Genomic DNA, 72089 nt, shown 5'->3' with positions numbered 1-72089 from the left:
ACATCGCCCACATCGGCCTCCCGTACAACGCCATCCTCGGGTACCCGGCCCTGGCTCAGTTCATGGTGGCGACCCATCCGGCCTACAACCTCATGAAGATGCCGGGGAGCAAGGGTGTCCTCACCATCAAGGGGGATACCAAGGAAGCCTTGATGACGCTCAAGCTCGCCCTCAAGACCGCCGCAATAGCGCGGCCCACCGACGCGGATACCTCCAAGGCCAAGGGGGCCGCACCAACCAAGAAGAAGCGGTTTTTCACTCAGGACAAGGCAGAAACCAAGCGAGTGCCAGTCGAGGAGGACGAGTCCTCAGGGGCAGCCTTTACCATAGGCGCCAACCTCGAGCCTGGTCAGGAGGAGGCATTGGTGAAGTTCTTGCGCTCAAACAAGGAAGTGTTCGCTTGGGAGCCCGATCAGCTGGTGGGGGTCCCAAGAGGGGTGATAGAGCACCACCTAAAGGTGTGCCCCAACGTACGCCCCATGAAGCAGAAGGCAAGGCGGCAGTCCACGGAGAAGCAAGCTTTCATCATCCAAGAAACCCGCAAGTTGGAGGCTGCGGGTGTCATTCGCGAGGTCCAGTACCCCGAGTGGCTGGCAAACCCCGTCGTCGTCCCCAAGAAAGGCGGGAAGGAGCGGATGTGCGTCGACTTCACCAACCTCAACAAGGCTTGCCCCCAAGATCTGTTCCCGCTTTCGCGAATCGACCAGATCGTCGACTCCACTGCCGAGTGCGACTTGCTGTGCTTCCTGGATGCGTTCTCAAGATATCACCAGATCAAGATGGCGGTATAAGATGTGGAGAAGACAGCCTTCCTGACCCCGTGTGGGGTGTACTGCTACACTTGCATGCCTTTCGGACTATGCAACACATGCGCGACCTTCCAGTGGCTCATGCACATCGCCTTGGGTCGGCAGCTCAGGAGGAACGCTGAAGCCTACGTCGACGACATCATGGTGAAGTCTCGGGAGGCGAGGACCTTGATCCAAGACCTGGAGGAGACCTTTCAAAGCCTCCGCTAGGTGGACTTGCGGCTCAACCCGGAGAAGTGAGTGTTTGGCATCCCCTCCGGCAAGCTGCTGGGCTTCCTTGTGTCCCACAGGGGGATCGAGGCCAACCCAGAGAAGGTCAAGGCCATTGAAGACATGAGTCCACCACAAACCCTCAAGGAAATGCAGAAGCTTGCTGGACGGGTGACTATGTTGGGACGCTTTATTTCCAAGCTGGGGGAGCGTGCCCTACCCTTCTTCAAGATGATAAAGAAGAAGGGCCCATTCAAGTGGACCCCGGAGGCCGACCGAGCATTTCAAGACCTCAAGAGATACCTGACCAGCCCTCCAGTGATGGTTGCACCGCGACCTCTCGAGCCCCTAGTGCTTTATCTTGCCGCCACTCCCTACTCCACCAGCGTGGCTCTAGTGGAGGTTCGGGAAGAACGCCAGGCCAAGGGCGTATCGTGGCGAGCTACTTCCCCAGCAGGGATGACACAAGACCAGGAGGGCGCCACAAGGGCCGCAGCAGTGACAGCAGAGGATCAAACGCAGCAGGACGACGCCCCCAAACCCGCAAAGGCCCCGACAAGCGATCAAGCATTGGGGGCTCCACCACCTCAGGAGGCACCCCAACTCCCGAAAGGCACAAGCCTTATCAATGCGCCTACCCTCGTCGAGCACCCGGTATACTTCGTCAGCACGGTGTTGCGGGATGCAAGAGCACGGTACCCCATGCCTCAAAAGCTCCTACTTGCGCTCTTGGTGGCCTCGCGCAAGTTGCGGCACTAGTTCCAAGGCCACCCCATCAAGGTCGTCTCGGCCTACCCACTGGAGAGGTGCTCAGGAGCCCCAACTCCGCCGGGAGGGTCACCGAGTGGAACATCGAGCTTTAGGCATTTCAGTTGGAGTTCAGCACAACCAGGGTCATCAAGGGGGCCGCGCTCGCCGATTTTGTGGAAGAATGGACGGACACCCCAGGGCTTGAAATAGGCGAGGACCGATCCCTCTTGCCAGGAACCGAGGCACCCGACGGCTGGGTCATGTATTTCGATGGTGCTTTCGCGCGCCAAGGTGCGGGGGCTGGAGCGGTGCTCATCTAGCCTACTCAGGACAAGCTCTATTATGCCGTGAATCTCTGCCTCCAGCAAGGCGAGAAGGTCTCCAACAACATTGTAGAATACGAAGGCCTCATAGCTGGCCTGAAGGCTGCGGCGGCACTGGGGGTGAAGCACCTCATCGTTAGGGGCGACTCGCAACTCCTCATCAACTTCTCCTACAAGGTATACGAGCCGAAGGACGAGCACATGGAAGCATACCTCACGGAGGTGCGCAAGATGGGAAGCAGTTCCTGTGCCTGGAGTTGCAGCACGTGCCCCGTGGCACCAACAAGGAAGCTGACGACATTGCCAGAAGGGCATCCAAGTGACAGCCCCAAGAGCCTGGCGTCTTCAAGGAGCGGCTCTTCAAGCCATCGGCGACACCACCACTTTCAAGGACTGCGTAGCCTTGGGAGGAGCTCCCACAGCCACCTGCCACAGGAGTCCCAGCCTGTGGCCCGACTTCGAGAGTGCGTCTACTCTTGGCGCTCGAGCCCCAGGAAGGATGCTAGACCAAGGAACTCAAGGAATACCTGATGCAAGGTACACTGCCAGAGAAGGAGGAGGACGCGGAGCGTGTGGCCCGACAAGCCACAACATACAACATCTAGGACGGTGAGTTGTACAGGAAGCGACCAAAGGACGTTTCACTGCATTGCATCTCCAGGGAACAGGGGAAGGAGCTGCTAGCCGACATACACGGCGGGGACTGTGGGCACCAGTCATCGTCGCGAACCCTCGTCGGCAAGGCATTCCGCAGTGGATTCTACTGGCCTACGACGGTCAACGACGCAGCTGAGCTGGTGAAGTCCTGCGAGGCCAGCCAATTCCATGCCAAGCAGATCCATCAGCCAGCTCAGGGCCTCCAGACCATTCCACTCTCATGGCCGTTCGCAGTCTGGGGACTGGATATCCTGGGCCCGTTCCCTCGGGCGCCTGGGGGCTATCGATACCTCTATGTCGCCATTGACAAGTTCACTAAGTGGGCGGAGGTGGAAGCCGTCCGCACCATCCCAGCTGGCTTTGCGGTCAAGTTCATCAAGGGTCTCGTGAGCCGTTTCGGGGCCCCCAACCGCATCATCACCGATAATGGTTCTCAGTTTACCAGTAATCTCTTCAAAACGTACTATGCTAACCTTGGAACGCAGATCTGCTACGTTCGGTAGCACACCCCCGGAGCAATGGTCAAGCCGAACGCGCCAATGCAGAGGTCCTGAGAGGCCTCAAGACCAGGACCTTCAAGAGGAAGCTCAAAGCCCGTGGCAGGGGCTGGCACGACGAGCTCCAGTCCATGCTGTGGTCCATCCGCACCACCGCCACCAAGCCAACGGGCGAGAACCCATTCTTCCTCGTCTACGGAGCAGAAGCGGTTCTCCCTCACGAGGTCATGCATCGCTCCGCACGGGTCCTGGCGTTTGATGAGACGTAGCAGGACGCTGCGTGGAGGATGGACCTCGTGCTGGGGGAGGAATGCTTCCGCGAAGCTGCACTACAGGCGGCAAGGTACCAGTAGGCGCTACGGCGGTACCACTGTCGCAGCGTCTGCTCCAGGATGCTCGAGGTGGGTGACCTCGTCCTGAGGTGGGTGCTCTCCAGGGAAGGGCTGCATAAGCTCTCACCCATGTGGGAGGGCCCGTTCAAGGTCGTCCATGTCTCCAGGCCTAGCGCCGTGCGCCTGGAGACATAGGACGGGGTACCCATCTAGAACGCCTGGAACATCCAGCACCTCCGGAAGTTCTACCCATGAAGCAAGGCCCAGCGCGTGTGAAGCAAGGCCCCGTGCCTATGAAGAATCGGCGCCCGTGACACTCTCGCGTAATAATGAGTGGTGCTGTACACGCCCCGGAGTCTCAGGAGTGCCACCCTCAGGCCTCGAGGGCTCCCTCCCACATCCAAGTGGAAGCACTTAGCTCCGCACTGGTGAGAAGACTTGAAGACTAGATTAGGTGCCAGACGTGGCTTTTCATTTGCTTTTCGAAGTTGGCTCTCCCTCTTTCTATTGAAATTTGCTTCTGGAGTTCTTTGCTGATTTGGGGCTGTCGCATTTTATCGCTGTTTCCGGCTCAGGTTTGACCTGCTCTCTCTCTCTCGCATTCCTTGTGAGGGGGCTGGACGGGTGCCCTCGTAAGCGTTCTTCCTTTTCTGCCTTTCATCTGTTTTTCACGAGGCACCCTCGTTCGAGCCCACAAGCTGGTGCACCTCTCCTAATATGTGCCCCACGGGTACCGCGATACGAAGCGCTGGGTCAAGGCCGGCAGCGCCTGTGACCAAGGCTCGGGTGAACGATTAGCCTCTTAACAAATTTTTTGCAGTTCCTAAGCGCCTACCAGGCCAACGAGGCCTCGGCGGGCACCAAGAATCAAGCGCCTCGTGAGGAGGAGGCTACTCTGAGCAAGTCAAGCTAAGTTACCTCTTCACAAAATAACGACACAACACAGAAGCAACAAACATAGCATAATGGTTGAGATCATAGTTTGATACACGCCCCTCCGGAGCCCATTCTGGTTTCTTTTGGATGCAGGAAGGAAAGGAAGAACAAAATGAAAGTGGCGCATGCCCCTACAACGATCCGTGAGGGCGGGCCTTTGGCGCCATCCTGAGCTCAGCCAGACCCCTCCTCGTGCTTCACGGAGACACGGCAACGAGACGACCCACTGCCGCCTTCGAAGTGGGCGCGGCGGTGTGGCGGCTGGTCGTAACCGCCGCTGCTGGAGCTGTCGCCAGAGGAAGAGTCGCCGTAGCTGGACGAGACATGGTCGGCCCCAAGGGCGGTTTCCCCTCATCCTCATCACGACCATCGCCAAGACCGAGCACCTCCTCGCTGTCGTTGACCTGGGGCAGCACCTGGCGCGGCGACCATCCTCTCCAAACACCCTCGCGTACAGGGTCGCGTTACTGTCATACTTGAAATGAAGGGTGCACCGCCTGCCCAGGCCGCGCGCGCGGGCAAATGTCTGCCAGCCGCGGGCCAGGGCTATGTTGCCCGCGGCGGAGACCTCGACCGCGACCCAAGAAGCCATGCTGCAGCAGCCGTCCGCCTGCAGCCAGAGCCTGCCTAGACCTATGGTCGGCAGCTCGTCAGTGAAGAAGCGCGGGAGCTAAAGCCAGTTGCCGGTCGGGTTCTCCGACCAGGCGACGAACTCCGGCAGCACCTCCGCCAAGTGGAAGCACGGCCGGGGAGGCCGCGCGACCACAACACGTCTCCCTTCATGAACAGGACTGCCACGACCGAGGCGACCCCGGCCACGCGAAACGGCACTGCCACGGCTGCGCGAGGCCGCAACGGGGGTTGCAGTGTGCTTGCGAGGACGACCGCGTCCACGCTTGGGCATCGGAGAGCCAGGCCCCTCGCGAGGGGCCTTCCCCTTCCTCCGCGGCGGAGAACCTCTTCGACGGTGCCATTGGTGTCGCAACTGGCGATGGAGGAAAGGGAGAAGTGAGCGGAATGGGAAGGGATGGGCGACGGGGGATCTGCCCCCTCCCCATTTATAGCAGAAGAAGGCCAACCAGCGCCCCCACGATCACAGGTAATGATGGTTTTTCCTTGCATGTCACAGGGACTAGACAAGTCGGGCAGTTGCCGAGGCTGCGTGGGGAAGCGGAGACGCCCACGTCCAATCAACCGCCATGCGTCGACCAAGGTCGCAGGCTATTGGGGCCCGCGGCGCTCCGCACTTGCCCCTTGGCTCCGCCTTGAAGCCAAGCCCGAGCGCGCCTTGGGCCCGGGGGCTGCTATCAGCGTTCTGGGAACGGGGGTCCCCAGACTTGCCTGCCTGCGGCCCACGGCGTGGCTCTGCGAGCGGGCCCGTACGACCCATCTTCACCAACAAGCACTGAAGACCCTCACAAGGGGCCAAGCCTCACGAGGCGGACGACGCAATACCTCCTCAGGAGCGGCCTCACCAGGCTGGCTCGCGAGGGGCGGAGAGATCAAGGCCAGGCAAACCTCGTGAGGTTCCAATGACGCGCGCCATGACGATCGAGACCAGGCGGGCGCCAGGTGGGCGCCAGCATGCACAATGTCCTTGTTTCCTCTTTGGTGCTAAGAAGGCAAGCGCAGACGCAGAGTACCAAGGCGTCAAGCAAAGGTTTCCATATCGGTGCAACGAGACCAAGACCAGCAGGACGGAAGAGGTCACCGTGGAGCCCAAGACGGCGTCACCACCAGAGCCTTTGGCAGGCGAAGACTGCTTTTGTCAGGATAAGCTGTACTAGCTTTCCCCTTTCGAAATTGGCCGTTGTTGGCTACCTTCCCACTCAATATTTGGGGAGAGGACCAGGGCCTCTATAAATAGGATTAGCCACCACAGTAGGAGGCAACTATTCTTGAAATCATTGGGTTCACCCACATACTCACCACGCACAAGAACACCTCTCCTCAGGAGGCTGTTCTTCCCCTTGTACTGTTCATCCTCAGCCCAAGAGGTAATCCACCATCACCACACTGGAGTAGGGTATTACACCACAACGGTGGCCCGAACCAGTATAAATCTTGTGTCCCTTGTGTTGCGAGTTCATCGAGTTAGTCCTTGAGATCTTAGTGAAGCTAGGACGTGGATTGGTAGGGGGAGATCTTCGTGTGCACCCCAGTGTTCGAACCTTGACGGTTTTGCCGGAACCCGTGCTCCGGCAGCTGCACCTCGATCCCCAATCTGTCGCGCTTCTCGCCGTTTTCGCCTTTTTCTGCGAGGCCATGGTGGGCATTGCCCCTTCTGTGGCCCTACTACGCCATTTCTTCTCGCTGCACCTGGCTGATCCTCGGCAATGCTCTGGATGCCTGAGCTTCCAGGCCATGGCTGTGATGGCCGGCTCGGGGATTGAATTTGAGCTCCCGCCATCTGCGAGCGGGTTTCGGACACGGTGGGTGTTTGTGGATGTCGGCATGCTCAGCCCTTGCTCTCGCCCCCTTTGGTGCCCGCCGTCCCCAGGTCCGGTTGGGGCCACGAGAGGCTCACTGACCCATGCCTTGCGTTCGTCTGGCTCCGGTTGAAGAGGCTGAAAGATCTCGGTGTGACTGCGCCCATGGTGATGAAGGAGTTCCTCCGACGCCGCGTCGCTCCACTCCAGTGCCATTCTTGACCGATGTGGGCCTTGTCCGACAACAATGATCGTATGAGGCTCCATGAGTCTGGGCTTCCGCCTCAGACGCGACGAACGGTGCTCGAGGTCTTGACGGGCGACCCTTCGCCAGCCGACATGCCGCAGGAGGGTTGTCTTTTGTACTGCTGCTCGAATAGGGTGGAGTTCGCGAGGCAGATGCCGCCTTTCACCGAGTGGTGGCTGCGTCCAGTCGGCCTTGAAGGGCCTCGCGAGAACCCTATCTGCGTGTTTCCCCTCCTTGCCACTAGTGCCGAGCTCGCCCCGGGAGTGGGCGGGGGGGGGGGGGGGGGGGGGGGGGGGGGGGGGCGAGCGCTGCCGAGGGCTGGAGATGCGACAGTTGTGGTGCCGACCCCGCTCGAGGCTCCCGAGGCGCCATCTCCCGAGGCTCTTGACCTTCGCCCTAAGGTGGCGGTTGATGGGGCGACACGATCCACTGCTCCTAAGGCTGAAGCCCATGAAACCCCGACGGGTCACCCTAAGGCAGAGCCCGAGGGCTCCCCTCAGCCCAGCACTCCCGAGGTCGTCCCCTCAGGAGCCTCACCAGCCGCGCCCAGCGTTGGTGGCCGCGTCCCGGGCTTCGGCCAGCTTTGGCTGGACTTCGATGTGCTCTGCAAGAGGAAGGGGTCTCCAAGCTGCAGCGGTGATGCCTTCCCGCCATTGTAGCAGAGCAAGTATATTGCCATGGACGAGTGAGTACCTTACCTTTGTAATTTCTTAGGTGCCATCTTCTCTTCTGATCGTGGTTTCTCAGGCCCCTTTCGCCAGGGTGAGGAAATCTCCAGAAGAGCAACCTCCTCCTACCCCAGGCCCTCTGTTGACTCTGAGTGTCTCGTGCCAGCCCGCCGCGCCCAGCGCTAGATCGGCGGGGGAGGTGGGCGTGCCGGCCTGGTGCCTTGATCCCACGCTCCTGCTGCCCTTCCTTCGCGGCCCAATCTGGGGTGCGGGGGGTGTGACAAGGGCTCCACCCCTGGGCGTGGACGGCGGCTGGATGACCTCCATCCTGGCTTCTTCTTTGAGCAACGGGCCCTCACCCATCCGGGCCCCCGCCAAGGCCCAGACGGCGACCGGGAATCGCCGGCCTCCAGCCCCCTGCTGGGAGGGAGCAAGCCGCTTCGGTTCCCTTTGGCAACCCGTGCTATGGGGGATGGGCCTGGTCGCATGTGCAAGTTTGCGCGCGAGCGGGGTGTCGTCCGCCACGATCTCCTTCAGGAGGCAAAGGGCGTGCTTAGACGACTCGGCGGAGAACTCATGGATGTTGACGCTCGCCTTGAAGCCAAGGGTCTTCGGCTATGGAGGAGTGGCATCATCTGAAGGTGGCTATCAACCTTGGGCGCCTCCAGCGTGAGCATGCCAATGCGAAGGCCGAGGCATCCCTGGCAACCTCACGGGAGGTCAGCGCCCGGGCCTTGGAGGAGGCCAGGGAGGCGTTCAAGGCCTGGAGCTCCCGCCTGCGCTCCTCGGCGGACAATCGCCATGCAGCCGCCGAGGAGCGCAGGCGGGAGCTCCAGGCCTTGAACGCCTCCCTGGAGCAGCAGATGGAGGCGCGCAGAGCTGCCTTGGTGTCGATGAAGGGTGCACCGTCCAGCGAGGAGGAGATCTCGAGGCGTGAGGAAGCAGTGTTGCTGGAGGCCACAAAGCGTAGCCTCGAGCTTGTGCGTTTGGAGACGAGGGAGCACCAAGTCGCCCAAGTAGAGAATGCTGTCGGCGTGCGTGAGGCCAGGGCCCAGGAGGAGGTCGACTACAGGGTGGCCCAGGCTCGCGCGAATCTTGCTGGTAGGTATGACCTGAAGCCGAGGCTCGTGGAAGCCAAAGCTGTGGGTAGAACCGCTGCCCTCAGGTCAGAGCTGGCTGAGGCGGAACAGCGCGACAAAGCCACCGTAGCTGCCCTGATCTCAGTGCAGGCTGAGCTGGCCTCCACTCGTGCCGAGCTGCTCTCTCTTTAGCAGGGGTTGCCAACACCGAGTCCTTCACACAACAAAGCATGGAGGAGGCGCTTTGCTTGCAGACGCTACTGCGCGAGCATGTTCCCATGCTTCGGGACCTCAGGACGAGGGCCAATCAGGCGCTTGGTACCATCTACGATGAGCACTCTCCTCACCCACACGCCGAGGACTACATCGGCCATCTTCGCTTCTTCATCTATGTCGTGACGCGCCTGGAGAACCGAGCTGAGAGGGCTTGCGAGCTTGTGGACGAAAAGAGCCGGGGCCTCCTCGGGCGCGCATTCTCCCGCGTCTTCAGCCATCTCCCGAACACCAGTCCTGACTTTGATTTTGATGACGCCATTGCCCAGGTGCCTAGGTCATCCGGGACAACCTAGCGCACTGGGTGGACGACAATGTGGATGCCCTAGTTAGGGCGTTTGCTTCTGATGACGATGCGGTGGTGGTCGCAGCGGACGAGGGCGACGTGGTTGATGGCGGTGAAGACAGCAACAGCGACGGTGCTAGCAGCCTGTCCGGAAGAGATTCAGGAGATGAGGCGAGCGACATGTCTAACTGAGCCTGCGCTCCTTTATTTTGAACCTGCACGCAAAAGCTTGGGTATGACCCCTCACAATGTAAGAGCATTTTGGGGAGCGGGAGCCCCTCATGTAAATAGACTACCACTTTATTCCCTAAGCTAGGCTTAAAGAGCGCTTTTGTGTGCTCGCGACACCCCTTGTGGGCTTGCTGCCGTAACTTACTTTGGTTCAGTCGAGCTTCAAACTGGTTTGGCAGCTGTGGATGTGCATTCCTTCTGAGGGGAGCCCCTCATGAGCTCGCGAGGTTTTGGTTTCCTGAGGGGTCCGCCGGTCTACCCGAGAGGGCCTCGCGAGAAGCGAGCACCAGTAATAACGAGGCACGCGCGTAGTGCGTGTACACCGCTACCAGCCCCCGCTTGCGAGGTGCTCGGAAGGGGGGAGATAGCGGACACGAATCTCAAACAAAACACGAATCCAGAAACTCACAAAATCAACACGAACGAGAAAGGATGCCCCCCATGATTGCCAATGGAAATGCAACTTCAAATTGAAGATCAAAAGCTGCAAGTTTGAGCTACAGAAAAGAGGTCAAAAGAAAATGGCCGCGTCCAGCACCTAGCTAGTCTTCTTGTCTTCCCACCAGCGCGGAGCTAAGTGCTTTCACTAGCTGTGAGCATAGTCATTGGGGGACAGTGTCGACGGCCAGCGTGGAGCATGGTGCTTCCACTAGGATGTGGGCGGGAGCCCCCGAGGCCCGAGGGCGGCACTCCGGAGACTCCAGGGCATGTATAGCCCCACTCATTATTACGTGAGAGTGTCATGAGCGGAGACCTTCATAGGCGCGGGCCTTGCTTCATATCGCCAGGTGAGGGCCCTGTCTTGCACCGCCATCGACGACTGTTGGGGCGCCTGGAAACCAGGACGATGCCAAGGGGCAAAGGGGACGCTAGTGGCACCCTTGGCGACCACGGGCCCTCTGCCGGGGGGAAGGCTTGCCAGTGCCTCCCCGTGTCGGGGGTTTGGTGCGACATATGCCAACGGATGGCTTATCATGGTGGGGGCGAGTAGAACATCGCCGGTGCCTGGAAACGGGATGAGGCGAAGGCATGCACGCCGGCGAATCTTACCCAGCTTCGGGGCTCTCCGGGGAGATAACACCCCTACTTCTGCTCTGCGGGGTCTCCGCATGATCACTATGGTCAAGTGTTTACACGGTTGCTCCTTGAGCTGGGTCTGGTGGTGGGAGAGGGCAAGGCTAGCTCTCTCCCTCTATCTGGTGTGGTATAGAACTACTGGGATCCCCCCTTTGCATGGGTGCCCTGGGGGGTTTATATAGGCCTACTCCCCAGGGGTACAATGGTAATTCGACTGGGCGTGGGCCCAGCCGTCAGTGCCTCTGACCTCCGGCTTCTCCGCCGACTGCAGTCGGCGGGCCCCGCCGACTGGTCTGGTACGGAGCCGATAGGCCGCGTCCACCGCGGGCGGGTCTTGCCGGCTGGCTGATTACTGTAGCCTGCTCCTGATGACGCAAGCTTCGGTCATGGGGTCGTGGCAACAGCCCCGCCGCCTGGCGGGCGATCACTGTGGCCACTCCCCATCTCTTCTTGATTAATGGCGCGTGGGCCCCGGGGGAGGGCTCGGCCGACTCCCCCGGGCCGACTCCCGACGGGTCCGACTGGCGGTTCTCCCGCCGTCTCCCGAGGTCTCGCTGACTGGTGGGCCCCGCTGCCTCCAGGCCGTACAGACAAGCTGTCGTGGGCGCAGGACCAGGTACAGTGATGCTGATGTCAGGGCCGGCTGGGCAACAGTGCCACGCCGCAGGGAGATCTTCCATAGTAACGGTGCCCTGTAGCCATGCCTGCCCTTGGTAAGGGGCGGGGAGTGGGCTTCATTGTAGCTACGCCCCTGCCCCGTCCCCCTCGATGAGGTCACGGTTTGTTGGAGTCGCCGGCGACTCCCCAAAGCCGGCTTCTCTTGGAAGTCGCCCCTGGGACTCGGCCATGAGCGGGCAGTCGGCCGCCTTGCCGTAGACTCCCCAGGAGGCGGCTCTTCGCCCTGTGGTCTTGAGGGGCGCAGCCTGCCCCGATGTCTTGAAAGGTTATGGGCTCGGGTTGGCCTACCCGTGGCCCATTACTCCGACAGTAGTCCCCGAAGCTGGTGAGGCGCCGCGGACGATCGGCCGAGAAGCCTCAGCAGTTTCTCTTTCCGGGTGCTCAACACATGGTCTTGATTGACTTCTGCCGGGCTGACTAGAAGGAGTCGGACTCGCCCAACTCGGACTCACTCAATTCCGTCTTGCTCAGTAGTTCGAACGTCTCGGCGGGATTTCAAGTGGCGTGCTAGCTAAGCTTCCAGGCGCCGCCCGCTCTTGGCCTGTCACGCGAGGGCACGTTGCCAGGCCATCCTACCATCCCACGCGCGTACGGGACAGGCCCGTAGGCGGGGCCCGCCCTACCGTGCGGCCGGAGCGGATCCGCTGCGCCCTGGTGGACGGTTGGGATTCCCATGAAGTTACTGCGCGCAGTAACTTTACGTGGATCATGGGGGTCGTGGGGTTGCGGGCGCAGTAAATCCCCACGTCCGCCCCCTCGGCTTCGCAGCCCACGGGGCTATAAGTAGGGGGAAGAGGGGGGCACGCGCGCCCCTCCTTCCCACTACCCCTTGCTTTCTTCCTCCTCGCAGCTCCTCGCTCTCCTGCTTCCTCTTCTCTTCTTCGCCTCCGCCGACGCCCAGCTCCGGCGATCACCGCAGCGACAGCTCGCGATGAGCTCTTCCTCTCGCTGCCGCGCCTCCCTCGGTGCGCTCCGGCACCTGGGACGGTTCCGAAGTCCCATGAAGACCACATCGAGTTCCTCCGCCGGACCCGTCGGCTTCCCGGCGAGGACCGCGTGCAGGTGCGTCTCGCCGGAGGGGGAGATTTCCCCCGCCCCGCAGGAGGGCGAGTGGGTCATCTTCCGCTCGCACTGCCTGCGCGGGCTGGGGCTGCCGGCGAGCAGCTTCTTTCCGGTCGTTCATGGAGTTCTACGGCCTCCAGCCGCACCACCTCACCCCCAACACAGTGGTGCTGCTGTCCGCCTTCGTGGCTCTGTGCGAAGGCTTCCTCGGAGTCCTCCCCACCCTCGAGCTCTGGGGGAGTTCTTCTTCTCCAAGCTCGGCACCCAGGCCGCGGGTGCCGGCTCAGTGCGGCGCCTTCATCGCCGTGCGAAGGACAGGAGCCGACAACCACTTCCCCTCCATCTCGCTGTTGAAGTCGGTGAAGATGTGGCAGGTCCTACTTCTACGTCAGGAACGTCGCCACGAGGGGCGACTGGGTCAATCTGCCGGCTTTCGAAGCCGGCCCGCCGGCTGGCAGACTGCCCAACTGGTCGTACCGGGCCAGGTCGCTGACGCCTGCGGGAGCCGGCGCCATCACGCGACTCCGAGTGCTGACGCAGTCGGAGGGTCTGACTGGTCCGGACCTGCTGGCCGCCTTCGTCTCGCGCCGAGTTCTCCCACTCCAAGGCCGCCCTCACCTGATATGCCAGATGAGCGGGGGCCGACCCGAGTCGGATGTGCACCAAGGACATGCCTCACGAAGAGGTGGCCCTTATGGTTGAACTACCTCTCGGGACAAGGCTCCCGGGGGACTGGCGATTGGCAAGGGAGCCATACTCCCCGCGCCAACCCCCCGCCCAGTGGTGAGTCGCCTTTCTTTTCTTTCTTTGGAATTGTCTTCTTCTTGCCAGGTTTTGTTCTGATCAGTCTGGCTTTGGTTAGGAATCCCCTCTTCAACCCACCAGTCCTGCACCTCGGGGCGGCCGTGAGTTCCGTCGCCGACCGGTGGAGAGCGACGTCGACGACCCCGATCTGGGGCGGCAGCTCTGGAAGATGACGCCGAGGGAGGAGGAGGACGACAGGCAACTTCAGGCCCTCGGCTACCTTCGCAGACTGGCCTGAAGACGACGTCGAGGGAGGAGTCGCCCTCGCCATCGGCCAGGAGCCAGCCAGCCGGGCGCGGGCTCTTCTGCCGCGTCGGCGCTCCAGGCGGCGGGAAGAAGCGCCGGGCTTGCCGACTTTGTTCGGCAGCCGGCCGAAGAAGCCCAAGGGCTCGGCTGCGGCGACCCGGCGGGACGAGGCAGCCGCGAAGGCCATCCGCTTCCGTAAGGAAGTGAAGAAGCCGTCGTTGGTCTCTGCGTAAGTATTCTGACTTCAAAGTTTATTCTTTCTTCTTGTTTTGTCTGAGTCTCTGCTCGCCCCTCTTTCTTCAGGGCTCCCCACTCTCTTGAGCGGGTTGCCGCCGCCTTCGTCATGGGGTCAGCGGAGATGCCCGCCACCACTCGGCGGATAGACCCCACAGCCGACCTCCGGGAGGCGACGGAGCAGAATGCGCAGGACAAGCGCAACGAAGACGAAGCCCTCCGCCTGGAGAAAGCGGAGGCCGACAGGGTGGAGGCCTCTGCTAAGAAAAAACTAGCGGAGGTCGTAGCCGCCGCCACGGCGAAGCAGCGGGCTGAGGAAGCCGCACTCCGCTAGTCGGCCTTGCTTATTACCCCGCTGAACTCTGCGCCGCCGCCCCCGGAGTTCACGGGGCAGACTGGAGAAGCCGGCGGGGAGAACCTCGTCGAGGAGAGGGAAGGCAGTGAGCCCTCTACTCCGGGCGCGAACTTTCCGCCGCCGCCTCCGCCGCCGTCTGAAGGCGTGCAAGGCGAGCAGCCAGCGGACCCTCCGGTGCCGCCGACCGAAGACGAGGCCGTGGCGAGGCTACTCCTCTAGGTCGGCTCGCCAGCGCGCCATCGTCTGGAGAAGGCGACTTCGGCACCCCGCCCCTGGAAGCCAGCACCGCCAGCTCGGCGGCTCCAGACGCCGAAGCGACGAGCGCCACACCTGTTGGGTGGGTGCGGGGAGGCGGCACAGGGCCGCTGAACCGGGCGCTCCTGGACGTCCAGGCGAAGCTCCGCGCTGAGGGCGACGCCCTCCAGAGCTGCACCAAGGCGTTCCTAGCGTCGCGGGCAGCCGTCCGGGTATGTCTTTTCTTTGGGCCTTTGTTTTTCTTGTTCCTCTCTGTGGGGGCGCGCCAGCGCACCCACTGGGTGTAGTCCCCAAGTTTTGGGCCGGCTGCTAAGCAGGCGGCCCGGAACTCCAATTGATGAACTTCTGGGTACTAACTTTGTCTGAAATGCTTGTTGCAGGATTACCACAACCTCCGCGTCACTGCCTTCAACCGTAATGTTGAAGAGCTGGGCAAGCGGACCGCCGACTTGGCGGAGAGCCGGAGTAAGTCCTTCCCTCTTTTTTCTTCTCTGCGGGGGTGCGCTAGCGCACCCGCGGGCTGTAGTCCCCGAGATTCGGGCCGACTGCTGAGCAGTCAGGCCGGATCTCCCCGGTGACCTTCTTTATTGACGACTATTGTCTTTCTTTCTTTCCTTCAGGAGCCAATGCTGCTCTTCAACAGCAGCTGAGCGAAGCCAACTCCGCCCTGCTCGCCAAAGGGGAGGAGTGCAGCAGGCTTGCCACAGAGCGTGATCTGCTGGCCACTCAGTTGGCGAAGCAGAAGGAGCTGCTTGCGAAGTCGCAGCGGGAGGTGGAGGAGACGGAAACTGCCCTCTTGGCCGAGTTCGCGAGCGAGCGCTCCTCCTGGTCTGAGAAGGAGGCGCTGCTGTCCTCCGGCTTCCATGAGATTGAAGACATCGTTGATGGTGAGTCTCTTTATTTTCTTTCTTCGAGCTGCCGACTTAGATCGTGCCGATTCTTGGTTTTTGACTTGCTTCTTCGTTTCTTCATGTCTTTTGCAGACTTCTTCCCTGGGAAGTCGCAGGCCGCTATCCATGCCATCGAGGCCGATCGCGAAAGTCGGAGGGCGGAGGGCGCGGAGATCGCCGCCGATGCCCCCCAGACTCTTGATGAGCACATCTTGAGCATCGAGGCTCGCCTTCGGCCAGCTCACCGGATGTTGCGCCGGCTTCAATGCGTCGGTGCCCAGGCAATTTCCGCCCTTTGGCCAGATATGTAGGCTCCGCGCACCCCCAGCCTGACGGCCAACTGGTTGGAGGTCACGGCTGGTCGCCTCGAGGCCTGGAAGGGCTCTTCGGCTCAGGCTGGAGCGCGCCGGGCTTTGGAGTTCATCAAGGCATGGTACCCGGGGCTGGATCTAGACCGGTTGGCCACGCTTCGGTATGAGGCCCAGTCGGAGCTGGCGGCTGTGGAAGATGCCCTCGTCAAGCGTGCTGCGGCGATGGCTGAGTACACTAACACGAGCATCTTCGTCCCCAAGCGGTCTGAAGACAGCGAGGAGGTACCGTCGGAGTGGTTTGGGATGAACCCAGACTACGGCGAAGACTCGGCGGAGGTGATTGGCTCCAACGTCGAGGGGGAGGACGAGGCGGAGGATGAGGGCGAGGCGGAGGCACCAGAAGACGGAGCGGACGACCAGCCTCAGCCCGACCGTGCCTCCAGCAACGAGCCGCGTGCGACCGACCCGACTACTGCCGGAGGCGATCAAGCCGAGACTAGCCGGCCGACCGCCCCGATGCCTGACGTTGGCGCCTCCTCCGACCCCCCGAATCCGTCTGCCGCCTCCTAAGCTGGCGCTGTGTCTTTTGTTTTATCTGCTTCAGTAGTCTTTTGAAGAACTTGTTAATTCGCACAATTCCACCCGCGGGGTGTATTTTGAACCTCTACTCGACAATTCGGCCAAGGGCCTATGTTATATATATATATATATATCTGTCTATCTTTTCTTGCTCATTGTTCTTTTGGCTGTTTTCCTTTGCCGCTTTCTCTTAGTTGCCTGTCTTGCCAATCGGACAGCCGCTTCTGCGGACTATTGCTGGGTCAAGTGCTAGGATACTTTGGGAAAGCAAGTACTTAGCCAATTTCAAGATTGTTTGAGGAAATTGGATCGAAAACGACAATCCGACTGTCAGAGAGTCAGTTTGTGAGAAAGGCTGGAAGCCGTCTTGAGCTATGTTTTACGCTTTGAGTCCTTAGCCATTTTTCGTGCGAGCACCCATTCTACCTTACCTCTACCCACCGTACAGTCGCTCTGCGAGCTGCGGCTTCTGATAGAAGACGACTTAGGTGTTACACACTACTTGTCCGGCTGCAGGAAGCATTTCATAGTGCAAGGCGGCAAGTCCCCGGGCTGACTTGTCGAGCCCGGTGCCAAGCGGCATGACAAAGAGTAACATACTTGTAGGCATAATTTTTATCATACAGACAAAAGAGGGCAGTCCCTGAGCTCGTCTCGGGGGGCCCAAAGTCTTGGTACTTTAATACAAAAGGTAGCGTGGTACATACTTCATCAACTGTAAAATCTTCGGAGAAGATTTGCATTCCATGGCCGCTCTGTCTCCTTGCCGGACTCGTCCCTCTTGCGTGCTCGGGGCTTCTGAGCGTCGATCAGGTAGTAGGAGTCGTTGCCTAGTACTTTGCTGATGATGAAAGGGCCTTCCCAAGGCGGCGACAACTTGTGCTGGCCGGCTGTTTGCTGGATCAGCCGGAGTACAAGGTCGCCTTCTTGGAAAGATCTTGGCCTGACCTTCCTGTTGTGGTATCGGCGCAGGCTCTGCTGGTAGATGCTGGACCGGCTGAGTGCCAATAGCCGGCCCTCTTCCAGCAAATCGACGTTGTCTTGTCGTGCTTCTTCTGCTTCCTCCTTGGTGTACATGGTGACTCGTGGGGAGTCGAACTCTATGTCCGTTGGGATGACGGCTTCGGCACCGTAGACGAGGAAGAAGGGAGTGAAGCTGGTTGACTTGTTTGGAGTCGTGCGCAGACTCCAGAGGACGGCTGGCAGCTCGTCGAGCCAGTAGCCAGCCGAGCGCTCCAGAGGCTCGATCAACCGAGGCTTGATGGCGGACAGGATGAGGCCGTTTTCTCGCTCCACTTGGCCATTGGACTGCGGGTGGGCGATGGACGCTAGGTCCAGTCGGATGCCCTGTGTTGCACAGAAACGGGACAAGGCGCCTTTGGCAAAATTTTTGCCGTTGTCGGTGATGATGCTGTATGGTATGCCGTACCGAATTGTGATATCGGTGATGAAGGTCACGGCAGTCGGACCGTTCAGTTTCTTAATTGGCTTCACTTCCACCCACTTGGTGAACTTGTCCACTGCGACAAGTAGGTGAGTTAGGCCACCTCATGCTGTTTTGAATGGTCCCACCATGTCTAGACCCCAAACTGCGAAAGGCCAAGCAATGGGGATGGTCTTGAGCGCGGAAGCCGGCTGGTGCGGCTTGGAGCTGAACTTCTGGCACCCTTTGCATTTTTGGACCAACTCCTTGGCCTCTTCCAAGGCAGTCGGCCAGAAGAAACCGTGCCGAAAAGCTTTGGCGATGAGTGCTCTTGAAGCCGCATGGTGGCCACATTCGCCTTGATGGATGTCTTTGATGATCGCCCGGCCTTGCTCTGGCTCTACGCAGCGCTGGTAGACACCAGTGACGCTGCGCCTGACCAGCTCTCTGTTGATTATGGTATAGGCTGCTGCCCAGCGTTGTACTTGCGGAGCTGAGGTCTCATCAGTTGGTAGCTCTTTGTTCACCAGGAATTTGAGGATGGGCTGGGCCCATGAGGGTGCTGCTATTCCTTCGACTACCAGAACTGCGACTTGGACGAGGGCGGCTAGGCTGGGAGGCGGCGGGCTGGAGTCAACAACCGCTTGCTGGGCTGATGAAGTCCCCAGGCCGACTGGCTCGGTCCTTGGGCCGAGTTCTGGAATCTTTGAGTCCGTCACCGCAGTCCCCGGGCCGGGCTCGACTGTGGAAGGTTTGGAGTCGCCGGCCAAAGTCCCCGTTCCGACTGCTGGAACTCTGGAGTCGGATCCGCCGTCTTCGGGAGGAGCCAGCACAAAAATGGAGTCTGATTCTGGTGAAGGCTTGACAGACGGCTTGAGGAGGCGTTGAAGGGTGACGCTAGATGGTATTGCTTGGCGGGTAGAGCCGATTCGTGCCAAGGTGTCTGCTTGGTCGTTGTCGTTTCTTGGCACATGGAGGAACTCACACCCTTCGAAATACCCGCTGAGTTGCTGCACGAGGAAACGGTAGCTCGCCATGTTTGCGACTTTCGCGTCCCAGTCGCCAGATGACTGCTGGACCACTACGTCCGAGTCGCCATAACACAAGATCCGGCGGATGCCAAGTTCTTTGGCAAGTCGGAGCCCGTGAATGAGCGCCTCGTATTCGGCCACGTTGTTGGAGGCGGCAAAATGGACTTGCAGTGCATATTTGAGCTTGTCGCCTTTGGGAGAGGTGAGGATGACGCCGGCTCCCAAGCTGGTGCGCATCTTGGAGCCGTCGAAGTGCATCCGCCAATGGGTGGAGTCAGGCGCTGGAGGCAGGTACTGGGTCTCGGCCCAGTCGACGAGGAAGTCGGCCAGTGCTTGTGATTTGATGGCGGTGCGGGGCTGGTAGTAGATGGTGTAAGGAGCCAGCTCTATGGCCCACTTGGCCACTCGACCAGAGGCATCTCGGCTACCGATGATCTCGGCAAGTGGGGCCTTGCAGACCACCGTGATTGGATGCTCTTGAAAGTAAGGCTTCAATTTCTTGGCAGCAAAGTGCACGCCATAGCACATCTTCTGGTAGTGGGGGTAGTTCTGCTTGGAGGTCGACAGTACCTCGCTCAGGTAATATACTGGTCTCTGGACAGGTAGCGCCTTGCCTTCCTCTTTGCGCTCTACTACAATGACTGTGCTGACTACTCGGCTGGTGGCGGCGATGTATAGGAGCATAGGTTCCTTGGGAGTCGGAGCCGCCAGGACGGGTGGAGTAGTCAGCATCTTCTTCAACTGGTGGAAAGCTTCGTCCGCCTTATGGTTCCACTCGAAAAAAGTGGTCTTCTTCATCAGTTGGTATAAGGGGAGAGCTTTCTCGCCCAGCCGACTGATGAATCGGCTGATGGACGCCAAGCAGCCGGTGAACTTCTGCACATCCAGCAGTCGGCTAGGTACCTCCATTCTCTCGATGGCCTTGATTTTTACTGGGTTGCATTCTATGCCGCGTTCAGAGACCAGGAAACCTAGCAGCTGGCCGACTGGTACTCCGAAGACACACTTCTCGGGGTTGAGCTTGATCTGGAACCGACGCAGGTTCTCAAAGGTCTCCTTGAGGTCTTCCAGCAATGTTCCTTGCTTTTCCGTCTTCACCACCATGTCGTCCACGTAAACGTGGGCGTTCCTGCCGAGCTGCTTGAGGAGGCACTTCTGCATGCAACGCTGAAAGGTGGCGCCGGCATTCCTCAAGCCGAACGTCATGGTAAGGTAGCAGAATGCTCCAAACGGCATGATGAAGGCGGTCTTCAATCTGTCAGCCGGGTTCAGCTTGATCTGGTGATATCCTGAGTACGCATCCAAGAAACTCAGCAGCTCGCATCCTGCTGTGGAGTCTATCACCTAATCAATTCTCGGCAGAGCAAACGGGTCCTTGGGGCAGGCCTTGTTGAGGCTCGTGTAGTCAATACACATTCGCCATTGCTTGTTCTTCTTTAGCACCAAGACCGGATTTGCCAGCCACTCTGGGAAGAAAACTTCCATAATGAAGCCGGCTGCTAGGAGTCGGGCTATCTCTTCTCCGACAACTCTTCTCTTCTCTTCTGATAAGCGGCGCAGGGGCTGCCTGACCGGCTTCGCATCAGATCAGACGTGTAACTTGTGCTCGGCGAAATCCGTCGGTACACCTGGTATGTCCTTCGGAGACCATGCGAAGATGTCCCGATTCTCACGGAGGAAATCGACGAGCTCGCCTTCCTATTTGCTATCGAGGTTTGCACCTACGACGGCGTACCTCTCTGGGTGCTCCGGATCCAAGGGTATCTTCTTTGTCTCTTTGGCCAGCTTGAACGAACCTTCGGCTTCCGACTCCTTCGGGTCGGGCGATATCTCCGGCTGCTTGCCGGCCATCGCCACAACTCGCTCAAGGAGTTGCTTCTCGGCTGCAATCACCAGGGACTCGGCCAGCCGACTGCTCTCGGCCGCGCAAGCGGACGACTTCCGGTAGTCTCCGGCCACAGTCAGAATTCCCCTGGAACTGGGCATCTTCATCTTGAGGTAGGCATAGTGGGGGACCGCCATGAACTTGGCCAAGGCGGGCCGGCCAAGTAGCACATGGTATGGGCTCTCAAGGTCCACTACCTCAAACCAAACAGACTCTCTTCAGAAGTGATCTTTGTCCCCAAAGAGGACGTCAATCAGGATCTTGCCGATTGGTGAGCAGGAAAGCCCAGGAACAATGCCGTGGAACACAGTCCGGCTGTTCTGAAGCTGTCTCTGCTTGATTCCTAACTCCTCCATGGTGTCCTTGTACAGGATGTTGATGCTGCTGCCCCCATCTATCAGAACTCGCGAGAAACGTGCGGCCCGTTTGTCCGTGGCAAAGGTGGCGTCCAGGACCAAGGCGTAGGAGCCCGGACTCGGCATCACTTCTGGGTGGTCAGCCCTGCTCCAGCTGATGGGCCTCTCAGACCAGTGCATGAACTCTGGCGTCTCTGAGGCTACTACGTTCACCTCTTGTCGCTGTAGCCGCCTGCTGCGTCGATCATCAGCCACACTGGTGAACACCACGTAGGCTCCGTGCTCTTCAGGGTATTCGTCTTGTACCGCTCCGACTGGCCTGACTGCCGGCTGCTGGGGCGAAGGCGGAGGCGGCTGCCCAGCAGGCAGGGGTGGCAGGAGGCCGTCTCCCTTGGCGATCCTGGTGAGCCAGTGGCACTTCCGGGTGGTGTGATTGGACGGCTTCGCGCCGCTGTGGAACTTGCAAGGTCCATCCAAGGTCTACTCGTAGGAGAATGCCGGCAACCAGTTCGGCTTGCCGCCTTACTGCCTCTTGGGCGGAGGCTGCTCTTCTGGCTGCTGGGCTTCAACAGTCGCGACCTGCCAGCTGCTGGAAGCCGGCTGCAGGGCCTTGCGCTTGTTGTCACCCTGCTATTGTCGCCGGCCGGCGTCTGCCGCCGGAGTTCTTGGAGCCGGAGGAGCTACTTTGCCAGTCGTGCTAATTTGAATTTCCGTCTTCATGGAGGAGTCGGCCATAGCGTACTTGTCCGCTATGATCAGCAGCTCGTCGAGGGTTTCTGGCTCGTTGCAGAGGAGCTTGTGCTTGAGGAGGGTGCCTTCTCGGCACCCGGCTGTGAAGTACTCGATGGCCTGCACCTCGTGCACGCCCTCGCAGGAGTTCCGGAGCTTAGCCCAACGCGTGAGGTAGTCGCGAGTCGACTCGTCAGGACCTTGCACGCACAAGGAGAGCTGACGAGGCTTGGGAGGGCGCTTGTACGTGCTGGTGAAGTTGCGGACGAGTGCTTCAGTGAAGTCGACCCAGCTATTGATGCTGCGGGGCTTTAGGCTGTTCAGCCATGTCCGGGCTGTGCCCTGGAGCATGAGCGGAACGTACTTTACGGCGACATGCTTGTTGCCGTTTGCTATGCTGACAGCCGTGGAGTAGTCGACTAGCCAGTCTTCCGGCTTCACGGAGCCGGTATACTTGGGCGTGTCTCTTGGGAGTGTGAACCCTCTGGGAAAGGGCTCGTCCCGAATGCGGGGCCCGAAACCAGGCGGACCCAGCTCATCTTCTTCTTCCAGCGCCAGGGACCGGTGAAGTCGGTCGATCCGGTGGCGGGCGTCATTCTCTCCAACTCCCTCTCGGCGGCCAAGGCGGTCACCGAGAGTCGGATGGTCAACAGGCGGCAGGGAGACTCGCCTCTCCTTGCGGGGAGGAGGAGGCAGACAGTCGTCCCGTCGTTCCACTGCTCTCGGGCGGCCGTCTCGGTCGCGCTCTATGGTAATCCAAGTTCGACTATGGCTGACAGCCGTCTCCTTGTCCTTTCTTCCTCGGGCACCGCCAGTCGGTGTCCGAGACGTCGTGCCTTGATCTCGGTGCGGGTCGTCGTTTGGCCGCTGCGGCGCCTCCGTGCGGCAGCCAGCCTCGTTCTGCGCGGTGGCCGCGTCGAGGAGCCGCTGGACTCGCTCCATCATGAGGCGGCGCTCTTCACCCTCAAAATTGTCCAGCTCATCCGCCGCTGCCTGTGCGGCTCGGATGTTCTCCGCTGGCGTGGCATACACGGGGCGGCTAGCCCCAAACAGGCTGGCGATGGCTACGCCGCGCTGCTGAACCGTGCCAAGGCGGCTGGGCCCTGCCGGGGCCGGCGAGCCGTCAACAGCGCGATCCATCTCCCGCTGGTAAGCTTCTGACAAGGGTCTCATGCTGGCTAGCTTCTTCGCGCCTTCAACGAGCTGAAGGCGGCGCGCTTCTAACGTCTCTGCGTCAGCATCTTTCGGAATGGGCGCAGCTAGGTCTTGCTGCGCCGCGCCGAGTGAGTCGGGTGCCCCTCCGCCAGGGGACTCGTCATGACTGATGACCAGTACCTCAGTGATGGTGCTTCCGTCGCTCTCCGTGTGGGGGAGAGGTTCGTCGTAGACCACCACGTTGGTGGGGAACACATCGACCGACGCGGTGTCGGAGTCGACCAGCATCGGGTTGGTGGAGCCTACGGACTCCAAGTCTACGACAGGCTCGCCGGAAACGTGGAGTTGATCGAGGAGGCCCGCGAGGAGGTTTTCGGGGCTGCCTGCGCCTGCGTCGGACGCAGGTTCATTGGAGAGGCGGACCTCGCTGACAAGTTCGGCCAAGGAGCTGGCGGCGCAGGCGATCTCAACGTCGCGCAGCGCATCGACGCAAACTTCATCTGGCGTGCCTGGCTGGCTGCGCTCGCCAGGGAGGAAAAGGGTTCCCGTCTAGAACAGATCTCCGGACGGCGGTGCACCAGGCCCAACGGTGGGCGCCAAATGTCGGGGGTTGGGTGCGACATATGCCAACGGATGGCTTATCATGGTGGGGGCGAGTAGAACGTCGCCGGTGCCTGGAAACGGGATGAGGCGTAGATATGCACGCCGGTGAATCTTACCCAGCTTCGGGGCTCTCCGGGGAGATAACACCCCTACTTCTGCTCTGCGGGGTCTCCGCATGATCACTATGGTCAAGTGTTTACACGGTTGCTCCTTGAGCTGGGTCTGGTGGTGGGAGAGGGCAAGGCTAGCTCTCTCCCTCTATCTGGTGTGGTATAGAACTACTGGGATCCCCCCTTTGCATGGGTGCCCTGGGGGGTTTATATAGGCCTACTCCCCAGGGGTACAATGGTAATTCGACTGGGCGTGGGCCCAGCCGTCAGTGCCTCTGACCTCCGGCTTCTCCGCCGACTGCAGTCGGCGGGCCCCGCCGACTGGTCTGGTACGGAGCCGATAGGCCGCGTCCACCGCGGGCGGGTCTTGCCGGCTGCTGATTACTGTAGCCATGCTCCTGATGACGCAAGCTCGGTCATGGGGTCATGGAAACAGCCCCGCCACCTGGCGGGCGATCACTATGGCCACTCCCCATCTCTTCTTGATTAATGGCGCGTGGGCCCCGGGGGAGGGCTCGGCCGACTCCCCCGGGCCGACTCCCGATGGGTCCGACTGGCGGTTCTCCCGCCGTCTCCCAAGGTCTCGCTGACTGGTGGGCCCCGCTACCTCCAGGCCGCACAGACAAGCCATCGTGGGTGCAGGACCAGGTACAGTGATGCTGATGTTAGAGCCGGCTGGGCAACAGTGCCACACCGCAGGGAGATCTTCCCTAGTACGGCGCGCTGTAGGCATGCCTGCCCTTGGTAAGGGGCGGGGAGTGGGCTTCATTGTAGCTACGCCCCTGCCCCGTCCCCCTCGATGAGGTCACGGTTTGTTGGAGTCGCCGGCCGACTCCCCAAAGCCGGCTTCTCTGGAAGTCGCCCCTGGGACTCGGCCGTGAGTGGGCAGTCGGCCGCCTTGCCGTAGACTCCCCAGGAGGCGGCTCTTCGCCCTGTGGTCTTGAGGGGCATAGCCTGCCCCGATGTCTTGAAAGGTTATGTGCTTCGGGTTGGCCTACCCGTGGCCCATTACTCCGACAGTAGTCCCCGAAGCTGGTGAGGCGCCGCGGATGATCGGCCGAGAAGCCTCAGCAGTTTGTCTTTCCGGGTGCTCAACACACGGTCTTGATTGACTTCTGCCGGGCTGACTAGAAGGAGTCGGACTCGCCCAACTCGGACTCACTCAATTCCGTCTTGCTCAGTAGTTCGAACGTCTCGGCGGGATTTCAAGTGGCGTGCTAGCTAAGCTTCCAGGCCGCCGCCCGTTCTTGGCCTGTCACGTGAGGGCACGTGGCCAGGCCATCCTGCCAGCCCATGCGCGCGACGGGACAGGCCCGTAGGCGGGGCCCGCCACTACCGTGCCTCGGCGCCCGAGCGGATCCGCTGCGGCCCGGTGGACGGTTGGGATTCCCGTGAAGTTACTGCGCGCAGTAACTTTACGTGGATCATGGGGGGCGTGGGGTTGCGGGCATAGTAAATCCCCACGTCCGCCCCCTCGGCTTCGCAACCCACGGGGCTATAAGTAGGGGGAAGAGGGGGGCACGCGTGCCCCTCCTTCCCACTACCCCTTGCTTTCTTCCTCCTCGCAGCTCCTCGCTCTCCTGCTTCCTCTTCTCCTCTTCGCCCTACCGCACGCCCATGGTCCGGCGATCACCGCAGCGACAGCTCGCGATGAACTCTTCCTCTGCGGCCGCGCCTCCCTCGGTGCGCTCCGGCACCTGGGACGGTTCCGAAGTCCATGAAGACCACATCGAGTTCCTCCGCCGGACCCGTCGGCTTCCCGACGAGGACCGCGTGCAGGTGCATCTCACGCCGGAGGGGGAGATTTCCCCTGCCCTGTAGGAGGGCGAGTGGGTCATCTTCCGCTCGCACTGCCTGCGCGGGCTGGGGCTACCGGCGAGCAGCTTCTTTCGGTCGTTCATGGAGTTCTACGGCCTCTAGCCGCACCACCTCACCCCCAACACAGTGGTGTTGCTGTCCGCCTTCGTGGCTCTGTGCGAAGGCTTCCTCGGAGTCCTCCCCACCCTCGAGCTCTGGGGGGAGTTCTTCTTCTCCAAGCTCGGCACCCAGGCCGCGGGCGTGCTGGCTCAGTGCGGCGCCTTCATCGCCATGCGAAGGACAGGAGCTGACAACCACTTCCCCTCCATCGCGCTGTTGAAGTCGGTGAAGATGTGGCAGCGATCCTACTTCTACGTCAGGAACGTCGCCATGAGGGGCGACTGGGTCAATCTGCCGTCTTTCAAAGCCGGCCCGCCGGCTGGCAGACTACCCAACTGGTCGTACCGGGCCAGGTCGCTGACGCCTGCGGGAGCCTGCGCCATCACGCGACTCCAAGTGCTGACGCAGTCGGAGGGTCTGACTGGTCCGGACTTGCTGGCCGCCTTCGTCTCACGCCGAGTTCTCCCACTCCAAGGCCGCCCTCACATGATATGCCAGATGAGCGGGGGCCATGACCCGAGTCGGATGTGCACCAAGGACATGCCTCACGGAGAGGTGGCCCTTATGGTGAACTACCTCTCGGACAGCAGGCTCCCGGGGGACTGGCGATTCGGCAAGGAGCCATACTCCCGCGCCAACCCCCCGCCTGTGGTGAGTAGTGGCGGTTCTCTCGCCGTCTCCCGAGGTCTCGCTGACTGGTGGGCCCCACTGCCTCCAGGCCGTACAGACAAGCCGTCGTGGGCGCAGGACCAGGTACAGTGATGCTGATGTCAGGGCCGGCTGGGCAACAGTGCCACGCTGCAGGGAGATCTTCCCTAGTACGGCGCGCTGTAGCCATGCCTGCCCTTGGTAAGGGGCGGGGAGTGGGCTTCATTGTAGCTACGCCCCTGCCCCGTCCCCCTCAATGAGGTCACGGTTTGTTGGAGTCGCCGGCCGACTCCCCAAAGCTGGCTTCTCTGGAAGTCGCCCCTGGGACTCGGCCGTGAGCGGGCAGTCGGCCGCCTTGCCGTAGACTCCCCAGGAGGCGGCTCTTCGCCCTGTGGTCTTGAGGGGCGCAGCCTGCCCCGATGTCTTGAAAGGTTATGGGCTTCGGGTTGGCCTACCCGTGGCCCATTACTTCGACACCCCGGCAGAGGACCTACCTCCGGGCGACGCCTTTCTCCATGCGTTGCGAGGGGGGCTTGCTCCCAGCTCCTCCCACGCAGCCCCCGGTGCGCTTCCCCTGGTGGAAGGAGGGCTGCCGTGTTGGGGCCGTCATCCACGGCTGTGACCTGATTCACTTGCGACCCATGGTTAGCGTAAGCCTACTCCTGAGAGATTAGTGGTACCCTGTAGCTGTTGTGGCCGGCGTGGTCGGCGAGGCTCCCGGGTGGCTCCTGGAAGGCCTCAACTTCCAGCATCTCCTCTTCCCAACCCGGGTCGAGGAATGAGCCAGGGTCATCTTCCGGCGTGTACTCCTGGTCCATGCAGGGCACATAGGCCTCCGGAGTCGTCGCCCCGGAAACCTCGCTGAAGTGCCCGGCGCTCCTCGTCGCCCGGCCCGACGTGCCACTCTGAGGATGGTAGGGAAGCATCCTGCCAGGACCATGGGTGGCAATGCTTATGCCTGCGCCCATCGGGGGAGGCACAGGTGCGGTTGGGTGTTCGGCGCCGCTGGTTGCACCGATGCCGATGAAACCTCCTGGTGCGTCGGGGGTGCGCGGGCGTGACGAGGCCCACTGTGCGATCCGGCCGCAACCTGAGGCATACGCAAGGAGCAGAAAGGCGGCGTACCCCTGGCTGTGGCATCCAACAGCTCGGCAACCCGCTCTAGCAATGCATCTCGACCGCTCTCCATTAGTCAGCACCGCAGCAGCTCCCGCGCCACTATGAGCGCGGCCCTCATGTTCGCTAGTTCCCATCGGGTGTGCGGCGTCATCGCCACGGCATAGCTTGAGGCCCTTGCGGCGGCCCGTGCGCGTCGTAGGGTAAGAGTGGAACGCGTCGGACCACGCCGCCCGTGCCCCGTGGCATTTGGTAGCACGCGTGCCGCTTGGAGCAAGGAGTTGAGGTCTTCTTGGGCGGACGATGCCTCCCGGGTTGGCCAAGCTGCCCAGTGGTCGGCGTCGGCCCTTGGGTCACCGGACATCGGTACTGCAGAGCATTGACGGGTCTGCTGATGGGAGAGAGGCTTCGGCGCACCCCTACCTGGTGCGCCAAATGTCGGATTTCGGATTCCGGCAAAACCCTTGAGGTTCGAACTCTGGGGTGCGCACAAAGGTCTCTCCTCCCCCTAGCTCACTCTCTCACCACAATCTCAAAGCTCAGCACGTCGAACTTGCAGAACGTGTGACACAAGGTTTATACTGTTCGGGCCACCGATGTGGTGTAATACCCTACTCCAGTATGGTGTGGTGGATTGCCTCTTGGGCTGAGGATGAACGAGTACAAGGGAAGAACAGCCTCCTGAGGAGAGGTGTTCTTGAGCTTGGTGAGCTTGTGTGTGTGAGGATGGAATGGATCCGATCCAAGATGAGTTGCCTTCTACTGTGGTGGCTAGTCCTATTTATAGAGGCCCTGGTCCTCTTCCCAAATGTAGGCGGGAAGGGATCCGACAACAGCCAAATTTGAAGGGAGACAACCAGTACAAGTTATCCTGACTAAAGGTGGTCTTCGCCTGCCAAAGGTTCTGGTGGTGACGCCATCCTGGGATCCATGTTGACCTCCTTCCTGCCGTCCTACTGGTCTTGGTCTTGTTGCACCGATATGGAAACCTTTGCCTGATTCCTCGGGACTCCTCGCCTGTGCTTGCCCCTTTAGCAGCAAAGAGGAAACGAGTATACTGCGCGCGCTGGCGCCCGCCTCGCCTTGGTCGTCATGGCTTGCGTCACACGGACCTCGTGAGGTGCCCCTCGTCTTGATCTCTCTGCCCCTCGCGAGCCAGCCTGGTGAGGCCGCCCCCGAGGAGGTCTTGCGTCATCCGCCTCACGAGGCTTGGCCCCTCGTGAGGGTCTTGAGTGTTCGCTGATGAAGATGGGCCGCTGGTGGAGCCACGCCGTGGCCCGCAGGCAGGCAAGTCCGGGGACCCCCGTTCCCAGGACACCGACACTTATGAAATTGGTTGCTAATAAAAGTGCTCCTATTGGTTTTAATGACATGCCTTTGTCTACTTTGATTGAGCAAAATAGTGATGCCATAGATGTGAATTTTATTTCTCGAAATAATTTCAACAACAATGCTTATAGAGGTAATTTTAATCCTAGGCCTTTTCCTACCTCTAATAATTATGGTAATTCCTACGTAAATCAATCATACAATAATAATAGGAACACCTCTGATCTTGAGAATAATATTAAAGAATTTATCAACACGCAAAAAGTTTTCAACACTTCCATAGAAGAAAAGTTGAGTAAGATTGATGATTTGTCTAGAAGTGTTGATAGAATTGCTCATGATGTGGAAAATCTCAAGATGAAATTTTTTGTGCCTAAAGTAGATGAATCAATTAAAGCTCTTTATGTTTCTATGGATGAAAGTTAGAAAAGAACCGCTATGCTTAGAGCTAAAAGAGAATTTTTTAGAAAAAGCATTTTCTAGTGATTTCTTTCGCAAAAGTGATGAAGATCTTAAAATGATTGGTGTTTCTTCTATTGATTCCTTGTTTAGTAAATTTAAGATTGATGAAAAAGGGACTGGAGAAGAGTCAACTTTAGGTAGAAGGCATCCAATATTTCGGAGGGTGAAAATCTTGTTGAGAAAAATTGATGAAAGTGGGCTTGAAGAGGTCAAAACTTTAACTAGTGATGTGCCCACTCTTTTGGATTACAAAGACTTTAATTATGATAAATTCTCTCTGATTGATTGTATTTCTTTGTTGCAATCCATGATAAATTCACCCCATGCTTATGAACAAAATAAAGCTTTTACTAAACATATTGTTGATGCTATGATGAAAGCTTTTGAAGAAAAATTGGAATTAGAAGTTTCAATTCCTAGAAAATTTCATGATGAGTGGGAACCTACTATCAAAGTCAAGATTAAAAATTATGAGTGCTTTGCTTTGTGTGACTTGGGTTCTAGTGTTTCTACAATTCAGAAATCTTTATGTGAGGTGCCTGGTCTTACCGATCTTGAAGAATGTTCTTTAAATTTGCACTTGGCGGATTCTACTATTAAAAATCCTATGTGGAGAATTAATGATGTTCTTATTCTTGCAAATAGGAATTATGTGCCCATAGATTTTCTTGTTTTTGATATTGATTGCAATTCGTCTTGTCCAATTATTCTTGGTAGACCATTTTTATGCACTACCGGTGCCGTGATTGATATGAAAGAAGGCAATATTAAGTTCGGGTTTCCTTTGAGTAAGGGAACGGAACTCTTTCCTAGAACAAGAATTAGGGCACCTTATGAATCAATCATGAGAGCATCTTATGGATCTCGAACCAAAGATGACAAAACTTAGATCCTTGCTTTATGCCTAGCTAAGGGCGTAAAACTATAGCGCTTGTTGGTAGGCAACCCAATGAATAAAAAATATTTTTGCTTTTTGCTTTCTGTTCTTGAGTGTTAGAACAATTATTCTACTGTTATGATTGTGTTTTTATGGTTTAATTAGTGTTTGTGCCAAATAAAACCTTTAGGATCTTCTTGGGTGATAGTTGTTTGATCTTGCTGAAAAAGCAGAAACTTTTGCTCTCACAAAAATAATTCTCAATTTTTACCAGAGAGCGATAAAATACCCATTACTTTTGTATTATATCAATATAGAAATTTCTCAGGCCATCGTAATTTTTGAGAATTTTTTGAGTTACAAAAGTATTCTAAATAAACAGATTGCTACAGACTGTTCTGTTTAGACAGATTCTATTTTCTTTGCGTTGTGTGCCTATTTTGATGGCTCTATGGTTTTCTTTGATGGGTTTTTTTCATAGAAAAGTTGGAATACAGTAGATATAATGCAAGAGAAAATATGAATTGGTTTGATACAACACTTATAGTAGTGATTTATTTTTCTTTTACTAACGGATCTCACGAAGGTTTTGTTGAGTTTTGTGTGATTGAAGTTTTCAACTTTTGGGTTATCTTACGATGGATGAAGGAATAAGGAGTAAGAAGAGCCTAAGCTTGGGGATGCCCTGACATCCCAAGATATGATCCAAAAATGAGCAAGCAACTAAGCCTGGGGATGCCCCCGAGTGGCATCCCCTCTTTCTTCTAACGACCATCGGTATTTTACTCGAAGCTATATTTTTATTTGTCACAAACTATATGTTTTGCTTGGAGCGTATTGTATGATATGAGTCTTTGCTTGTTTTATTTTGTGTTTTAAGTCTTGATTCCTTGCTGGACACACCTATTTGAGAGAGCCAAAATTATGCCATGACTTGTTAGAATTGCTCTCTATGCTTCACTCAATTTTTTATGAGCTATGGATTTGCTCTAGTGCTTCACTTATATCTTTTTGAGCAAGGTGTGCTTTAGTATTTTTGAAGAAATGCTCTCTTGCTTAACTTAGATTTATTTTATAGTTCTTAAAATTTTCAAGAAATTCTCTCTTGCTTCACTTAAATTAATTTGCGAGAAAGAAATATTATGCTCATGATCTTCACTTATATTTGTTTGAGCTTATCAAAAGCAACACATGAAAATTAGTCCCAAAGTGATAGGTATCCAAGAAGGATATAATAAAAACTTTCATGAAGATCATTAGACAAAATAAACTTGATTCTTAATAATAGTTTTGAGATATGATGATGTCATATGTGAGTCATGTTGATGAGTAATTATGCTTTAGTAAGAATATTGGTGTTAAGGTTTGTGATTCCCTATGCAAGCACGAAAGTCAATAATTATGCAATGAAATTATATCCTACTTGTGGTGCATTATTTGGTGTTAGTTATGCTTAATTCTCACTTATGAGATTATTCATTTCTTGGTTGGTCGCTTCTCAACCTTTTGCTAGGCTTCATTTTGCACTAAGTATGATCACTACTTGTGCATCCAAAAACCTTTAAACCAGTCTTGCCACATGATTCCACTATATCTACCTATATGCGGTATTCTTTTGCCGTTCTAAGAAAATTTGTATGTGCCATCCCTAGTTTTCAAAATAAACTTCTCTTTTGTGTGTTCGTTTTGCTCGCAGAGCGGTGAGGACGGCTAATATTTTCCATGCTAGATGTGTTATTCTCAAGATGAGTGTTTATTCATTTGTCATTGCATGAGAGTAAGGTAAAGGTATTTGGGATGCCCAATCCCAAAATGAGAAATGAATTTACTTTATCTTGTCAAATAATAAATTCCTTGGAAAGTGTTGGTATGGAGGGAAACCATGGATACGGCAAGCCTTGGAAAGTGAAAGTATGGTTGAAAAAGGAAAAAAAACTTTATTTTCTGTTTGGGAACCGCCTATGATATATCTAAGCATGGAAAGTGTTGGGAACTCTAAGTCGTTTTCGTTGGTGGGAAGGGTACACCTCCCAAAATGTTTTTATCTCTAAATTTTTCACTTTGAGCTCTGGCACCTCTACAAATCTCTACTTCCCTCTGCGAAGGGCCTTTGTTTTACTTTATGCAATTTTTATTTTGAATTTGAGTCTCCATCTTCTCTTATAAAAGCACCAACTAGGAGGCAATATGATCGTACTTGAGTATTGGGTGTAGCTAATATGCGAGTGTGTTTCATGAATAGATCAATGATTGAGCATAATGGGCTAGGGATAACTTATTTTATCATTTATATTTTGAAAGACATGGTTGCTTGTTGATATGCTTGAGTATTTAAATTATCATGTCAAAACTAGAATATTTCTTTGAACAATATAAAAGTCCAAATGTACATGCTATACAGAAAATAAATACGATATGCCATGATAGGAATCATTCCACATCAAAAATTCTGTTTTTATCACTAACCTACTCGAGGACGAGTAGGAGTTATGCTTGGGGATGCTGATACGTCTCCAACGTATCTATAATTGTTGATTGTTCCATGCTGTTATATTATCAATCTTGGATATTTTATAATCATGTTATAGTCATTTTATATCATTTTTTGGTACTAACCTATTGACATAGTGCCAAGTGCCAGTTGCTGTTTTTTCCATGTTTTTACATCATAGAAAATCAATACCAAACGGAGTCCAAATGCCATGAAACTTTACGGAGATTTTATATGGACCAGAAGATACGTAATGGGCCCTGGCTACACCCGGGGGGTGCTCCGAGGAGAGCACAACCCACCAGGGCGCGCCAGGAGGCCCAGGCGTGCCCGGGTGGGTTGTGCCCACCTCGTGTGCCCCTGGACCGCCTCTTATCTCTATAAATACCCTAATATTCCCAAAACCCTAGGGGAGTTGACAAAATATTCATCCAGCCGCTGCAGAGTCTAGAACCACCAGATCCAATCTAGACACCATCTCGAATGGGGTTCACCACCTCCATTGGTGCCTCTCCGATGATGCGTGAGTAGTTCTTTGTAGACCTTCGGGTCCGTAGTTAGTAGCTAGATGGCTTCCTCTCTCTCTGAATTCTCAATACCATGGTCTCTTGGAGATCCATATGATGTAACTCTTTTGCGGTGTGTTTGTTGGGATCGATGAATTTGAGTTTATGATCAGATCTATCTTTTTATATCCATGCAAGCATTTGAGTATCTTTGATCTCTTTTATGCATGATCTCTTATGGCCTCGTATTTCTTCTCCGATATTTGGTTTTTGTTTGGCCAACTTGATCTATTTATCTTGCAATGGGAAGAGGTGCTTTGTAGTGGGTTCGATCTTACGGTGCTTGATCCTAGTGACAGAAGGGGAACCGACACCTATGTATCATTGCTACTAAGGATAAAATAATGGGGTCTATCTCTACATAGATAGATCTTGTCTACATCATGTCATCATTCTTATTGCATTACCCCATTTCTCCATGAACTTAATACACTAGATGCATGCTGGATAGCTGTCGATGTGTGGAGTAATAGTCGTAGATGCAGGCAGGAGTGGGTCTACTAATCTTAGACGTGATGCCTATGTAATAATCATTGCCTGGATATCGTCATGATTATTTGAAGTTCTATCAGTTGCCCAACAATAATTTTTTCACCCACCTTTTGCTATTTTTCTAGAGAGAATCCACTAGTGAAACCTACGGCCCCCCGTGTCGCTTTCTCATATTATTTGCCTTTGCGATCTATTTTCCTTTGCTTTTATTTTCACATCTATTAAACCAAAAATACAAAATACCTTGCTGCAATTTATTATATTTGGCGTTCTATCTATCAATATTTACAGCTTTCTACCGTCTACGCACCAATTTCTGGCACCGTACCCAAAAGGGATTGACAACCCCTTTAACACGTCGGGTTGCGAGTATTTGTTATTTGTGTGCAGGGGTTGTTTACGTTGTGTTGCTTGGTTCTCCTACTGGTTCGATAACCTTAGTTTCAGATCTGAGGGAAATACCTACCGCCGCTGTGCTGCATCATTCCTTCCTCTTTGGGGAAATACCGACATAGCTTCAAGCGACATCAGAGGACGTACAGGCGAATGCTAATCTTGCCTTGGTGAAAATCGAACATGAGAAGCATGAGGCCAGCGTGGCCGAAGCGCAACAAGAGCTCAAGGATGCCCTCACGAAATGTGAGGACCTAATGCGGCCTGAAGCTACGTCGGTATTTCCACAAAGAGGAAGGGATGATGCAGAACTGCGACGGTAGGTATTTCCCTCAAATATGAAACCAAGGTTATCAAACCAGTAGGAGGACGAAGCAACAACACGTAAACAACACCTGCACACAAATAACAAATACTCACAACCCGATGTGTAAAAGGGGTTGTCAATCCCTTTCGGGTAGCGGCGCCCCAACATAGGCAAACAGACGTGAGATAAATTGTAGTAGATTGATAGATGGAGCGCCAAATAAAATAAATAAGAATAAATTGCAGCAAGGTATTTTGTAATTTTGGTTTAATAGATCTAAAAATAAGAGCAAAGGATAAGTAGATTGCGAAGGCAAATAATATGAAGAAGAGACCCGAGGGCCGTAGGTTTCACTAGTGGCTTCTCTTGAGAAAAATAGCAAACAACGGGTAAATGTTGGGAAATTGATAGAACTACAAATAATCATGACGATATCTACGCAATGATCATTATATAGGCATCACGTCCAAGGTTAGTAGACCGACTCCTGCCTGCATCTACTACTATTACTGCACACATCAATCGCTATCCGGCATGCATCTAGTGTATTAAGTTCATGGAGAAATGGAGTAATGCAATAAGAACGATGACATGATGTAGACAAGATCTATCTATGTAGAGGTCGACCCCATCGTTTTATCCTTAGTAGCAACGATACATATATGTCGGTTCCCCTTCTGTCACTAGGATCAAGCACTGTAAGATCAAACCCACTACAAAGCACCTCTTCCCATTGCAAGATAAATAGATCAAGTTGTCCAAACAAAACCCAAATATTGGAGAATAAATACGAGGCTATAAGAAATCATGCATATAAGAGATCAAAGAAACTCAAATAAATTTCATGGATATAAAAAAGATAGATCTGATCATAAACTCAAAGTTCAACTGATCCCAACAAACACACCGCAAAAAGATTTACATCATATGGATATCCAAGAGACCATTGTATTGAGAATCAAATGAGGGAGAGGTAGCCATCTAGCTACTAACTATGGACCCAAAGGTATACAAAGAACTAATCACGCATCATCGGAGAGGCACCAATGGAAGTCGTGAAACCCTCCATGATGGTGTCTAAATTGGATCTGGTGGTTCTGGACTCTGTGGTGGCTGGAATTGATTTTCGTCGACTCCCCTAGGATTTATGGAATATTGAGGTATTTATAGAGCAAAGAGGCGGTCTGGGGGCACCCGAGGTGGGCACAACCCACCATGGCGCGCCTGGGCCTCCTGGCGTGCCCTGGTGGGTTGTGCTCCCCTCGGAGCACCCCCAGGCACCGCCTTGGCCCATTGGGTGTCTTCTTGTCCATAAAAAATCTCCGTGAAGTTCCGTTGCATTTGGACTCCGTTTGGTATTGATTTCCTGCGATGTAAAAACATGCAAAAAACAACAACTGGCACTATGTCAATAGGTTAGTACCAAAAAATGATATAAAATGACTATAAAATGATTATAAAACATCCAAGATTGATAATATAACATCATGGAACAATCAAAATTTATAGATACGTTGGAGACGTATCAGCATCCCCAAGCTTAACTCCTACTCATCCTCGAGTAGGGAAGTGATAAAAACAGAATTTTTGATGCGGAATGCTGCCTAACATGTCATATCATATTCTTTTCTTTATAGCATGGACATTTGGACTTTTATTTTGTTCAAAACAATAGTCTAGTTTTGACATGATAACTTAAATACTCAAGCATATCAACAAGCAACCATGTCTTTCAAAATAGCAATGCTAAAATAAGCTATCCCTAGACCATCATGCTCAATCATTGATCCATTCATGAAACACACTCGCATATTAACTACACCCAATACTCAAGTAAGATCATATTGCCTCCTAGTTGGTGCTTTTATATGAGAAGATGGAGACTCAAATTCAAAAATAAAAATTGCATAAAGTAAAAGAAAGGCCCTTCGTAGAGGGAAGTAGGGATTTGTAGAGGTGCCAGAGCTCAAAGCGAAAAACTTAGAGATAAAAACATTATGGGAGGTGTGCCTTTCCCACCAACGAAAATGACTTTCCCACCCAAACAGAAAATAAAGTTTATTCCTTTTTCCACCATAGTTTCACTTTCCATGGCTAACCTTATCCACGGGTGCCTCCCATACCAAAACTTTCCAAGGAATTTATTATTTGACAACATAAAGTAAATTAATTTTTCATTTCGGGAATGGGCATCCCTGGTACCTTTGCCTTACTCTCGTGCAATGACAAGTGAATAAACACTCATCGTGAGAATAACACATCTAGCAAGGAAAATATTAGCCACCCCTCACTGCCCCGCGAGCGATATGAACACACCAAAGAGAAGTTTATTTTGAAAATTAGATATGGCACATACAAATTTGCTTAGAACGCCAAAAGAATACCACATATAGGTAGATGTAGTGGACTCATGTGGCTAGACTGGTTTAAAGGTTTTTGGATGCACAAGTAGTGATCATACTTAGTGCAAAATGAAGGCTAGCAAAAGGTTGAGAAGTGACCAACCAGGAAACGAATAATATCATAAACGTGCATTAAGCATAATTAACACAGAATAATGCACCACAAGTAGGATATAATTTCATTCCATAATTATTGACTTTCGTGCTTGCATAGGGAATCACAAACCTTAACACCAATATTCTTACTAAAGCATAGTTACTCATCAACATGACTCACATATGACATCATCATATCTCAAAACTATTACTAAGAATCAAGTTTATTTTGTCCAATGATCTTCATGAAAGTTTTTATTATATCCTTCTTGGATATCTATCACTTTGGGACTAATTTTCATGTGTTCCTTTTGATAAGCTCAAACAAATATAAGTGAAGATCATGAGCATAATATTTATTTCTCACAAATTAATTTAAGTGAAGTAAGAGAGAATTTCTTGAAAATTTTAAGAACTCTCAAATAAATCTAAGTGAAGAAAGAGAGAATTTCTTCGAAAATACTAAAGCACACCGTGCTCAAAAATATATAAGTGAAGCACTAAAGCAAGTCCATAGCTCATAAAAATTTAAGTGAAGCATAAAGAGCAATTCTAACAAGTCATGGCATAATTTTGGCTCTCTCAAATTGGTGTGTCCAGCAAGGAATCAAGACTTGAAACACAAAATAAAACAAGCAAAGACTCATACCATAGAATACGCTCCAAGAAAAACACATAGTATCTGACGAATAAAAATATAGCTTCAAGTAAAATACCGATGGTCGTTAGAAGAAAGAGGGGATGCCACTCGGGGCCATCCCCAAGCTTAGTTGCTTGCTCATTTTTGGATCATAGCTTGGGATACCGGGGCATCCCCAAGCTTAGGCTCTTCTTACTCCTTATTCCTTCATCCATAGTAAGATAACCCAAAACTTGAAAACTTCAATCACACAAAACTCAACAAAACCTTCATGAGATCCGTTAGTAAAAGAAAAATAAATCACTACTATAAGTGTTGTACCAAACCTATTCATATTTTTATCTTGCATTATGTCTATTGTATTCCAAATTTTCTATGGCAAAAACTCATCAAATAAAACCATAGAGCCATCAAAACAAGCACACAACACAAAGAAAACATAATCTGTCAAAAACAGAACAGTCTGTAGCAATCTGGATAATAGGAATACTTCTGTAAATCCAAAAACTTTGAAAAATTAGGAAGACCTGAGAAATTTGTATATTAATCTACTAAAAAATGAACTGGTATTTTATCTATCTCTAGTTAAAAATTAAAATTATTTTCGCGAGTGCAAAAGTTTCTGTTTTTTCAGCAAGATCAAACAACTATCAGCCAAGAAGATCCTAAAGGCTTTAGTTGGCACAAACACTAATTAAAACACAAAAACACAGTCATAACAGTAGAATAATTGTTCAAACACTCAATAGCAGAAAGCAAAAAGCAAAAATAAATTTTATTCATTGGATTGCCTCCCAACAAGCGCTATAGTTTTACGCCCTTAGCTAGGCATAGAGCAAGGATCTAAGTTTTGTCATCTTTGTTTCGAGATCCATAAGATGCCCTCATGATTGACTCATATGGTGGCCTAATTATTGTTATAGGGTAGTGTTCCAAACCATTCCTCAAAGGAAATTGGAACTTAATATTGCCTTCTTTCATATCAATCACGACACCGATAGTGCGTAAAAACGGTCTACCAAGAATAATTGGACAAGACGGATTGCAATCAATATCAAGAACAATAAAATTTATGGGCACATAATTCCTATTTGCAAGAATAAGAACATCATTAATTCTTCCCATAGGCTTTTTAATAGTAGAATCCGCCAAGTGCAAATTTAAATAGCATTCTTCAATATCGGTAAGACTAAGCACAACACATAAAGATTTCGGAATTGCAGAAACACTAGCACCCAAGTCACATAAAGAAAAGCACTCATAATTTTTAATCTTGACTTTGATAGTAGGTTCCACCATTCATCATGCAAATTTCTAGGAATTGAAACTTCTAATTCCAAGTTCTCTTCTAAAGCTTTCATCATAGCATCAATAATATGTTTAGTAAAAGCTTTATTTTGTTTATAAGCATGGGGTGAATTTATCATGGATTGCAACAAAGAAATACAATCAATCAAAGAGCAACTATAATAATTAAAGTCCTTGTAATCCAAAAGAGTGGGCACATCATTAGTTAAAGTTTTGACCTCTTCAAACCCACTTTAATCAATTTTCTCAACAAGATTTTCACCCTCCGAAATAGCGGGATATCTTCTAACTAAAGTTGACTCTTCTCTAGTCCCTTTTTCATCAATCTTATCTTTACAACACAAGGAATCCATAGAAGGAACGCCAATCATTTTAAGATCTTCATCACTTTTGCGTAAGTAATCACTAGAAAACGCTTTTTCTAAAAATTCTCTTTTAGCTCTAAGCATAGTGGTTCTTTTCTTACTTTCAACCATAGAAACATAAAGAGCTTTAATTGATTCCTCAACTTTAGGCACAAAAATTTTCATCTTGAGATTTTCCACATCATGAGAAATTCTATCAATACTTCTGGATAAATCATCAATCTTATTCAACTTTTCTTTTACGGTAGTGTTGAAAACTTTTTGCGTGTTGATAAATTATTTAATATTATTCTCAAGATCAAAGGTGTTCCTATTATTATAAGATTGATTTCCATAGGAATTAATATAATTATTAGAGGAATTACTAGGAAAAGGCCTAGGATTAAAATTCCCTCTATAATCATTGTTATTGAAATTATGTCGACAGATAAAATTCACATCTATGGCATCACTATTTTTCTCAATCATAGTAGACAAAGGCATATCCTTGAAATCAATAGGAGCACTTTTACTAGAAACCAATTTCATAAGAGCATCAACTTTTTTACTCAAAGAAGAAATTTATTCAACCGAATTAACTTTTTTACCAGTAGGAGCTCTTTCGGTATGCCATTGTGAATAAATTGCCATAATATTATCAAGAAATTTAGTGGCTTCACCCAAAGTAATTTCCATAAAAGTACCACTCTTGGTGGAATCTAAAAGATTACGAGAAACAAAATTCAACCCCGCATAAATTTTTTGTATGATCATCCAAATATTTAACCCATGAGTTGGGCAATTCCTTAGCATCATTTTCATCCTTTCCCAAGATTGTGCAACATGCTCATGTTCAAGTTGCTTGATATTCATGGTTTGGGTTCTAAGGGAAATAATTTTTGCGGGCAGAAAGTACTTAGTGATAAAAGCATCTTTGCACTTATTCCAAGAATTGATACTATTGCAAGGCAAAGAAGCGAACCAAATTTTTGCAGAATCACGCAACGAAAACGGAAATAATTTCATCTTAACAACATCATTGTCCACATCTTTTTTATTTTTAATATCACATAATTCCACAAAGGTATTAAGATGGGACGCAACATCCTCATTAGGAGTACCGGAAAATTGATCTTTCATAACAAGATTCAGCAAAGCAGTATTAATATCACAAGACTCCGCACTAGTGACGGGAGGAGCAAGCGGAGTGCCAATAAAATCATTATTGTTGGTATTTGAGAAATCACACAACTTGGTGTTCTCTTGAGTCATGATGATTACACAACAAGATTGCACTGAAAAACAGATCCGGCAAGAAAACGACAAACAAAAAAGAGGGGCGAATAAAACGGAATTTTTTTGTGAAGTGGGGAGAGGAAAACGAGAGGCAAATGGCAAATAATGTAAATTTTGAGGAGATGAGATTTGTGATTAGGAACCTGGTATATGTTGAAGATCATCCCCGGCAACGATGCCAGAAATTCCTTTCGATGCGGCTTGAAGCTACGTCGGTATTTCCCCAAAGAGGGAGGGATGATGCAGCACAACGACGGTAGGTATTTCCCTCAGATATGAAACCAAGGTTATCGAACCAGTAGGAGGACCAAGCAAGAACACGTAAACATCACCTGCACACAAATAACAAATACTCGCAACCCGACGTGTAAAAGGGGTTGTCAATCCCTTCGGGTAGCGGCGCCCCAAGATAGGCAAACTGACATGAGATAAATTCTAGTAGGTTGATAGATCAAATGCCAAATAAAATAAATAAGAATAAATTGCAGCAAGGTATTTTTGTATTTTTGGTTTAATAGAGAAAAAATAAAAGCAAAGGAAAATAATATGAAGAAGAGACCCGTGGGCCGTAGGTTTCACTAGTGGCTTCTCTCGAGAAAAATAATAAACGGCGGGTAAACAAATTACTGTTGGGCAATTGATAGAACTTCAAATAATCATGACGATATCCAGGCAATGATCATTACATAGGCATCACGTCCAAGACTAGTAGACCGACTCCTGCCTGCATCTACTATTATTACTCCACACATCGATCGCTATCCTGCATGCATCTAGTGTATTAAGTTCATGGAGAAACGGAGTAATGCAATAAGAACGATGACATGATGTAGACAAGATCTATCTATGTAGAGATAGACCCCATCGTTTTATCCTTAGTAGCAATGATACATACGTGTGGGTTCCCGTTCTGTCACTGGGATCAAGCACCGTAAGATCAAACCCACTACAAAGCACCTCTTCCCATTGCAAGGTAAATATATCAAGTTGGCCAAACAAAACCCAAATATTGGAGAATAAATACGAGGCTATAAGCAATCATGCATATAAGAGATCAAAGAAATTCAAATAACTTCCATGGATATAAAAAGATAGATCTGATCATAAACTCAAAGTTCATCCGATCCCAACAAACACACTGCAAAAAGTGTTACATCATATCGATCTCCAAGAGACTGTTGTATTGAGAATCAAACGAGAGAGAGGAAGCCATCTAGCTACTAACTACGGACCCGAAGGTCTATAGAGAACTACTCACGCATCATCGGAGAGGCACCAATGGAAGTGGTGAACCCCTCCATGATGGTGTCTAGATTGGATCTGGTGGTTCTGGACTCTGCGGCTGCTGGAATTGATTTTTGTCGACTCCCCTAGGGTTTCTGGAATATTGTGGTATTTATAGAGCAAAGAGGCGGTCCGGGGGGCACCCGAGGTGGGCACAACCCACCAGGGCTTGCCTGGGCCTCCTGGCGTGTCCTGGTTGGTTGTGCTCCCCTCGGAGCACCCCCAGGTGCTGCCTTGGTCCATTGGGTGTCTTCTGGTCCATAAAAAATCTCCGTGAAGTTTTGTTGCATTTAGACTCCGTTTGGTATTGATTTCATGCGATGTAAAAACATGCAGAAAACAGCAACTGGCACTTGGCACTATGTCGATAGGTTAGTACCAAAAATGATATAAAATGACTATAAAATGATTATAAATCATCTATGATTGATAATATAACAGCATGGAATAATCATAAATTATAGATACGTTGGAGACGTAACGGGACCTGGAGCAAAAGAACAGGGAGAGCGCCACTACGCTATCAAACATGAAGACGGAGATCCAAGAGGCGCGGTCGGAGGCACAGAGCCCTCGGGAGGAGCTCTGGCAAGTGACACAAATTGCCAATGGTAAGCAATACTTACTATAGAGTGTATTTGGCAGCCCAAGATTCAAGTTTCTCACCCGTATCCGGTGTTCCACAGGTGGCATTGTGGATCTCCCGAAGAGTGTGGCCAACGCCACAAGGTATTATGCTACCCGGGAGGGTGGCGCTAAGCTACGAACATTCTGGACGCAATTCCAGGCGCTCAAGCACCCTCCTCTACTTATGAATCAAATGAAGTAGGTGATGGAGATGCACCGAATGGAGCAACCGGCCAAGAAGGACCTCTGTGTCTGGCTATGGCCTGCTGAGTCCGTGCCGAGCAGCTACTTCGGTCTAGTGGCTAAGTTGTGTAGGCGTCTGCCCGGATTGATGATGTCAAGCATTCGGTGTGCATCGAGGAAGCTCGGATGGCATTTGCTAGGACAATGGTGCATTGGTCGAAGATCAAGCCTGTTGAGAGGGCCTCCGGTCTGCCAGCTGGGAAGGAGCACAGGCGCCCCAAGCAGTAATTCGTCACCGTGATGGACGGTGCTCGGGCTGTGGAGGCACAGTGTTCCAAGGATGTATTCCTGGAGTAGCTGCGTTGTGGATGTATGAAATTGTGATGAAACCTTATGCTTTATGAGCTAATGGTATTTTGTATGGTTTATCATACTTATGTGTATTTTAGGTTTAATTTTAAGTCCTCTATGGACATTTTCATCTTGAAGGTTGCCAATCGTCGGCTTCAGCCCCCAGATAGATGCTAGGAAGGTTGTTCCATCCTCCGCACTATAACCCTTAGCCGACGTCTCGGTGCCCGGAGGCGACAGTGTAGGAGGGGAACAAGGCAATTAGACTATGCGGCTTTATTACCATCACTTAGCCATAGGAACTTGACTGTGGGGGCTGATGACCAGCGCCCAGAGTGGCGAGGTGTTTGGCGAACCGTAGGGCTGAACCTTACTCACTTGATTTGTTCAAAGATGAATCCTTCATAGTACACGGTACAATCGCTAACGATTATTTGTTTGATTCCCAGTCATCGGATTGCCCATCAGTTGTCACCTTATTATGACAGTCAGTTGTCGACTTTCTCCACTGACGTACTTGACCGAGCTAGTCGGAAGTGCAATCTCAGTGGTTCTCCGTTTACCTTCTTAGCCGAACATGCGGAACGTAAGAAGGTAAGCACACGAGCGGGGCAACCCAACTATTGACCCAAGATATAATTGGGAACCGGTGCATGTCGTGGGAGTAAGTCTGACAGTAGAATAGGGGGTACGTAGGACGAAGTAACAGCCCTACGTCTCGATGCCCGGAGGTTTGGTCGACTGGATTATGCATGAAGTTACAGGGGGTGCCCACCCTTGTCCCAGTGGAGGGGGTGGCTTATATAGAGTGTGCCAGGACCCCGGCCAGCCCACGTTACAAGGGGTTCAATGTACATTAAGGTGGGACGTTACTGGTAATGTCAACAATAAAGACATATAAATGATCATGAAGACTAGGGAGTGAATGCCTGACCGTTGCCATCCATGACATTTTGGGCTGAACGAATTTTTTTCTGTCATACATATGACACTTCTATGACGATAATTGTGACAAAACCCAGTATCATCATAGATGTGGTGGGCTCCTACTTCAATGACAAAAAATCATGACAGAAAATGGGCTTTTCATCCTGGGCGGGCCAGAGACACAGCTGCATGACATTCTTTGGACCGTCCATGACGGAAAAAACCATGGTAGAAGCGAGGGCGAGGAAAATTTTGGGGAGTTTCCGGTTACGGTGGGAGGTCGGGGGCCGAGCGATGCGCGTTTCTTTCGTAAACGTACACGCGTGTGTGCGAGGAGTTGGCTCTAACTGAACCCGAGCAAGGCGTTGGGCTCTAACTGAACCCGAGCAAGGCGTTGGGCTCTAACTGAACCCGAGCGATTGCACTGCAGGCTACACGTTACTGAACCCGAGCAATCGACCGATGGCTGTTAACTGAACCCGATCGAGCGATTCCTTCGCTACTGCTGCTAACTGAAGCCGATCGATGCTGCCTCTGGGATGAACAGTGAGCGTTGCGGGGGGTTTGGATGAACAGTGAGCGGTGGCGTTGCCTCTAGATGAACAGGACCCCGTGGTGTGGTGGAGGGCTAGATGAACAGTAGACGATGGAGGGGTGGTTGAACAGTAGCCGGTGGAGTAGCACGCGGTGGATGGTGGATGAACAGGAGCCCGTGGAGGCTGGAGGAGGTTGACGGTGGAGATGAACAGTATCCCATGGAGTCCCGTTTTGCGGTACGCCACACCCCTCCCGATGAACAGGACCCCCATTTCGACCGTAGGAGGTCCGTTTCGTCCGTCTTGCGGTACGCCACACCCCTCCCGATGAACAGGACCCCCGTTTCGACCGTAGGAGGTCCGTTTCATCCGTTTTGCGGTATGCCACACCCCTCCCGATCAACAGGACCCCCGTTTCGACCATAGGAGGTCAGTTTCCTCCATTTTGCGGTACGCCAAGCCTCGTTTCCATCGCCTGTTCCGTCCAAGCCCTCCCGATGAACACGACCACGCATTCCGTTCCGACCCAGCCGGTTGGCTCCCACGTGTTCCGTTGCCTCCCGATGAACACGAGCATTCCGTTGCCTCCCCATGAACACGACGCATTCCGTTGCCTCCCCATGAGCACGACGACTATGATGTTTCTCCGTTCCGACCCAGCCATGTACACGAACCTTGGCCGTACGTATGCGCGAGTAGGCGCTCGAGACCCTGCCCGTATGTATGTATGTGGCCGTATTTTCTTTCTTGCACCCTGGCCGCTGTATGTACGTGTACATGCTACGTGCGCGCCTCTACTACGACACGTGCGCGCCTCTACTATGACACGTGCGCGCCTCTACATTGACCAGTATATATGTACGTACACATTCGCGACCAGAATGACAATGCTACGTACGCTTCAGCCAGGTGGGTCCCGACTGTCAGGCACTTCCTTGCGTGCGAAGATGTACCTGGTGGGTCCCAACAGTCAGGGGGGTGAATCGTTTTCTTTTTTTGCCTGGACACACTTCCTTGCGTGCGAAGGTGCAGCTGGTGGGTCCCAGCAGTTAGGGGGGAAACGATTTTTTCGTGAAATATGGTGGCCTGTCCGGTGGGTCCCCACTGTCAGGTGGAGGAATAATTATTTTGCACGTAATAAGGAGGCACTTCCTTGCTGCGGCCGTGGACCCAGCTGTCAGCCTCTCCATGTACAGTGCACGTCCGATGGAAGCCGTTCCTTGACCACGTTGACCACGCCGCACCGAGAGCACCGGGGCGGTGGACGACGGCGAGGCCTAGGAAGGGGACGACGTGGAGCCAGGGAAGACGCGGCAGTGGATGCCCACGCGTAGAGGAGTACGAGGGTTCACTGGTTCGCTGCGGTGTGAGGCTGCCGTCGCCGCAGAATAATAGGGGGTGTGGGTGAGTAGAGGGATGGCCTTGCCAGCGGTGGGAGTAGTAGGGGGCGGTGAAGCCACCGCCGCATCGCAGCTGGCCACGGGAGGCAGGAGCGCGAGGCACGACCGGCGCTGGTTTGGGCGGCTGGAGAAAGAAGACCAGAGGTTGAAAAGCACTACGGCCATTGGATGGAAATCGTATGGTCACTTGAGCTAGAATCGTGCATATATTGACTAAGTTGACAAAGCCCTCCGTCCCCGTCAACTTAGTAGGCCCACAAGTCAGCCTACCACTATACTGGGTCCCAGCTAACAGGGGGAGTATTCATTTTTTTGTGCGTAATAAGGAGGCACTTCCTTGCGTGCGAAGATATAGCTGGTGGGTCCGAGCTGTCAGCGGCGGTAATGTTTTTTTCACGAAATACGGAGGCCCATTCCGTGGGTCCCTGATGTCAGGTGGAGGAATCATTATTTTGCTGTAATAAGGAGGCATTTCCTTGCGTGCGGCCGTGGACCCAGCTGTCGGCCTCTCCACGTACAGTCCACTTCAGATGCATGTCGGTCGTTGACCATGTTGACCAGGCCGCGCCGAGTGCACCAGGGCGGTGGACGACGGCGAGGCCTAGGAAGGGAACGACACGGAGGCAGGGAAGACTCGGTAGTTGTTTCCCACACGGAGGGGAGTACGACTGTACAAGGGTCTACTGGTTCGTCTGCCGTCGCCGGAGAATAACAGCAGGTGTGGGTGAGTAGAGGGATGGCTAGGTGGCCTGTAGGATCGAAAGTATGTCTAGAGGGGGGGTGATTAGACTACTTGACCAAATAAAAACTTAACCTTTTCCAATTTTAGTTCTTGGCAGATTTTAGCTATTGTAGGACAAGTCAAGCAATCATCACACAATTCAAGCAAGCATGCAAAGAGTATATTGGCAGCGGAAAGTAAAGCATGCAACTTGCAAGAATGTAAAGGGAAGGGTTTGGAGAATTCAAACGCAATGGAGACACGGATGTTTTTCCGTGGTTCGGATAGGTGGTGCTATCCTACATCCACGTTGATGGAGACTTCAACCCACGAAGGGTAACGGTTGCGCGAGTCCACGGAGGGCTCCACCCACGAAGGGTAATGGTTGCGCGAGTCCACGGAGGGCTCCACCCACGAAGGGTCCACGAAGAAGCAACCACCCACGAAGGGTCCACGAAGAAGCAACCTTGTCTATCCCACCATGGCCATCGCCCACGAAGGACTTGCCTCACTAGCGGTAGATCTTCACGAAGTAGGCGATCTCCTTGCCCTTACAAACTCCTTGGTTCAACTCCACAATCTTGTCGGAGGCTCCCAAGTGACACCTAGTAGACAATCTACGAGACACCACTCTCCAAGAAGTAACAAATGGTGTGTTGATGATGAACTCCTTGCTCTTGTGCTTCAAATGATAGTCTCCCCAACACTCAACTCTCTCTCATAGGATTTGGATTTTGTGGAAAGAAGATTTGAGTGGAAAGCAACTTGGGGAAGGCTAGAGATCAAGATTCATATGGTAGGAATGGAATATCTTGGTCTCAACACATGAGTAGGTGGTTCTCTCTCAGAACATATGAGTTGGAATTGTGTATGTGTTCTGATGGCTCTCTCCACGAATGAAGAGGAGGTGGAGGGGTATATATAGCCTCCACACAAAATCCAACCGTTACACACAGTTTTCCAATCTCGGTGGGACCGAATCAACAAACTCGGTTGGACCGAAAAGGTAAACCTAGTGACCGTTAGAGATTTTTGGTGGGACTGACATGCAACTCGGTAGGACCGATATGGTTAGGGTTTGGGCATAACGTAATCTCGGTGAGACCGATTACACAAACTCGGTGAGACCGATTTTGGTAATTAGCTAACCAGAGAGTTGGTCAGGCAAACTCGGTGGGACCGATTTGCTCTTTCGGTGAGACCGAAAAGTTACAAAAAGGAAACACTGAATTTACATTGCAATCTCGGTGGGACCGATTCGCTCTTTCGGTGAGACCGAAAAGTTACGAAAGGGAAACAGAGAGTTTGCAATCCCATCTCGGTGAGACCGAGATCCCTATCGGTAGAACCGAATTGCTAGGGTTTGGCAGTGGCTTATGACAAGTGAAACTCGGTGGCGCCGGATAGAAAGAATCAGTAGGACCGAGTTTAGCTTAGGGTTTAGGTCATATGTGGATATGGGAAAGTAGTTGAGGGTTTTGGAGCATATCACTAAGCACATGAAGCAAGAGGCTCATTAAGCAACACCTCATCCCTCCTTGATAGTATTGGCTTTTCCTAAAGACTCAATGTGATCTTGGATCACTAAAATATAAAATGAAGAGTCTTGAGCTTTTGAGCTTGAGCCAATCCTTTGTCCTTAGCATTTTGAGGGTTCCACTTTCACATCCATGCCATGCCAATCATTGAGCTTTCCTGAAATAGTCATGTTGGAATAGCATTAGCTTAATGAGCTATATGTTGTTATGAATTACCAAAACCACCTAGGGATAGTTGCACTTTCAGTCTCCCCCTTTTTGGTAATTGATTACAACATATAGATCAAAGCTTCGACAAATGATAATAAGCATGAAATATATCGTCGCTTTGAGAAGTATGTGACAAGTAAGAGCTCCCCCTAAATTTGTGCATATTTAAAATTTTCTTTGGACTGCAAATGCACAAAGAGTTAGAGTCATGGGTTACTCTTCCATGTCACATACATCTTGGTGGAGCGCTTAAAATGATAAGAATGAAATACATGCACTCATCACCAAGAATAGTGAATGATCACATAAGATCGATAAGATGATAATATTAAGCAAACATTAAGTGTAGCTTATGATCAAACACACGATCATCAATGTCTCACGAGCAATGACATAGTATCTCACACAAAGGCAAACAAAGTTCGAAAAACCACCAAATAAAGAAAGAGAGAAAAAAGCAACACTCTCTCTCTCTCTCGAAGCCTATGATCTATACATTTTCTCCCCCTTTGGCAACAAGTTACCAAAAAGTTCCTAGAAAATTCATAGTGCTAGATCGACTCTCAGGCTTGATCTTCAGGTGGTGGTGGAGTCCGGAGCACTCCAAGGACGAAGCCTTCTGTAGACGTGGTCGGAGTCGAGGCTGAAGTGGACGCTGGAGCTAGTGGAACTGAGGCTGTAGCTGGTGCAGACGTGGTGGCTTTGGTGTCAGCAACTGGCACTGCAGACGACCTTGGACCTCGTGGCACTCTGGCAAAGGCATCAGTCGTAGTCTTGCCTCTCCTCTCCTGCATGTCATCTTGGAGCTGCTCCACTGCAGTCTGAATCTCTGTTACTTTGACATCCAAGTCATAGAATTTTTGTTCCATGATCCTCTCTAAGCTCTGCTGATTCTGAGTGAGGGTGGCCAGTCCTTGCTCAATCCTCAGTGTGGATGCAATCAAGTAACCAAGCTGCTCTTGTTTGGTTTTCAAGAAATACTCAGATGCCTCCTCTTGAGTTGGCATCTTGGCAGCTTTCTCCTTCCTTGTCTTCTCCTTCTTTGCTTGTGCTTGTGCAGATGATGGTTCATTCTCATTCATCACAACTTGGTTGTCCTCAAAGTCTGGATGAATAGGCAAGTGTTCCTTGTACAACAAGTATATGCCTGTGCCCATCTTCGAGTTGATTAATTCCTGAATTTGTGGGGCATATCCACAGCTCCTCTTCTGATCAGCTGCTGTCCTCTTCATGGTCTCTACCATGAGGCTCATCACCTTGAACTTCTGAGGCACATCAAATACATGAAGCAAATTGATTGCATGGCCTCTGATCATCTTGTGATCACCTGACTTGGGCAACAGAGTGTGCCTAAGGATCCAGTTAATGGTTGGCAGCCCTGACAGAAGATAATGCACAGACCCAAACTTGAAAGTATCAAGTGCCTCGTTTGGAATTTTCTTGTACATATTGGACATAGAGTTGTGGTCCATCTTCTTCTTGGCATAGATATCCAAGTCATCCTCATGCTCCTTTGGGGCATTGATGATCTGTGCGCACTCAGCAACAGTAGATTGGTACCTCGTACCTTCAGACATCCAAGTTAGCCTACCATCTGGATAGAAGTGTGTCGTGGAGTAGAATTGCATAATAAGTTCCTCGTTCCACTTTGTGAGCTTCTGCCCAACAAAGTCTGCTACTCCACAAGCATTGAAGCTGTCTTGCACTCCAGGATAGTGCTCTTCATTGTCCTTGATGTATTCCCAGTCGACCCATCTCATATCACAAACTATGGGCTTCTTATCAAGCAGCACTGTCTCATTAAAGTCCTGCTGTTCCTTAGTGTGGAACCTGTAGTCAACAACAGTCCTTCTCCTTGAAGCATACGGATCTGCTTCTCTCCACTTCCTGAGCCCTGAGTCTCTCCTGAGCTTCATGTCCTCAGCCACAGGATGAGCATCACTATGGTCTGGGATCTTGGGCTTGAGCTTTCTAAGCACTTGACCTTCTTCTTCTTCAGCAATGTCAGGCACTGGGGCCTTGTTCTTTTCAGCTGCATGTATGCTCCTTGTATTCCTCTTTGGCTTTGGCTTTGGAGCTGGCTTGGCCTTAGAAGCAGTTGGCCCTGATCTTATGGCATCACCCATCAGCTTGGGTGCCTTAGGTGCTGGTGCAGCTACCTCTTCTTCTTCCTCTTCTTCCATGATGGAAGCCTTTCCAAGCACTCTGGCTACGGTCTTCTTGACCCTTTCCTTCCTTTTCTTTCCTTCAGCACCAACTGGCTCTATGGTTGCAGGCTTTTCAGGAATCTGAGTTGAGGCTCTGGCCTTTGGCATAGGCTGCCTACCTGCTGGCCTTTTGATTTTCAATCCTGGCTTTGTGCCTTGAGCTAAGCCATGTTCCTTCTCAAGCACTACTCTCTTTGAAGTTGCTTCCTCTTCTGCCACATAGTCCTCATCCTCTGATTCTGAGGTTCTCTTCTTCCTCTGTCTGGTGGCAGCTTTTGGCAGATTGCTAGGAGTACTTCTGCTGCCATCATCTGAAGAACTTGAGGGACTAGTGCCCTCACTCATCTGCACTTGCTCTTCTGACATGTTCTGGCTATCACTCTGGGCTGACATGATGAACAAGCTGACTGCTGACCCTGTGAACAGTTTATAGATGAGGTAGAATAGATGAGCATCACAAAATGCAGAGATTTTTGCAAAAGAATGACTCAAAATCTTAGTTTTAGTTTCCCACTGAAATCATCTCGGATCTACCGATTTTCAAACTCGGTGATACCCAAGCAGTTTTGGAACCTAAATTAGTGAACTCGGTCAGACCGAGTCACAGTTCGGTGGCACCGAGACTGCTAGGGTTTCACAGAGTTCCAAAATCGGTCACACCGATAAGTAATTCTCGGTCAGACCGAGTCTCACTTGTGCAATGGCATAAGCCAAATCGGTGGGACCGAGTTTTTCAACTCGGTGGGTCCAAGATGGTTTCGGCGGAAACCTAAACCTAGAATTTTCGAATCAAACCTAATATACGAGTTCATTGACTGGATAGAAGTTTATCAAACGTGGCAAGAATCATGATGATCACAATGTGCTAAGAATCGGATTGGGGAATAGCACAAAGATCGAGTCCATACCCTAGTTCGGCGGAGACTCGCTACGGCGGCAACGATGGGGTTGAATTTCTGTTGACGGCGATGGAGACCAGCGACTGGAGGCGGCTGGCGGCGAGGAGACGATCCGGAGACCAAGTTGGCAGAGCAGGCTATCGCGCGGGCGAAGGGGTTCGGAGAAATTTCCAAATTTTTGCCCGTGACTATATATAGCCCGACCCTGTCGGTGTGACCGAGTGGAACAACTCGGTGGCACCGAGATGCAAAACTATATACAGTTGTTGCAACTCGGTGTGACCGAATGGTTCAAATCGGTTGCACCGAGATCGAAAACCTAGATCAACTTAATGATCTCGGTAGGACCGAAAGTGGGGTATCGGTCAGACCGAGAATCATAAAGAGGTTTTGGAAGTTTAAGTCTATGACGAATCGGGGACTCCGAGCGCTCCTCACACAGAGTGGTTCAAATCTGACTTGATCAAATTTTGTGATGTAGCATGAATAGAGTTTGAGACGAGAAAATCATAGATAGCTAGAGGAGGTTCTTAGGCATTCTTGTCCATCCACTTGGCAAAAGGAAATAAAACCAAACAATCAAAACAACAAGTGGATGTCCAAGAATGAGTAAAATATGCAACCAGCATGCTCACACAATAAGATGGCAAATGAAATATGTGACAAGGCATGCACAACCAATTCTAGCATCTATCAAGCAATTTGCGATGACAAGGTCATCTATATATGAGTATATTGACTTAGGAGTCAAGTGAGAACACTTGATCATAGGTCATACTCATTGTTTAAGCTCAAGTGGGGTTACCACTTTTACATAAAGCATTGTTGTGTTCACATCTTTAGAGTTGCTTTAGCTCAAGTCTTAGAGTAAAGCTCCCCCTAGATGTGATATCCCCCCTTAGAGGGATGAACTAACCTCGGGTTTTGTCGATGATGACTTCATGTAGATGTTGAAGATGTGGATGCTCAATGTTGATGTAGATCAATTGGAGCTATCCATTTGAGTGAATTGCACTTTCAATACCTACATGGGTTAGTCCCACAAGGAACAAACAAGGATATCCATAGACATAGAGTGATGCACACACAAGATGATGTCCATGAAAACTTTTAGGTTACCTTGTCCCTTGTCTTACCAACAAGAGGGTTTGTGACTCCTTGAACTAGTGCAAGATGTGGAAGTTGATTGCACTTGTTCTTGCCAAAATGATAAGAGTGAAGTATGTTGGCGGAGTCACCCTCAAGAACTCTCTAGTTCTTCTTCTTTTGAATCCACACCATCTTGATGGGAATCCTTGGAGTTGTAGTCGTACTTGATGAAGTGGAACTTGAAGTAGTCTTGGGAATCCACTTGACTAAGGTCTTAGGAGCTTCTTCAAATGCATCAATTTCCTCTTGAAGCTTGTCCTTGCCTTTTTGCTTGTAGTCTTGTGGTGGAAGATCATCTTGAGCTTGTGTCCCCTTGAAAGAAGTATCATACTTCTCTTGTTGAGGAACAAACTTTGTCTTGGGGTATTGATCTTCTTCCCACTCAACTCCATTGGCATTGAACTTTCGTTCAAAACCAACACCTTGATTCTTCCGGTGCATTCCTTGCTTGCGCACAATTTCCTCGAAACACTGAATTTACATTGCAATCTCGGTGGGACCGATTCGCTCTTTCGGTGAGACCGAAAAGTTACGAAAGGGAAACAGAGAGTTTGCAATCCCATCTCGGTGAGACCGAGATCCCTATCGGTAGAACCAAATTGCTAGGGTTTGGCAGTGGCTTATGACAAGTGAAACTCGGTGGCGCCAGATAGAAAGAATCGGTAGGACCGAGTTTGGCTTAGGTTTTAGGTCATATGTGGATATGGGAAAGTAGTTGAGGGTTTTGGAGCATATCACTAAGCACATGAAGCAAGAGGCTCATTAAGCAACACCTCATCCCTCCTTGACAGTATTGGCTTTTCCTAAAGACTCAATGTGATCTTGGATCACTAAAATATAAAATGAAGAGTCTTGAGCTTTTGAGCTTGAGCCAATCCTTTATCCTTAGCATTTTGAGGGTTCCACTTTCACATCCATGCCATGCCAATCATTGAGCTTTCCCGAAATAGTCATCTTGGAATAGCATTAGCTCAATGAGCTATATGTTGTTATGAATTACCAAAACCACCTAGGGATAGTTGCACTTTCACTAGGCCAGCGATGGGAGTATGGTGGGGCGATGAGGCCTGCGCAGCAGCACAGCCGGCCACGGGGAGGAGGGAGCAGGCAGTCCTCCCGCCGGCGCTTGTTTGAGCGGCTGGAGCAGGAAGAGCAGAGATTGAAGAAGCACGACGACCGTTCGATGGACATCCAACAGTCACTGCTTGTGCGTCAACCTTTTTTTAGGAAAGCCTCAAATCTCTGGAAAACAACATACAACCCATTCGCTAATTCTTAAGGTTTTTTTGGAGCCCATATTCTTTTGGTTAGCATTACAGCCCATATTGTGGCCACGGTTAAAAAATTGTACAAAATTTTGCATATTTCGGTGTGGTCCGAACTGTTTTTAATCCCAAAATTTCAACTCACATTCAAACTGATTTTAAAAATAAATGTATATCAATATAAAATCCAACAAATTCTCCATGCATAAAAATTAATGTAATTTAAATATCGAAACGAAAAAAAAGATATTTGAAACTAATTGCCGATTTGATGTGTTTTAAAAATGTACAACCCATTTCTCATTACTGATGTGCCATTTTCTCGGCCAGCCGAATGAAAGCTCTCCTCGTCTTGAAAGATTTGCAGCCCAACAGGCCTGACAAAGCGACTTACTTGGCAAATCACAAAAAACTAGGCTGTGGCCGTGGACCCAGCTGTCAACCTCTCCACGTACAGTACTCTTCCGATGGAAGTCGTTCCTTGACCACGTTGACCACGCCACGCGGAGAGCACCACAGCGGTGGGCGACGGCGAGGCCTAGGAAAGGGATGACGCGGAGCTGGGGAAGAGGTGACAGTGGAAGCCCGCGCGGAGAGGAGTACGAGGGTTCACTGGTTCGGCTGTAGTGTGAGGCTGCCGTCGCCGCAGGGACTGGCCAGTGGTGGGAATAGTAGGGGGCGGAGAGGCCTCCGCGGCAGCACAGCCGGCCACGGGAGGCAGGAGCATGCGGCACGACCGGCGCTGCTTTGGGCGGCTGGAGCAAGAAGACCAGAGGTTGAAGAAGAACTACGGCCGTTGGATGGACATCGTACGGTCACTAGAGCTAGAATCGTTCATATTGACTAAGTTGACAAAGCCCTCCGTCCCCGTCAACTTAGTAGGCCCACAAGTCAGCCTCCCACAATGATGGGTCCCAGCTAGCAGGGGGCATTCATTTTTTTGTGCGTAATAAGGAGGCACTTCCTTGCGTGCGAAGATATAGCTGGTGGGTCCGACATGTCAGCGGGGGAACGTTTTTTTCGCAAAATACAGAGGCCCTTCCGGTGGGTCCCAGCTGCCAGGTGGAGGAATCATTATTTTGCGCGTACAGTCCATGGCCGATGGATGTCGTTCCTTGCCCACGTTGACCAGGCCGCTCCGAGAGCACCATGGTGGTGGACGACGACGAGGCCTAGGAAGGGAACGACACGGAGCCGGGGAAGACTCGGCAATGGTTGCCCATGCGGTGGGGAGTACGAGGGTTTACTGGTCCGGCTGCCGTCGCTGGATAATAATAGGAGGTGTGGGTGAGTAGAGGAATGGCTTGACCAGCAATGAAGTAGGGTGGGGCGGTGCGGCCTGTGCGGTAGCACAGCCGGCCACGGAAGGCGGGAGCAGGCAGTCCCGCCGGAGCTGGTTTGGGTGGCTAGAGCAAGAAGATCAGATATTGAAGAAGCAACACGGCTATTGGATTAACATCCAACTGTCACTGCTGCTAGAATCGTTTGTGGACTAAGTTGACAAAGCCAAAGTACACGTCAACCTAGTAGACCCAGAAGTCAACCTCCAAATCTATCCCAAACAGCATACAACCCAAAATTTCTAGCCAGATTCAAATTAATTTTAAATCTAAATATACCTTAATTTAAATTCAATGAAATTTTACCCGCACAAAAACAATGAAATTTAAAATATCAAAATCCAAAAGAAAACAGTATTTTGGAACTAATTGCATGTTTGGTGTATTTTTTCATTTTACAGCCCATTTATTATTACTTATAGCCCATTTCTTATTACTTATAGCCCATTTTCTAGGCAAAATGCATCCCTCCTCGTCTTGAAAGATTTCCAGCCCAGTAGGGCGTAGAAAAGCAAGTAGGCCTACGTTGGTTATTCTCCAAAAAAGAAAATAGCTGGCTAGCCATTTTCAGAAAGGGAAAAAACAAACTGGGCTGGTCATGTGCTAAACATATGAAATAAAATTCTGGGCTAGACGGGCCACGGGTCCCGCACAACCCAGTTGATACCCTTCTCCGTCCCGAAAAAACAAAATTACTGCGCGCGCTGCTGGGACCCTACTGTCATCCTCACCATGTACAGTCATCTCCTTATTCCTCTCGGTTGTTGACCATGTTGACAACACCGGAGGGCGGCGCCGCGGCGAATGAACCAAGGCAGAGGACGATGGTGAGGCCTCGGACAGGAACGAACAGGAGCTGGGGAAGATCACAGCCAACCGTGGGAGACGGGAGCAGGCGGTCCCGCCGGCGCTGGTTTGGATTTGGCGGCTCGAGGAAGAAGAGACTGAAGAAACGCGACAGACATTGAATGTCAATCCAACGGTCAAGGTTGGCACAATTGTTTGTTGACTAAGCGGACACCAAGTAGCATACTTTTATATATATAGAAAGAAAATCAAAGACTTGGGAAGGCGTACAGAACAAGCTAGCGTACCAGTAAAGAGACGTTGCCGAGTTTTAGAAAAAAGAAAGACGTGCTCCTGTAGCTGGTTCGAATCCAAACCTAGACTATGACTATCTATGCTACTCTGCAAGTAATGAAACTGACATATCCAACGCTCGCTTCTCCTCTTCTCTACTTACTCTGCCTAGCATCAGAAGCTCTGGCCGCAGCAACCATGTCCGCTGGCTGCTCGTCCACCTGCTCTTCAGCAGGAAACAACCAGATATGTGCCAAGTCGCCACCCGTACCATCGCATGTGGGTCTCATCACACCCCCGCCGGCACGCTCACCGCAGCCGATTGCTCATCGCAACCCACTGACGTTGGTGTGGTGCCACTGCTGCAAATCACGCAGAGTCATTCGTCGCGTCTCAACCACAATCCGCAACCCTGGCCGAGTCTTCTACAAATGCCCGAATCATGGGGTAATAATATGTTTAAGTGTTGTTCTGCTGCTTTCAGTTGCTGATTTTTTTAATAGTTTGGTTGATGATCTTCCAATTTGATTCGTGCAGAAAAGGGAAGATTCGTGTGATTTGTATTTCTGGGAAGTTGCTGATGTGGGGGAATGCAACTACGCTGATTATTTGGTTAGCCGAGGAATCCCAATACTAGTAAGTTGGGGTGTTGGACAAGTAACTGAAGGAACGATAGAAAAGGAAGATGCAGAGGGGAAGGTTAAAGATGTAGTTCCTCTGATCATGGCCAAGCAACAGCTGCTGAACGGCCTTGACAGCAATGAGGAGATGAAAGAGCTTGTGAAGATAACGGGCAAAATCGATGTGCTCTGTAGGATGATTGTCTCTTTATTTGCAGTGTATGTAGCACTCATGATGTATTCAGTGGCTATGACATGAGCACTTTGCTGAAACTAGTAATGAATGAAACCTGTGTAGCAGGCTGGGTGTAGTGTTGTGAACATTTAATGATTTCTATTAACGGAAATCAGGGGTATCCCCTTTTGCTCATATAAATAAATAAATAGCAGAGGCCCTGTCGGGTTAGCTTTGTTCTCAATCGAAGATGTCGAGCAAATTGTAGTCCAACAGCAAACTATGTCATCAAATTCAAGTATCACAGCCAAATATGAGTACAACTAAACAACGATGTCATCATGTTTTACTTGTCATACAATCACTAAACACAAATCAGCATACATAACAAGTGATGTTCTCACAGCAAAATATTAAACAACATGTTCATCAGGTTTAAGTTGTCATAGCAAACACAATTTCACATAGTAGATAAAAAACGTCTTCTGACAGGCAAATACGACAAAAGGAATGTAATCATCATCCGCAGCAGCAGCGTCAACATCTTCGCCATGTGTATCAGTCTGAATCGTAATTCCCCACGGTGTCATCTTCTTCTTCGTCCTCAACGTCCTCGAACGTTGGCCTCTTCTTGATCAACTCTTGTATGTCCACAGCACGACCAGAAATCTTTTCGCCGGCGTCATTGACGTGATGGTTCTCAAAGATATTAGGAACATCTGTGTTATCTTGTACATCAGGAGCAATGTAAGCATCATCTTGTTGTGCAACTTCATTAAACGAATTCCTCTGCTCAAACCTTTGCAATACTCTCCAGTCATCACTACGTGCAAATGTGTCTTCCAAGAAAAATATCTGTGTTGCTTGATTTGCCAAAATAAAAGGCTCGTTGGTCTGGTACGCCGCCTTGACATTGATGGATTTGAAATAATCATTAGCTCTGGGTTTTGCGATCCTGGAAAACAGGTTATACCAACGACAGCACAACAGAACCACACACTGATGATCCTCGACACTGGAGATATACTGCAACTGAACAATGTCTGTTATGTTAGCATACATTTTAGTTGTCTCTTTGTCATACGTATTCGTGCTCATGATGGCACTGTTTTGTGTCTTCCTGCCTTCGTCTCGTGCAAGGGTGTTGTAGCGCACATCTCCAACAATGCAAGATTCATAATGTCTTACTCGAGTATCAGGACCCATTGCTAGTGACTAAAGGGCATCATCAACTGCCTGCCCATCCTCCCGCACCTTCTTAACCTGTGGTTAGAAAATAGACAAGCTGATCATCTTATGTACTCAATATATTAAAAAAACTCACAGTGCACTTCAAAAGCTTACATGGTTCTTGAACCATTTCGCAAATCCTGCCATAACTAGTTTGTCAATGTTTCTTGGATTTTGCGGCAGTAACTCCTCTTTGTAGATGCTGCACAACATAGTGATCGCGTCAAACATCTAAATATATAAGAATGTGTTGTACGTTTAGTAGATTATGATGTATAAGCTGCAGTACCGCACTTACTTGATATAAGGTAGTATCTTAGGACAGTTATTCAACACATACCAAACCATTTTGTCCAAATCTTTAGGTTTGTCCTCTTGTCGACTCTTCCCTGTAACTCGAACAGAATAATCGAAAACATTGAGCCCGATATTGTCTTCACCCACCTCTTTGCTAAGTTGATCAGCAAGTTCAATGTATTTTGAGCAGAATGTCAACGCTTCTGTAGCAATGTAGGCCTCTGCAATGGAACCCTCAGGTCTAGCTCTATTCCTAACATAGCCCTTGAAAGTGCCTAGCCGCCTTTCAATAGGGTACATCCAGCCATACTGTATTGGACCTCTAAGTAGTGCCTCATCAGGTAGATGAACAACCAAATGCACCATCACATCAAAGAAGGCTGGAGGATGTATCTTCTCAAGGTCGCATAGGATAGTTGGTATCTTGTCTCTAAGATGCTCCAAAGCATCTATCCTGATATTCCTACTGCAGAGTTCCCTGAAGAATTGTCCCAACTCTGCAACTGCTCTGTATAAGTCAGGGCGGCCCAATCCTCTAAGGATAACAGGTAAAACCCTTTGAAGTAGGACGTGGCAGTCATGAGTTTTCAACCCTTGTACCTTGTTTCCATCTGCACTGACTCTCCTTTCAGGGTTGGAAGCAAATCCATGTGGGAATCTCACATGTGACAGGACCTCGCGGAATTATTTTGTTTTTACCTTGTCCAAGACGTACACAGCTGGTGCCATATCCCGTGGTTTACCTTCATCTTGCACCTGCAAATCCTTTCTGATACCCAGGTGTGTCAAATCAATCCTAGATTTTAAGGTATCTTTCGTCTTGCCTTCAATATTAAGAAGTGTGCCGATAATGCGGTCACATATATTTTTCTCGATGTGCATCACATCAAGATTATGCCGCAGATCCAAATCTTTCCAATACTCCAAGTCCCACAAAGTGGACCTGCGGGTAAACAATAATCTGTCTTCTACCCTGCCACACTTCCTTTTCCGCTACTATTACCAGGATGGTTTCCTGGTGTAATATGCATGACCTTCTCTAATTCCACTTGCAACTCATTGAAGGTGAGCCTCTTTGGTGCATCACGGTTTGCATGCTTTGCATTGAACACATGTCTTCGGTATTTTTCTAGGATGCGGCTTGTCCTTGGCAAGGAAACGGTGGTGTCCAATGTAACAGATCTTGCTAAGTATTGCGTATGACAACGGATTCCTGTCACAGCGAACACATGCATTGTAACCATGTGTCGTTCGCCCTGACATAGTGCCCAAAGCCGGATAATCATTGATGCACCAAATTATAACAGCACGCAGAAGGAAATCAGCTGGTGGGCTGCTATATAGGTCTCGAGTGAGGACACCCTTCCATAGCTGTTGAAGTTCCTCCACAAGAGGCTCCATGAACAAATAAAAGTCCTTTCCAGGACTTTTTGGACTTGGGATGAGCAAGGCCATCATGTAGTTTGATTCTTTGGTGCAGACATTTGGAGGCATGTTGTAAGGGATAACAAGCACTGGCCACATGCTATATGTGGCGCTCTGGTGGCCAAATGGGTTAAATCCATCTGAAGCTAAGCCAAGTCTAATGTTTCTCGGGTCAGCAGCAAACTCTTTGTGTTTATCATTGAAGCTTTTCCACTCACTAGCATGAGATGGATGGCTCATTACATTCTGATCTCTGTACTCCTGGTTCCTAGAATGCCACAGTACATCCTCTCGTGTTTTAGCATCATGAAACAACCTCTGCAATCTTGGTGTAATTGGAAAATGTCTCAGAACATTATGAGGAATCCTCTTCACAACATCGCCATCTTTCCATCTTGATGATTTGCATTTCGGGCATTCACTTAAGTTGGCATAATCCTTCTGGAACAAACACAATTATTCTTACAAACATGGATCATATCATATCCAATTCCAACTGCATGAAGGAAATTCTTCATTTTACTGTAGGTGTGTGGCAGCTCAGACGTATCTGGGAAAGATTTGCGGAAAGCATCCAACATCGCATCGAATGATTTGTTGGTCATCCGCTCAGATGTCTTCACCTGAAGAAAGGTGACCATAGCTGAGAATACTGACAGCTTATTTCCTGGGGTGACAGCAACGTTGCATTGTTCCAACATGCGGGCCCACTGTTTTTCTTCAGCAGGTGAAAGTTCACGGAATGCACGAGCATTTGGTAGCATTGTTTCAATGTTGGTCAAACTCACTAGCTCCGCCACCACCACCTCCTCCTCCTCTTCCACCTGAGCATCAGGAAGATCAAGATGGTGATCTGCTGCTTCCACATAGTCAATAACATTGATGTTCACAGCTTCACCATGATGAACCCACCTAGTATATGTGACCGACATCCCATACAAGTGTAGATGATTTTGCACAGTTGACTGGGGTCTTATAACTGAATTCATACAACTACTACACGGGCAGAGCACATCTGATTTCGGACCACCATACTCAGCTCTGATAAAGTTCATGAAGTTTTCAACCCCCTCGACATATGCAACGGAGAATCTTCGAGCAGAAATTATCCAAGTCCTGTCCATCTGCTAGACATACAAATTAGTTCTTCTACTATATATTACAGGGAAAACATATATGATTTTTTATGAATTCCAAAAAAAATACCTAGGTCGATGTCTAAAGCTATGGCAAGATATTTGGACGAGCAGATCTAAGTAACGAAATATATGTAAAGCTAATTCAGCAAACAGATTTGAGTGCCAAATTATGGCAGGATTTTTCAGCAGTCAATGAGGCTGAGCACACAACCATCGAACTATCGAAGGCCATCGCAGCAACAAAGATCGAGTATAAAACGATGTAGAGCTATTTCACCTAACAGATTGGCTACTAGACCATGGCAATCTACGTCACAATAAATATATGACAGGATATTTTAACAACTAATCGGCCTTGGCATGCCATCTTAGCTAAGCAGATTGAGTGCAGAACAGGGCAAGGAAGCTTCTTAAGCAGAGCATATTGACAGTAACTACTTCGGCAAACAGTGAGATTAACAGTGTCTATTAGCTAAAATTCAGCGCTACACTGACATGAACGGGGCCTTAGTCTAGAATGCGCGTACTGTGGGAGAAGCTGACCGCCGTGCGTCTCCACATGAACGTCGCCAGCGGTGGAGGCGCTGACCGCCGTGCGCCTCCACAATTGCATAGCCAGAGGTGGCGGCGCGGCTAGAGGACGACAGTCTACGAGAGCGTACTGTGGCAGCGAGAGGATCGCCGAACCGCGGCACCGACGTATCAGCGCGGCGGGGAGGGCGGCTTTGGCGGAGCGAATGGAGTTGAGGGGGACAGGTGGGGAAGGGGGTTTGGGGAATATTATTTGCTAGTTGGCTGAAGGGCGGTTGAATCGGATTTGGGGGGAATTTTTGGGTGTGTGTGGGGGGGGAGGATTTTCGCGCGATGGGCAGGGTGAGTTTGGCGCATGGTCGGTTTCTCCAAGTTTAGTCCCACGTGTCAGTGAAGAGGCAAGCCGAAGCGCGTTCCGTTTGTGTGAGCCATGTGCAGGACCGAACGTGTGTGGGGTGCAATGCGACCGCGACAGGAGTGCTGTGAGTATACCGCCTTTTTTCCTTTTAAACTAGGTGCTTCGCCCCCTCAAAAAAAAGTTGTTGCTTCGCGCGATCCATCGATTCTACTACTAGTAATCCGGTAATCCCGACTAAAACGGCACGGTCGGGTCTTTTCCCGCGCGATATGCTGGGAGGTTGGCTTAGTTGGGTTTTTAGGACGAGTAATGCTACACCTACGTAATCCCAGTTACGTAATTAACATAATGTGAAACATGTGAGCTATTGATTGTAGATTGGGGGGAGGGAGGGGCCCACCACCATGAAAATCAGGGGAGAAGAGAGAGGCAATTTACGTTAACCCTTTCATAGGTTCCCGTAGATGTAGAAAGATGTGAAATGCGTGAATGTGTAGTGGACGTACTACTGGAGTGCCTATGATAATTTGTGTATGTATAGACCCTATGTGTTTATTTTACTTCGCATGTTAGATTTGTCTCGGTTCAATAAAAAGCAGAGTTGGTGATGATGGTGTGCCTGTCATCCTGCAATATCGGCCGTTCGATCTATATCTAACGGATAGGAAGGAAACTATCACAATTTACCCGCACTCCTCTCCACATTTGCAGATAAGGCTTTCCCTTGTTCATCCTTTTCTCCCACAAGATCTTGATCTTCCGTGCAACGGACGGGCATCTTGCTAGTACTCCTACAATATGTATATTATTGTGAAAGTTCATATACACCGACCGAGATTAATGCAAACACGACAGATTTTCATTACATTTTGAACTTTTATAGGATAGAAAAATAAAAGAAACCCGACCCTAAACCTATTCTACGGTGGTGATCGACGTCCTCCATCTGCAATCTCTATGTACGGGGGCGGGGTTCAAGACCCGTGAAGTGAAGGTGCGGTCTCCAGCGAGGAAGAGTAGAACACGGGATACGGACCGACCAGTTAGCACACCATGCCCTGCCGCCTCCCATGCCCTACTCATCCTCGGAGGAGTCCCCGACCTCGGCGGTGCCGGATGTTGGACGGTGGCAAGTAGGACGCGTGGCAGACGGTGCTCCCGTCGTCGGCCGCCAGCGTGGCCACCGCTTGTGCGGTCGCGTCCATGTCCGGCTACGCCGCTATTGCGTCGCGAGAGGCGACTTGAGCGAGGGAGGTGACCTCGAGCTTCATCTCCGAAGACAAGCTCTCCCACAGAGCATTCGCACTTGCGGTCATGGCGGATGTGGTGCCAGGTAGGAGGACGATGCGCTATGGTGTGGAGGTTAGCTGGGCGTTGCCGCTTTAAGTAACGCATTCCGGTGAGGCCAAGCGTCCGGGTGCGTCATTAAGTCGCCGGAGTTGGTTCTTCGGGCACCGAGCCTCTTAACGATGACATACGAACGGACGACATGAATGCGGGCAACTGGCGCCGGCTGGGAACGCACCGCGCGACGATGCGAGGGACGAGGGATTTGGTGGGCAAGGGTAGTCAGCTGCGGTCGTGGCAATGTTGGAGATGCCCTTTGCTCACATGCGATCCCCGCATGTCATTGAAAAAGCAAGATGACCCGGCATGGTCTCAGGTCCAGAGCATGCAGTTGGCCGCGCTACACCACTCCGCGGACGCATCACGGTGCCCCGTGCATCCTCGACGAACCGGGTGTTAGGGTGTGTTTGGATTGTGGCCAAAGTGCACCTTACCAAAATTTTGGTCATGACCCAAAGATTGGTCTTTGTTTGGATGGTTGCCATTTTTTGGCATGCCAATGAACTCTAGCCAATTCTAGTTCATTTTTCTTGCCAATGTCGGCCAAATCATGGGCAACCAATACCTCAACCAAAATTTTGGCTACCCAATGCTTTGATGGGGCAACCTTGGGCACAAACCAAACATAATGTTGGTCGTGCCATAGCACTAACGCCACCCTCGGCACACTGAAACCGACCGTGTCTAGCTACAATATGAGCGTGTCGCTCACCGCTGTCGCCGTGTCCAGAGGCGATGCTGGAGCTGCTCCCCGTTGTTGGCCCCAACGACCCACATGAACGGTTGTCGGTGGCGAGGAGGTCGTGGGCCAGCTCCTCCATTGGACCAGTCTGCCCCACATGTCGGTTTCCCTGTCTCCGCGTTGCGCATTAGGCCTTTCACTATGTAGGCCAAGGGAGACAACTTATTGTTTATTTGAGCCGTTCAAGTATAATCATGTGGCGTTTGCTTATTTCTCATTCCTCTCCAACCCTCTTCTCCATCGATCATGTCGCCCTCCAGTCGAGTCCATCCTCCCGCATGCCTCATTTGAACATTCCGTCGAGTATCATTCGCATGTACCCACCCTAGTCCTCTTTCAATAGATCTCCGGACCCCGAGATGAAATCGAGAGGGAACGAGTGGGGGCACGTGATACCTAAGGTGGATTCAAAATTTTGAACCGGTGATCATAGCATCCGCAAATCATATATAAAGGGTATTCAATGTTCGTTTCATTTTTGAACGTATAATATACTCCCTCCTATCCTTTCTAGTTTACATATAAGTTTTATGTGTAGTCAAAGTATCTCTACTTTGATCAAAAAGGTATCAACATTCAACAACACCCAATCAATATTGTTAGATTCGTACGTACTCCTAGATTTGTACTCGAGATGGTTTCCAATTTGACTATTGACAAGATTAATAGTACATGAGATGTATAATGTGAAAATTATATCATTGGAAACTCCTTTCACATACGAATTTGACCGTATGCTCTTTGTAAGTTGCATGTCATATATTATTACTCTAAAATTTGGTCAAAGTTAGCCTCGAAAAATGCATTATACCCTGTAAGCTTTGTGTAAGTTGCATGTCATATATTATTACTCTAACATTTGTGTAAGTTGCATGTCATATATTATTACTCTAACCAAATTGTCAACAGGCTCCCCAAGAACGTTGAAAATTCGTCCGAGAGTAGCTCCACCGACCGGAACACTGAGAGGAGCTCCCGTGTCAATCACTTCCATTCCTCTCATCAACCCGTCCGTAGCACGGTGGCTCACTTTTTCTAAGTAATGGGGAAGAGGAATGAAACATGCCACTGAAAGACTCTACTGAGACAAAAAGATGGGCTGTCAAAAAGGTAGAGGAGGGAAAATCCAAATTTCTATCAACGATTCCCACCCAAATCTGGAATGACTCTCCCTTGGTCAAAGTAGTATAGTGGAAGTGGATCCTCTGACGTAGGTATCCCTGCCTTACCCTCCCTTTTGGTCACTTACTGGCGGACCCCATGCTTGCTAGGCCCCGCATGTCAGTTACGCAATGAGTTCGGCCACATTAGGGGATCCTCATCCGTAGTATACTCCCTCTGTTTTTATTTACTCTGCATAAAACGAAGGGAGTGGTGGTATAATAAATGACGCGGGCGGGGGAGGGGGAGGGACGTCGGTTTGCTCTCAACTGCGGTCCCACAAGCGAGCGAAAACGCAAGACGAAGCGCGTTCCATTCGGTGAGCGACGTGGAGGGTCCAGCGTGCCGGGCTGCAATGCGGACACGACGAGAGTGATGTACAGTCAAAACCGATTGACCGGTCGTCACCGGAACCACTATTCACACCAGAACCTTCGCTGCTCGTCCTACGCCAGCCACTGCCCTAAAACCACACCAAATCTCCAGCCCATTCCCCCACCTTTCGATCCCCTAGCCCGCATCAAGCGTCCCCTAGTTCCCCGGAAAGCCATGGTGCGCCGCAAGATCACTTACTACAAGATGCTGATGCCGGAGCGCCGCGCAGAAATCACGGCGGCGGTCGGCGCCACAGACCTCCGTTCCCAAGCTCACTTTGCGGCGGGCCAATCCCCGAGTTCTCTGGAGCCAAGATACAAGGAGGAGGAAGCCGATCCAATGTTCATGGCGGAGGTCGCGGCGCAGAAGGCCCCCGATGGGTATGAGACGATGGACGTCGACTTCGTGCCGGCGTCCGAGTCCCCCATGGTGCAGGCGGACCAGCGGTTCAACATGGTGATACTAAAGGAGGACCGGGAGGCACAGGCTCAACTCGACGCGAAGCGGGCGCATGCCGCTGCCATCGAGGCTCTCCTGCAGGCGGAACCGGATGTCGTGGATGTGAACCGGGCGGCGCAGGCTCAACTTGAGGTGGAGCGTGCGGATGCCGCTGCCATCGAGGCCCTCCTGCAGGCGGAACCAGATGCCCTGGACTAGAACCGGGCGGTAGAGGCTCGACTCGACGCAGAGCGCGCAGATGCCGCTCTCATGGACGCTCTCCTGCAGGCGGAACCAGACGTCCTGGACTTGAACCGGGCAGCGGAGGCTCGACTCGACGCGGAGCACGCCGATGCCGCTGCCATCGAGGCCCTCCTGCAGGCGGAACCGGATGTCGTCGACTTGAACCGGGCTGTGCTCTTGTCCGTGTAGAGCACCCGCGCGCTCCACTTGAACGAGTAGCTGGAGGCCGAGGACAACCATGGTGCGGAGACACACGTCGGCAGCGATGGCTGGTTCGCGCCGACAGCCAAAGATGACGAGGCCGTCTCTTTCCGCGAGCAGTGATAGTTTTTTCTTTATGTTGTTGTTTTTATGGATCTTTTGCTGTGTAAACACATATATTTGTTACGCAAGTCGCCTGACTTGGGTCAGTCTACCATTTCAGGCGGTTGGATGAATACTCTACGTCTCCTAACCCTTCTTCCCTTCTTCCTCACCTCTTCTTCTTCCCCAACAGACCACCGCACGGGCCGTACGGATACTCCCCAACACGCGGTTGGATAAACATACTCTATAAATGAAAATTATGTGTCAGCGATAGGATGACTGAGTTTGGTTTGTTCACATGTGACAACACGTGTCAGTGAGGGTGCGTTCCCTTGGTTGGGTTTGCAGCGTGCAGGAGCGACTGTGTGAGGGTGCGGAGCGACCGCGGCGTGCAGGAGCGACCGTGTGAGGGTGCGGTGCGACCGTGACAGCCGTGCGCAAGTGTACCTCCTTCTCATTTTGAAAACTTTAGGCAAGCTTGGCAAAAATGTGTGGCAAAGTTTGGCAATGTAAGGCCTAGACCCAAACAGGATAAGTACGTACGTACTAGGAGTACTAGTGTTAAAAAAGAAAGGCGGGGTTTTCCTTCACGGGATTTAATCGATACAAATCCTCGTTTCACGTGTCAATTAATGCATATTTTTCTCCAAAGACCAAAGAGCTAACCATCTCACTCCTCATCGCTTGATTAATGCAGCGCCATGCAAACCAACCTTCTCACTTCCGCATGCATGCATGTCGTCTCTCTCTCCCCTGTCCATCTCTCTGCACGCATGCGCCTCTCGCTCTCTCTCCTGTTTTTGCATGCAAGCAGCTCTCTCTGCCTTGGGAAGATGTGAAGCACATGGGAAAGAGAGATGGGATTACTGTAGGCACGCATGCAGTGGAAAGGGATGGAGGACCCGGTTGGAAAGAGCAGCGAAAAAATGCCAATGCGCAGAGCATTGCGGGGAAAACGATATTTTCTTTGACGCAGACAAAAAAGGACTGGAGGGAGTACTACTAGGAGTACTAGTGCGGTGAGATGGTTTCTCGAAGAAGACAATGGAGAAGCGGAGTCAGCGAAGAGTGAATGATGGTTGCTTCGTCCGTGCTTTTGTGATTTCACGCCTCACTGCTTTGTGATTTGTGATAGAAGGGACAGGGGAGTAGACTCTGTGCTCTATACTGTACTACATGCGTCCAAGCATGGGAGAAAGAGGAGAGACGTTGCATTTTTATTCCTTCAATCAATCAATCAGGGAGCTTCGGTTCCATCTTTTTGGCCTTGGCAACACCGTCCACAATGGTTCCCACGATGCCAAAAGCTATTTTCACATTTGGCTACACATTGTGGATGCCCTTAACCGTACCACTTGGTTTTGCTCCTGTGTGCTATCTATACAAATCTCAATTATATTGATCTAAAAAATTATAGAATCAAGATTAGTAAAAAGGAGGTGATTTTGCCGCGCGGATGGCGGGGGAGGTTTCCCCACCTGAAAATCTGGGGGGCATATATAGATTAGATGGAAAGTATACGTCGCAGCTACGTAGTCCTATGTAAGTCTAGGATTAGGCTTCTTATTTTCGGAGGACGTTGTCCTCGCGGTTTGCTAACATGCGGTCCCACGTGTCAGTGCTTTACCAAGCCGATCCGCGTCCCACATGAGGCATAACAACGGCAGAAGCAACACGTGGTTAAGTTGAAGAAGATGAGGGAGAAGCGGATTCAGCAACGAGTGAAATGATGGTTTCTTCGTCCCTCCAACTTAACTGCGGGAATGGTGCAGCTTTGTGATTTGACGCCTCATTGCTCATTACTACGCCGGCGCCATGACTGGGGTGCTTCACCCCGACTGCTCTGCACTGTATTCCAGTATAGCACGTGGACCCGGTAGCTTGATGTCCCACATGTCGGCGAAAGGGACTAGAAGATTTATGAAAGCGAGAGCTCCACTCTTACGACGGAGGAGTAGACGACACGATGGCCCAATGAACTGTCACTTGTACTGTATAGTACTATAGTTTTGCTGTTTCGCATGATCCATCGATACAAACCCGATTAAACAGGAAAGAGCGGGATTATTCCCGCGCGGTAGATGATACTGGCCATACATTTCAAAGGCAATTTTAATGTATGCAAACTGAATAATTATAATTAAGTAACAATATGATATCTAGTAAAACTAAAAACACATATGATTTATTGTGTTAGAGTGTAGTAGTAGTGCTGTATTGCATAGTTGTTAGATGTAACATGCGAGAACGTGTAGAGATGTAGTTTTGGAGGGCGTACAGAGAGAAAAGCGTAATACGCTCACCGAACTTCAGAATAAGCTGATTACGGTCACTATATACATTTTGCGGTGATTATACGGTCACTTGCTCACAGTTCAGCATTGGATTGCACTCTGTTGACCAGCCAAATAGTCTATGTGGCGCCATGTTGACTAGTTAAATTGACCACGTTCCTTGTGGGTCCCACCTGTCAGTTTGCATAGGCAAAAGGTCAGATAAATACAAATTTACGCAGGCGCGACAAGGCTCCAACCCATGCATGGGAATCACCTGGTTGTGTATGTGTCTGTCAGGGCCTGATGTGTGCGCATGCATGTGTAGGTTGAGCACTTGAGCGTGAGAGTGTGTGTTGGTCGTGTGGTGTACTGGTGTGTGCATGCATGTGTGCGTGCGTGTGAGTGTTGCGTGCGTGCATGGCTGCGTGTGTACGTGTGAGTGTTGCGTGCGTGCGTGGGTGCATGTGTTGCGTGGATGCAGTTCGTGTGCATGCGTGCGTGTGTGTATAATCACCACACCAGCTCCTGTGTGTTAAAACAGACGGCTCAGCATACCAATACAAGGCCACTGTCGGTGTCAAAACCGGCGGATCTCGGGTAGGGGGTCCCAAACTATGCGTCTAAGGCGGATGGTAACAGGAGGCAGGGAACACGATGTTTTACCCAGGTTCGGGCCCTCTTGATGGAGGTAAAACCCTACGTCCTGCTTGATTAATATTGATGATATGGGTAGTACAAGAGTAGATCTACCACGAGATCAGAGAGGCTAAACCCTAGAAGCTAGCCTATGGTATGATTGTTTGTTGTAGTTGTTGTCCTACGGACTAAAACCCTCCAGTTTATATAGACACCGGAGAGGGTTAGGGTTACACAAGGTCGGTTACAAAGGAGGAGATATCCATATCCGTATTGCCTAGCTTGCCTTCCACGCCAAGTAGAGTCCCATCCGGACACGAGACAAAGTCTTCAATCTTGTATCTTCATAGTCTGACAGTTCGGCCAATGGAGATAGTCTGGTTGTCCGAAGACCCCCTAATCCAGGACTCCCATAGTAGCCCCTGAACCAGGCTTTAATGACGATGAGTACGGTGCGCAGTATTGTCTTCGGCATTGCAAGGCGGGTTCCTCCTCCGAATATACCACGGAAGAATTTGAATATAAGGATAGTGTACGACCCTGCAAAATAAGTTCCATATACCACCGTAGACAGAATAATATTTTCACAAATCTAATTTGTTGACTTGTTTTGGCAACATGACATTAAGCCGTGGCCCGGTGATTATTCGAACCGTTTCCTTTAACTAGCCCCGCACATAACGCGATGCGGTTTTTTGACACGTCTCGTTGAAGCAGAGATCGTGTCCCCTTATTATGGGATTCTCAGCAATACGGGCGTGGGTAACCCAACCGTGTCTAGGACTCCTGGATTATAGGCAAGTCCCAAATGGCTATGGAGAGGACGCTTGATATTCACCCTCTTTATAAAGGGACAAGGCTTTTACTTTTTCCCTCCTGTGCTCAATCGAATCCTTCCCCCGCCTCGAGTTCTAACACCCAAAGCCCAGGTCAGGTGCTCCGGACCTTCAATCATGTCCGGATCTAGCCTTCAAGGCCGATGGATGCGCTCCTCCGTTACGGAAGAAGACATCAAGAAGTTAAGGGAGGCCAGATACCTGACCACCGAGGTTTCGCATCGGCTGCCTGCCCGAGGGCGGGTCGTCCCTACTCCTGAACCTAACGAAGACATCGTGTTCATCTCCCACTTCCTCCGAGGACTAGGCCTCACTCTGGATCCCTTCGTTAGGGGGTTGATGTTTTATTACGGGCTAGATTTCCATGATTTAGCCCCGGACTCCTTTCTCCACATCTCGTCATTCATTATCGTGTGTGAGACCTTCCTCCGCATTACCCCTCACTTCGGCCTGTGGCTCAAGACCTTTGACGTGAAGCCGAAGATGGTCGAGGGGCAGTATGCAGCGTGCGGAGGCGCATTAATAAGCAAGATAGCAAGAGCTCCGTGGCCCAAAGGTTCCTTTCTAGAGGTCTTCGGATTATGGCAACATGAGTGGTTTTACATCACAACTCCCATAAGTGCCAAGTGGGTGGCTGCCCCTACTTTCCGCTCAGGCCCTCCACCACAACTGATGTCATGGATTAGCAGGGGCTGAGCTGGGGTCCTGCCAAGGACGTGCCTGTACTGCAAAGCCGCATCCAAAATCTCTTCGAAGGAGATTTCAGCTTGATTATGGTGGCGCAAGTCATGCTGGTTCGTCGAGTGCAGCCTTGCAAACGCCGGCCCCTCCGCATGTGGGAGTTCAACCAAGAAGGGCCGCGTACTATTCAGAATTTCCTCGGCCTGACGCATGAGGAGATGTACAAATCATTCTTCGGACCCCAAATAGAGTGTCCGGATACTACCGAGGACGTGGGCCTGAGCAGCAACCGTGCCGCCGACCAAGTAAGTAATCCTTTAGCCGAACACACCGTCTTTTCTTTACCACGACGTCATTCTAAGAAGTCACTCTTTGACCAGGACTTGCTAACTAAGGCGAAGATGATTCGGTGTTCGGCCCCCTTCCTAAGGGTTTGGAGAATCCGGTACTGGAAAAGATGCTCGAGCTAGCACCCTGCCCGGAGCCCTCAAAGGAAGATAAAAGGGGGGATAATGAGGTCGAAAGCGGCCCCCCATCGCTACCAATTCCAACCGAGGGAATGAGCACCTCCGTGAAGGAGGATAACCGAGGAGAAGAATCCGACCTTCTCTCGCTTTGGGGAAGGAAGAGGACTGCCTCTGAAGATCTGGAAATCGAGGCTTCCAAACGGGAGAAGAAGTCTCCACTAGAGGGTCCTGCATTGGAGGGTGCTTTTGCCGCACAAAGTCCGCGCGAGGATCAGCCCTCCAACGAGCTATAAGTAATCAGAAAGTACTTTAATAGTGGAGATATACTACCTTACCTCTGAGGAAAATAACCAAAGCGTTTCTCTTGCAGTTAGATCTTAGCCCTTCTCAGCAGACCTCGTCTTCAGGGGATCTTCTTACAGAGATGATGGAGAGAGAACCGCCTCCCCCGGAATCCCCCGCTCAAGAAGCGGGCGACCTTGAAGTGTTGTCGCGGAGGGCCTCTCCGGATCCGCTGAGGCCAGAAGATAATCCTATAGTTACCAGAAGTCCTCAGCGTCCGGCTCTTGAATAGAGCAAACAAAAGAGTCCGGCACCGTCTGGTATGCGGTCGGACGTACTGAGGGAGCTGTTGGAGCGAGCAGCCATCTTAGAGGAACACCGTACATTGATGGGTACGGTGATGGAAAGGATTTCATCCGCTGAAAGTGGGTTGCATGATGCCTTTGTGAGTCTACTGACGGGCTTTGAGGTACGTAAAATGATGTACTGTCGGAGTAAATAGCCATGGGTAGCCTAGCCGGCTTCCCCTGGCCCTTCTGAAAAAATTACGAGCCCATCCGGCTCTCAGGAATCCAAGACATGGGGCCGCTTTCCCCTTGCTAGCTGTCACCCA

The sequence above is a fragment of the Triticum urartu genome, chromosome 3 (assembly GCF_003073215.2).
Source record: "Triticum urartu cultivar G1812 chromosome 3, Tu2.1, whole genome shotgun sequence".
In the NCBI taxonomy this organism is placed as follows: Eukaryota; Viridiplantae; Streptophyta; class Magnoliopsida; order Poales; family Poaceae; genus Triticum; species Triticum urartu.
This window is presented reverse-complemented; position numbering follows the sequence as displayed.